Source organism: Gossypium arboreum, chromosome 10 (genome assembly GCF_025698485.1).
Source record: "Gossypium arboreum isolate Shixiya-1 chromosome 10, ASM2569848v2, whole genome shotgun sequence".
In the NCBI taxonomy this organism is placed as follows: domain Eukaryota; kingdom Viridiplantae; phylum Streptophyta; class Magnoliopsida; order Malvales; family Malvaceae; genus Gossypium; species Gossypium arboreum.
Window position 1 is genome coordinate 50,239,775 of NC_069079.1, and position 72,089 is coordinate 50,311,863.

The following is a 72,089-nucleotide window of genomic DNA, read 5'->3' on the forward strand; positions in this document are numbered from 1 at the left end:
TTATCTGCCTATTGTATATGATAAGATGTGCATATTCGGTAAAGGGATGATATGCCCGAAGGAAGAGTGAAATAAAATGCGAACAACTATGTTATAATTGATTGTTATCTGTTGACACTTGCTTAAAACTTACTAAGCATTGTAATGCTTACTCTGTTTACTCTATTTCCTCGCCTTATAGGTCTCATTGCGGCTACTGAGGCTCGGGGATCGTCAGCAACTAGTCACACTATCACTATCCACTGTTTGGTACTGCTATGTTTTGGAATATCTTATGGCATGTATAGAATAGACTAGTAGTGAGAGGATATTTTGGTTAATGTATAGGACTACTCTTTCGTTTGTTGGTCATAGACCCTTTGATTTTGTATAAATTTGGATAGCCATGCGAAAATGGCTTGTATACACTTTGGCATGGTATCATAATCATTTTGTATGTTGTCCATTAAGAGATGTGGAAATGTTTGGAATCGATTAGCCCTTGGAATGGTTAATCGTGATCATCTTTGTGCCATGTATGCTAAAAGGGCTAGTTGAATCAAGGAAATTATGAAGTAGGTAAAATCTACCTTAAGGACAGAGGTTGACAGCTGCAGTGATGTGGATGTGAAAAATCACTAAAAATAGTAGGAATGAAATTAAATAGTGAATAAATTATGTAAATTAACCCTGATGAATCTACTTTCATATGGAAGAAACGAAACGGTCATATGAGTTGTATGTTAAGAGATATTTAGGTTTTTGTGAAACAGGGCCAGAACGGTTTCCGGATTCCCTGTTCTGACTTTGGAAATTCATTGTAAATTAACCAGAGATAATTAGGAGTCATGCCATATATTTATAGATTCCTCTTTGAGTCTAGTTTCTATAGAAACAAACGGCATCAGTATTGATGCCCTTTACAGGGAGATATCGAGGTCGTAATGCATGAAGGTCAGTGTAGTCGCACCCTGTAACAGGGGAGACTTTAACTAATAAACTGTACTAATTGGCCCAACCAAAAATTCTAGAAAAAAATTTGTAGATGCATATATGAGTCTAGTTTCAGGGAAAAATTACGAAACTGGTTTTCGAGTTTTGGAGCTCAAGATATGATTTTTAAAGTGACAGTGATGCAGTTAGCCAACTGCCTGGAAAATTTTTAAAATGGACTGCGGAAGTGAATGGTTTAAGCCGTTAACCCCTCGTGCCCGACTCCGGCAGCGGACTCGGGTACGGGGTGTTACATAATGTAAAGGAAAAAAGGATTCAGAGGCTGATTATTTTGATATAAAATTTTATTTTTACCTAGGTTTACTAGGATTTGATGGCAACGCATAAAAAAACAAGGAAATTTGCAAAAATCATTTTATTTTGTAAGAGTTGAGACTTAAACTTGGGACCTCCAACTAACGTTCATGCTTTCACATTAAATAAATAACCATTGGCTCAATTCCCTATTTTTGATATATTTCTATATTTTAGGATGTTACACTAAACTAGATAACCATATTCAATGTGAAGTTGTTCAATTTTAGGTGCTCAATTTTCATTCAACAACTTGTTATTACTACAATTTGTAGTAACTCTAAGAGTTGAATTCTTAAAACTTAGAACAATTTGATTTTCTTTTTCTACTTTTTTCTATACAACTATGATTCAAACATTGTGATAATTCTTAGAACATTAAATAAAACCAGTACATAAGAAAAATCCAAGTCATTTCAGATGCAATTGGCAAAATCATCAAACATGGCCTCACACACGGGCGTGTGACATTACTATGTGGCATAAGTCAGTATACCTTATAGGATTGGCATGGCCTAGCACACAGCCTGGCACACGGACGTGTATGGCCATTTTAGGGCACATAGGCTAGCCACACGAGCATCTATGTTGGCCGTGTGACCCAAGTCAACGACCATGTGCTCCCATTTCGAATGTCCATAGGGCCTGTGCAACGGGCGTGCCATTGGCCATGTGAGGGACACGGTCGGGCCACATAGGCGTATGTCCCCTATTTTGAGAAAATTTTTCTAAGTATTCAAAAAGTTTCCAAAGTTATAAGTTTAGTCCCAAACCACTCCCAAAGCATGTTTAAAGCCTCGTAAGCTCGTATTAGGGACATTATGATTGAGATTGAATGATGATTACATGAATTGTGAAAATGTGGACGAAGTGATTGTATAATTATTTTATAAGTCCGGTAATGCTCCGTAGGCCTGTTCGGGCATTGAATACGGGTGAGGGATGTTACATTTATTGGTATCAAAGCTATGGTTTAGTCGATTCTAGAATTAACGTAGTGCGTGTGAGAGTCTAGCTATACATGCCATATATAACCTGTGATAGTGTGATGACTCCGACAATTTAAAGTGTGTTTTCGTATAGCAAATGGATCCCAATCGAGCTATAGCTGATGATGTTGAAAGTAATGCGCCAACTTCCACTCAAGGGATAGCACCATCTAAATCTAGAAATGCATCGAGTAGTCACGAAGGAGAGGCTAAAGAAGCCTTTTTCCAAATGATAAACGAATGGTTCATGCAGATTGTTAGAACCAATCTGACTGCTCAACAACCTCCACCCCTACCTAATCCTCAATCGGTTCCCGTAGCTCCTCAAGTTGTAGAACTTTAATGATTGAATAAGCCACCAGTTGATAAAATCTAAAAACACAGGGCTGAAGAGTTTAGAGCTACCATTGATGATGATCCCAAAAGAGCTAAATTTTGGCTTGAAAACACTATTCGGGTACTTGATGAATTGTCGTGTACACCAGTTGAGTGTTTAAAATGTGTTGTATCACTTCTAAGGGACACTGCGTATCAATGGTGGAATACTTTAACATCCGTGGTGCCGAGAGAAAGAGTTATTTAGGATTTCTTTCAAGATGAGTTCAAAAAGAAATACATCAGTTAGAGATTTCTTGATCAAAAGCACAAAGAATTTTTAGAACTGAAATAGGGTCGTATGACTATGATTGAATATGAAAAAGAATTCGTATGATTGAGCAAGTATGCTCAGAAGTATGTTTCTACCGAAGAAATCATGTGTAATCAGTTTGTTGACGGGTTGAACGAGGATATTAAACTTCTAGTTGGAATCTTAGAATTGAAAGAATTTGTTGTTCTGGTTGATAGAGCTTACAAAGCCGAGGAGCTTAGCAAAGAAAAAAGAAAAGTAGATTTAGAGGCTAGAGACTCGAGAAAAAGACCAATGAATAAGCCATATCAGTCTTCATCAAAGAAAACACAAGATTCGTATAGTTGATCCAATGCTTCAGTGGGATATCAGAATAAAGATCGTGGAAATCAATATATGAGTCTTAAAGCTCAAGTTACTTCAGTTTCGAGCGTTGACAGTGTGAGAAACAATGAACCTAAGTGTCAACAGTTTGGAAGATGACATTTTAGGGAATGTTGGGTGAAATATAATAATAGAGTTTGTTACAAATGTAATGCCCGAATCATTTTATTCAGGATTGTCCTGAGTTATCTGAGAAAGATCAATTCCAAAATGCAAGACCCAATCATACAGCCACAAGAGGGAGGCCACCGAGAAATGCAGGAAAAGTGACCAGTAGTAGAGGTACGACGAAAGACTCTACTATTAGATCTGAGGCCAGAGCACCAACTAGAGCTTACGCTATTCGCGCTCGTGAAGAGGCGTTGTCAGCTGATGTTATAACCGGTACCTTTTCTCTTTATGACACTAATGTGTTTGCTTTAATTGATATGTTTGTGAGAATTTAGTGTCTAGTAAGAAACTGCCTGTTGAATTTACTGAGTTTATGATTAAAGTATCAAACCCCTTAGGCAAGTATGTTCTGGTTGATGAAGTTTGTAAGAACTGTCTTTTAATGACTCAAGATTATTGTTTTCCGCCTGATTTAATGCTATTGCCATTTGATGAATTCGACGTAATTCTTGTATGGATTGGTTGACTCTGCATGATGCCGTTGTAAATTGTAGATGAAAGATTATTGAACTAAAATGTGAGAATGGTGAAATCCTTCGAATTGAATTAGATGAGTCGAGTGGATTACCTGTAGTGATTTCATCTATGTCAGCTCAGAGATGTGTGAGAAAAGGTTGTGAAGCTTATCTTGCTTATATACTGGATACAAAAGTGTCTAAATCGAAGATTGAATCAATACCGATTGTATGTGAGCTTTTCCAGAAGAGTTGCCTGGATTATCATCGATCAGAGAAGTTGAATTTTCTATTGAGTTAGTACCGAGAACTTCATCGATATCGATATCTCCATACAGAATGGCTCCGACAGAATTGAAAGAATTGAAATCTCGGTTGCAAGAATTAACGGATGGAGGTTTTGTAGGACCTAGTTTTTCGCCCTGGGGTGAGCCAGTATTGTTTGTAAAGAAGTAAGACAGGTCAATGAGAATATGCATTGACTATCGACAGCTCAACAAGATTACAATAAAGAACAAGTATCCATTGCCGAGAATAGATGATTTATTTGATCAGTTGAAAGGGGCAATAGTGTTTTCAAAGATTGATTTACAGTCTGCTTATTATCAGTTATGAGTTAAAGATTTGGATATGCCGAAAACTGCTTTCAGAACAACATACGGACATCAAGAATTCCTTATTATGCCTTTTGGATTAAGTAATGCTCCTACAGTCTTTATGGATTTGATGAACCAGATTTTTAGATCGTATTTAGACAGATTCATTGTTATGTCCATTGACGACATTCTGATCTATTCACGTGATGAGTCTGAGCATGCCGAGCATTTAAGAATTGTGCTACAAACTTTGAAAGATAAGAAACTGTTTGCTAAACTAAAAAAAATGTGAATTTTGGCTTCAAGAAGTCGGATTTTTGGCACACATTATTTCAGCAGAAGGTATTAGAGTTAATCCAAGCAAGATTTCAGCAGTTGCTGATTAGAAACCACCAAGGAATTTATCTGAAGTTAGAAGTTTTCTAGGGTTAGCTGGTTATTATCGATGTTTTGTTAAAGGATTTTTGATGATTGCTACACTGATGACCAGATTGTTACAGAAGGATGTAAAGTTTGAATGGTCCGAAAAATGTCAATAGAGTTTTGATCAGTTAAAAGCATTGATAGCTAAAGCACCAGTTTTTGTTCAACCTGAGTCGGGAAAAGAATTTGTTATTTACAGCAATGCGTCATTGAACAGTTTGGGTTACATGTTGATGTAAGAGGGAAAATTGATAGCTTATGCCTCGAGGCAGTTGAAGCCGCATGAAAAGAATTATCCAACACACGATTTAGAGTTGGCCACTACTGTTTTCCCATTGAAAATTTGGCGACATCATCTTTATGGTGAGAAAATGTCACATCTTTACTGATCGTAAGAGTTTGAAATATATAATAACTCAGAAAGATATGATCTTGCGACAACAAAGATGGCTCGAGCTATTGAAAGGTTACGAGTTAGTCATTGACTATCATCCAGGGAAAGCAAATGTAGTCGTAGATGCATTGAGTAGAAAATCATTATATGCTTTGCGAGCAATGAATACACGATTTTCATTATCTGATGATGGTTTGATATTGGTTGAATTGAAAGCTAAACCAGTATTTCTTCAGAAAATTTGCGAGACTCAGAAATGTGATAGTAAATTGCAAGCTAAAAGAGTATAGTGTGAGTCAACTGCAAACTCAGAGTTTTAGATCGGATCCCATGATTGTTTGATGTTCTAAAACAGAATCTGTGTACCAAAGAATTCTGAACTCATTCAGAAAATTTTACATGAAGCACACAATGGTAGTTTATCAGTTCACTGGGGGAGTACCAAAATGTACAATGATTTGAAACAATTATATTGATGGTCGGTTATGAAAGGAGACATTTCAGAGTTTGTATCGAGATGTTTAGTGTGTCAGCAAGTTAAAGCTAAACACCAAGTGCCTTTGGGATTACTACAGTCAATGATGATACCAGAGTTGAAATGGGATAGAGTTAAGATGGATTTTGTATTGGGATTACCTCTGTCTCCGAAAAACAAAGATGCTATTTGGGTTGTCTTTGATCGACTAACAAAGTCTACACATTTCATTCGGGTACGTACAGATTATTCACTTGATAAATTAGCTAAATTATACATATCAAAGATTGTTAGATTGCACGGGGTGCTAGTTTCGATTATTTCAGATAGAGACTCGAGATTTACATTGCAATTTTTGTAACACCCCAAACCCAGCCTAGACGATATGGCCAAATCTAGTGACGTCACATGATAGCGCTTGAAACTAAGTTGTTATGATAAAATAGTTTTCATTTGTTTACTCTTGTTAGATAAAAAATCCTTACTTATTTAGACAATTATTTTAAAACATAATTCGTTGCGGAAGCTTTACGAAATCATTTTGCTTATGGAAAAATAAGTTAATTAGGTGAATCCATCCCATTTAATAAAAACCCCTTTATTTTATAGAAAATCATTTGATCGTTGAGTTTTGCAGTTTTAAAAGAAAAACCATAAACATTTTAAAATCCAACCTTAGTCAAATAGTCCAAAAGTCCAATTTACATCTAAGATTAACCTAGAAAACAATTAAGAACCAAATACCAAAATTGAAGTTAAAATAATTTAAAATACATGTGGCCATCATCAGCCCTTCGCTGCACTGATCCGTCAAGTCTGGGGATTACCTGTACAGATAAATAGAAAGGGTGAGTTTTCGCAAACTCAGTGTGTAATCCTCACAGAAAACATGCATATAGAAACACGTTAGAATACAATCAAATACAGGCTGGGCCAGAGCCCATTATAGATTCAGTTCGGCCTTAGCCCAGTTAGATACAGTTTCAGATATATATTAGGGCCTTGGCCCATCTGAGACATAGTATGCAATAGCAAAAAATCAGAATCCTCCCCACCAGCTTCTACACACCATCTCCGTCCATCCCTACACACTATGTGCAGATTAAATCAACCCACCCATCCCTACAAACCATGCTGTATCGAAATGCGGCACAATAAACATTAATTTGCAGCAGAGCCACCAAGTAACAGGCTTAATAGCCTTCCAGACACTTCCTCCAAATATCATTAATAACCCACCGCGATGCAATGCAACAAGCAAAAGATGTCATGCTACAATTACGGTACATACAATCAGAAATCATAAATCATGCTCGGTACAGAAATCAGACAAACAGATCACTCGTATAGGGGTCCAAGTAGGGCTTGCCGACCCTCTAGTAGGTCCACAGTAGTCTTTAACGACCCATACAACATTAGACAATTTTTCAAAAACATGGGCTCACACGCCCATGTGGCCTGCCCGTGTGGCTTACACAGCCCAAATTGGCTTTGGCCTTGTAGATCACACGGCCTGGCCAGGAATCCCACACGCCCTTGTTGCCCACACGGCCCAAATCAGTCTGGCCCATGTGTCACACACGGCCTACTTGGCCATCACACGGTCGTGTCATGCGCGCACGGCCTAGCTCGTCGATCACACGCCCGTGTTTTTCATGCTCGTCGGCAATAAGCTTTTTTTACTTTTTGCCAAACCCTATTTTCTGCATTTCGGGTACACACCTGGTTTTGATTCACTGTAAAAACACTCTTGAGCATTCCAAGGCCTAAAATCAAGATACCCCACATCAATTTATAGATTTACAAGCGAATTTGACAACCAAGAATTAATAAAAACTCATCTTATTGCTTACGATACCCTTTATTAAATGATGCTAAAACACGAGATACGCGATTTACTGCCCACTGCCTCTTCCTACGCCTTTAATAGAAGAAGAAACACATTACTAATAATTGTTAACAATCTATGATGGAAAATACAAGGAAACTTACTGTACTAGTGCATTTAATCAATTTGAGCAATAAAGGTCCCGAAATAGAGAAGGAATGGAAGCACAAAGGGGAAGGAAACCAGCAATAATTTTTGGCAGAGAATCAAAAAGAAAGAACGCATAGGAAATTTTGGGGAAAATAGAAGGAAAACTGAAAATTGTGTTTTTGGGAAAGAGATAATCAGAATATTTTCTGATAATCACAGAATCTCAACTTCCCCCACTAACTCCACTATCCCACTCCCATCAGAATTTCAATTTTACTTAAACACCTACAAGGCATTAAGCAAAAATAATTCCCCTTACTTACGCAAGGATTTAAACATATAACCTCCAGTAACTTAACACTCCTTTTAACCACCAGACTAGCAAGCCCATTCTATAAAGTATTTACAAATAATTACTTAAAAACCTACTAACCAGAAATAGGGCTTTGATTTAGAAGAAACACAAAATTTTTCCAAAGACATGGCTTGAGCTTAGGACCTCTCACAGACATCTAGAACACATAACCACTAAAGCAGATACACAGTTGTGTTACACATTCGCAAAAAAAAAACAAAAATTTAAATTTTGGGGCATTACGACTCTACCTGCTAAAAGAAAATTTCTTCCTCGAAATTTACCTTATTAGAATAGATGAGGATACTACTGACGCATCGCACCCTCAGGCTCCCATGTGGCTTCCTCAGTGCTGTGATTCCACCACAGCACATTCACCAAGGGGATATATTTCCTTCGCAGGACCTTAACATCGTGATCCAGAATCTGAACGAGCTCCTCTTCAAAGGTCAAATCTAACCTCAATCTCCTCAATCGAAATAATATGTGTGGGATCAAAGCGATAGCGCCTTAACATTGAGATGTGGAACACATCGTGAATACGGTCCAACTCTAGAGGAAACTCCAACTGATAAGCTATCGGTCCTACTCGCTTCATGATACGATAAGGCCAAATAAACCTAGGGCTCAACTTGCCCTTGTGACCAAACCTCAGAACCTTCTTCCATGGCGAGACCTTCGGAAACACGAAGTCCACCACAGAAAACTTGATCTCAAGTCTCTTCAGATCAGCATAAGACTTCTGCCTGTCAGAAGCTGCCTTCAATCGATCCCTAATCAATTGAACCTTATCTTCAGTCTTGAAAACCAACTCCGGACCCAGAACACATCTCTCGCTTAACTCAGTCCAACATAAAGGAGTGAGACACTTACGACCATATAGTGGCTCTTAAGGTGCCATCTGGATGCTAGACTGAAAGTTGTTATTATAAGTGAAGTCAGCTAATGGTAGATAGTCCTCCCAATTGCCTTGAAAATCAATCACGCAGCTCCTCAACATATCCTCCAGTATCTGAATCACCCTCTCAGATTCACCATCGGTCTGAAGATGGAATGCAGTACTGAAGTCCAATCTCAAACCTAAAGCCTCATGAAACTTCCCCCAAAATCGAGATGTGAAGCGAGGATCCCTATCAGAGATAATAGAAATCGGGACCCCATGCAGTCTCACTAACTTGGAAATATAAAGCATCGCCAGCTTCTACAGAGAATAATCAGTATGAATCAGTATAAAGTGCGTCAACTTGGTCAATCAATCCACAATGACCCAAATCGAATCCTTCTTAGTAGGTGATAAGGGTAACCCATGAACGAAGTCCATCGTCACACGTTCCCACTTCCAAAGGGGAACCTTAATCAGCTGTAGTAAACCCGAAGGCAACTGATGCTCAGCCTTAACCTACTGGCATATCAGGCATTTAACCACAAAATTAGTAACCTTTCACTTTAATCCTGGCCACCAATACAACACCCGAAGCTCTCGATACATCTTATTCCCAGCAGGATGCATAGCGTAAGGACTACTATGCGCCTCTCTCAGCATGGACTGCCTCAAATCGGAATGATTCGGCATACATATCCAGCCTTAGAAATATAACACACCCTTAGAGTTCAACCCAAAATCCGTAGTGCTACCACTCTCAATCTGTCGAAACCAAAGACCCAAAAACTCATCCTCTATCTGTTTACCCTTAATCTGCTCAATCCATGTCTGCTTAACTTGAAGCTCAGCTAATAGGCTACCATCATCAAATAAGCTTAGGCGCGCAAACATCGCCCTCAAATCAGTCATATCTCTACGGCTCAGTGCATCAGCCACCACAAATCGATCCAGGGAGGGTTGGAACACTCAGTTCATCAAGTCTATAAATGGTGCTCGTGTATTAGTCAATCGAAAGGGCATCACTAGGAACTCGTAGTGACCATAACGTGTCCTAAATGTCGTCTTATACACATCAGCCTCCTTAACCTTCAATTAATCGTAACCCAAACGTAGATCAATTTTGGAAAACACTGAAGCCCCTATGAACTAGTCGAATAAATCATAAATCCTCAAAAGTGGGTACTTCTTCTTAATCATTAGCTTGTTCAGCTATTGGCGGTTGATACATATCCTCATTGTCCCATCTTTTTTTTTCACAAACAACACAGGTGCTCCCCACGGAGACACATTGGGACGAATGAACCCACGATCTAACAACTCCTAAATCTGATCCTTGAGCTCCGTAAGCTCCTTCAGTACCATTTGGTAAGGGGCAATAGACACCGGAGGTGTACCAAGAAGAAGTTCAATCCCAAATTCCACTTCCCTATTTGGAGGTAACCCTAATAGCTCTTCAGGGAAGATATCCGAAAAATTCCTTACAGTGCGGATATCTTTTATCGTAGAGTCTCCAGAAACGGAAATACTCACATAGGCCGAGAATGCATTACATCCCTTACATACCAACCTTTCTGCCACCAGCGTAGAAATCACATTAGTCAAATAATTTCGACGCTCTCCAATCACAACTACCTCATTATCCTCCTCAGTTTTTAAGACAACCCTTTTCGTTGCACAATCCAGACTTACTCGGTGTTTTACCAGCCAATCCATCCCCAATATCAAATCAAACTCCCCAAACAGAAGCTTTATTAGATTAGCTAGAAATATGGTCCTTTGAACCTCTAACGAGATGTCTCTATACATTCTACTAACCCTGATAGATTGCCTTAAAGTTCTCAATAAGTTACCTCACTATTAGTACTCTCAATTGGAATCCCTAATGTTTCAGACATAATACTAACTACGTATGAGTGTGTAGAGCCTATGACCATCAGTGCAAGGTAAGATACATTATAAATTAAAAAAGTACTCGTAATGATGTTCGAAGCATCTCGGTCCTCTTAGTGACGAGCAGTATAAACAAGAGCAGGCTGTCTCGCCTCAGTATGCCCAACACTTCTGCCTGGTGCTCTTTGTCCACGGCATATGCCATTACCACCCCTAGCCTGACCATGGTCCCTAGGTGGCTACTGAACCACCCTCAGTGGCTATGCAGTACCAGAACCCGAAGCTTGCATCTGATTGGGCCTTAGTGGACACTCTCGAATGCGGTGCTCAGTAGACCCACATCTCAAACATGCCTCAGTCGTCCTTTGACATTCGCCCGGATGGCATCTACCACAATCCCCACAAGGCAAGATCCCAATAGGTGCAACAAGGGCCCCAACTCTAACTGGCCCATCAGATCTGGCCTATTTTTTAGGCCTCATCACAGAACTCGAGGGCTCTGAATCCCTCTTGTTCTTGCCTCTCTTCTTATCCTAATTTTGGCGTTCAACGAACTTCACCTCCTCGGCGATTTTCGCCTTCTCTACCAGTGCTGAAAAGTCACGCTCCCTCTGTGGAGCTATCAGGATTCTCAAATTGTCCTTGAGTCCATCCTCGAAGCGAACACAATAGTCATATTGAGTCGCCACCATGCCTCGCACATAGCGACTCAATCTCAAAAATTAAACTTCATACTCAGCCACTGAACGATCCCCTTGCATGAGATTCAAAAACTCACATCTCCTAGCATTGATGTAGCTTGTCCCTACATATTTACCTTGGAAAATAGACTTATAGAAATCCTATATCAGTCATTCAAGCTGAGTACCCACCTTAACGGTCAGCCACCAATGGTATTCTTCATCGCTTAAGTGTAAAATCCAAATTGTAACACCCCTTACCCAAGTCCGAGGCTAGGACTGGGCACAAGGCATTACCTGACTTAAACGCATGTATACAATCATTTTTGAGTTGCAAAAATTGGATCAAATTTAAAGCTTTTCAGTTTTAATTTAAAAATTCTTAATGTGGGCCTACGAGGCCCAAAACACACTTTGGAAATGATTTGGGTTTAATTCGAACACATTTAAAAACTTTGAAAACTGTCACTTGAAACAAGGGTACATGCCCATGTGAAAGGACAACACACCCGTGCCCCAAACCCGTGTAAATTTATATCTAAATCCAAACCTCTAGGGGTTTTTACACTGCCAGACACACACCCATGTCCCTCACATGGCCATGACATGCCCGTGTCTTAGCCCATGTCTAAAAACCTTGACATACTGTTTCTGACGTCAGCAACCAACTAGAGGCACACTGCCAAGGCACACGCCCGTGGCCAAAGGCTGTATCCTCCACACGGCTGAGACACAAGGCCATGTCTCTGCCCGTGTGTTTACTAGCATGCATACTGACTTGCAAATTAAAGGTGCAGGGGACACACGGCTAGACAACACGCACATGGGGCTGACCATGTGTCACACACGGCCTAAGCATACACCCGTGTGTCTAGCCGCGTGGACAAAAATAGGCTATCTACCAAGCCTTTTTGCCACCCTTACTTACACCTGCCTACAAAACAATACACACCACCCATTCACACGGCAACACAAAGCCAATTCAACCACAACAAGATATCTAATACAAACACATTACATTTTAACAATCTAACAAGAACTTGATTAGTCATACGATTTACTCATCTATGAAATCATCATTTGCACTTATCAATAACCAATATTGGCCACCATCCATGGCATTATACAAAATGATTAAAGAGCTGTGACAAGCCACTCATTTGGCCCAAAATTACAAAAGACTATTTCCTATACATGCCATAATCAAAATGATAAAACTACCTATATCAATTGTTTCAGGGATAGTGTGACTGGGTTCTCCGACATAAGGCGATAATGCACGAACTACTTTGGTAGCATTAGAAGAAAATGGAAAGGAAAAGAGGTAAGCATAAAGCTTAGTAAGTCTCATGCAAATAATGAGTAACTATAATCTACCTTAAGGGATTATACTCCCAACGTATCTCAATTTGCACATGAAAGTAAGGATTCATAAACACTACTTTCTCATTTTGTTTCTCACCAACCATACAACATTGGTTTGAATTCACATTTCATAATTCGTATAAAGTACACAAGTATTCATATGCATAACTTACTCACTTTCCTCCTTCACTAAACATACAACATAAATGAGGCTCGTATGTCATAATTCTCATTTAGGCACCTGTACCACTCACCACATATATATAAGTTCTCTCATTTCAATATAAATCATAAATCTACCGTTGGACCATTTGGAATACTATAGGATTCTCAATAGCCCCAAACATGGGATAAGATGCCGACACCATGTCCAAGACATGGTCTTACACTGGCTAGCACATCAAAGTCGATGCCATGTCCTAGACAGGTCTTACACTATCTTTCATATATCGAGGGTGATACCGTGTCCCAGATAGGCCTTACACTGGCTCTCATCTACCAGTGTCGATACCATGTCCTAGATAGGTCTTACACTGACACACAACAAGCTGACGCCATGTCTAAGACAGGTCTTACACTACCTTGTATATCTCGAGGCTAATGCATGTCACAAACATGTCTTACACTAGCTCTCGTCTAAATGCCGAAGCATGTCCCAAACATGTCTTACATTAGCTTGTATATCTTGAGGCCAATGCATGTCCTAGACATGTCTTACACTGGCTCTCATAATGTAGCCGATGCATGTCCCAGACATGTCTTACACTAGCGCATATATCACCCAATGTTATGGCATGAATATCCAAATCTATTCTTAATGTTCAACCGGGAGTCTTTATTACATTAATTTCTCAACATGCATACTCATATTCACAATCAAAATAATTTATTTAATATTAATTTAATCGCACATCATAACAATATAGTTGCATTATTAACATACAACTTATCTCGGATTATAAAATGTAGGCGACTAGTCGATTTAATCTACTTGCTTGGCTTTCCCCTGGTATAGGTTTGGATTTTGTATTTTTGATCTAAAATAATAAAAATTCACTCATTTAATCACTAAATAAATTTAGACAATCAAAACTCACATTTTTAGCAAACTGACCATTTTGCCCCTAGACTCAAAAATCGATTTTTATCAAATTTCTTCATGTCTTAAGTCTAGCCAAACCCTTCTTACCCTTATAGAAACCCAAAATTCCTATTATTTCACAACATTACTATCTATTTTACAAATACTACAAACTAGCCCTTTTTAGGTGTTTTTCATGATCACCACTTCATAAAAGTTGTTTATTAAACAACTAAGATTCATTTTCTTCCATAAAATTTCAAAAAATATCATAAATGCTCTCATGGTGAATCTCTAAACTTTTAACCATTTTGCAAAATATTCCCGTCAATAGATAGCTCATGCTACAAGGGTTTCAAAAGTACCAAAATCATCAAAAATAACCATCTAAATCACTTACTTGAGAGTGAAATAAGTGGCTGAAAGTTTCAAGCTCCCACGACTATTTCTTGGAGGAAAAATCAGTGGAAGAAGGAAGAGAAAAAGAAAAGATGACAACATTTGCTCTTTACTTTATTTATTAGTCAAATAAATCACCTAATACCAACAACCCTAGATTTTTTTGACTTTCTTTGTCTCAGTGGCCGGCTATGCCTTAAAAATTGGCCTATTAGCATATTAAATACCCCTACTTTATCATCTATGGCCATTTAACACCATTTGCTAGCAATTCAAAACTTTTTCCCTTTATGCAATTTAGTCCTTTTTCAAAATTAAGCTTCCAAGCGCTAAAATTAATCCATCAAAATTTTCATGCACTCATATAATCATGCTATAACACCAAATTAATAATAAAATAATTTCTCTGACTTTGGACTTGTGGTCCTGAAACCACTGTTCTGACTAAGCCTAAAATCGGGCTGTTACAATTCTCCCCCTTAGGGATTTTTGTCCCCAAAAATCTTACCGGTGAATAGATTCGGGTATTGGTCTCTCATGGTCTCCTCAGGTTCCAATGTGGCTTCTTCGTCTCCATGTCTATGCCACAATGGTTTCACAAGTGCTATACTATTATTCCTCAATTGTTTAACCTCCTGAGCCAAAATCTTAACCAGCTCTTCACCATAAGTCATATCTGGCAGAATCTCAACGTCAGTTGGCGCGATCACATAGAAGGATCCAATCTATATTGACATAACATGGACACATGAAACACATCGTGAATTTTTTCCAACTCTGAGGGAAAATGCAATCGATAGGCAACAGACCCTACTCTCTCGGGAATCTCATAAGATCCTATGAAACAAGGACTCAGCTTGCCTTTTCTACCAAATCTGAGGACTTTCCTCTACGGGGATACTTTCAAAATCACCCTATCACCGACTTGAAACTCAATTTCCTTCAATTTCAAATCTGTATAGGATTTCTGTCTATCCGAAGCGACCTTTAAACAGTCGCAAATCACCTTAACTTTCTCTTCGATTTCTTTGACTAAGTCAATCCCGTGAATCTAATTCTCTCTAAGTTCAATCCAATGTAAAGTTGTCTGACACTTGCATCTATATAAAGCTTCATAAGGTGCCATTTTTAGATTTAACTGATAACTATTGTTGTAGGCAAATTCAACGAACAATAAGTACTTTTTCCAACTACCTTGAAACTCGAGAACACAACACTGTTACATGTCTTCTAAGATCTGAATCACTCTTTCTAACTGACCGTTGGTTTGCGGGTGAAATACCGTGCTGAAATTCAGCTTTGTTCCCAATGTCTCTTGTTACTTTTTTCAAAACCGTAAGGTAAATCTCAGATTTCTCTCCGAAATAATCGACAAGTGTACTCCATGCAGTCTCACTATCTCGGAAACATACAATTCAACCAATTTCTAAAGGGAATAGTCGGTATGCACTGGTATAAAATGTGCCGACTTGGTAAGCCTATCAATAACAACCCAAACAGAATCATTTTTTCCTTGGCGTCAACGACAACCCCGGCATGAAATCCATGGTTACACAGTCCCATTTCCACTTGGGAACCATCATTGGTTGAAGTAAACCCGAAGGTACTTAGTGTTTAACCTTCACTTGCTAACTAATTAGACATTTAGAAACAAACTCTGAAATGTCTCTTTTCATTCTCGACTACCAGTACATTTTCTTCAAGTCGTTATACATTTTCACACTACCCGAATGGATAGACAAGCAACCACTATGTGCCTCTCATAAAATCCTCTGAATAAGTTCATTGTCCTTGGGTACACAAATCTATCTCGGTAAATTATACAACCTTTGGTACCAATACAAAATTCTGATCCATTACCCGTCTCGCACTAAGCCATCTTAGCTTGCAAATCCATATCACCTTTCTAAGCTTCACAAATTTCTTGAAGGAACATAGGTCTAGCTCTCAGTTCTACTAGAACCGAACCATCATTGGCCACGGGCAACTGAGTGTTCATGGCTCTCAAGGTGAATAATGACTTTCTACTCACCATGTCGGTGACTACGTTTGCTTTTCCTGAGTGGTAATCGATTATCAACTCATAGTCTTTTATCAACTCCAACCATCTCTGTTGTCGTAGTGTAACATCCCGAAATAAGGCTTAGTCAAAACAGTGGTTTCAGAACCAAAAATCTACGGTCAAGAAATTATTTTAATATTATATTATGTGTTATATCATGATTATATAAGTGCATGAAAATTTTGGTGAATTAATTTTGGCGTTTAAGTGCTTAATCGCGAAAAAGGACTGAACTACATAAATGGTAAAAGTTTTGTTTTAATTTTCAAAGGTGTCAAATTTCTAGATAACCTTAATTGGGGGTCTTTAAAGTGAAATTAAGCCATTAAATAAGTGATGGTCGGTAATAAGGGGAGCAAAAGAGTTGAAAAGTCAAAATTTGGTATGGTTGGTATTTGATGACATAAGCAAACACTAATAAAATAAAACAAAAGTAGCCACCCTTCTTCTCCATCTTTCTTCACCTAAAATACCAGCAAAAATAAGGGTTTGGGAGCTTGAAATTTCAGCAAACTTTTCACCCTCACAAGTAAGTGATTTAGATGCTTATTTTTTATAATTTTTGTACTTATGGAACCCTTGTAGCTTAAACTAGCTAATGTCTGGGACATCGCATCGGCATTATATCCTATGTTTAAGGCTTAGTGAATATCCAATAGATTTCTGAATGGTTCAACGATGAGAGTTACGATTTAAGCTAAATGAGAAAGGTTATGACCATATTGTAAGTGGTACAGGTACTTACATGAAATTGATGAGATGTGAATTCAATTCATGTTATATGATTAGTAAGGAATGAATATGAGCATATTGAGTAACACAGGTATGTATGCCAAGCTCATGAGAAATGATTTCAGTTTATGATGGACAGTTGGTGAAGATGTAAATAGGTAATTCATGCTTATGAGAATGATTTTGTGATGACCTTGTGATTATAAGTCTATACTTATGATTTATGAATATGTAACCTTACCAATATGGTGAAAATGAATTAATATGGTGTGATAAACGTAGTACGTTAATTTACACTAAAACAGTTTTAGATAGCAGCCATAGTTTGACTTTAAAAGTCCACCAAAAATTTTGGAAATTGAGTTAGAGGTTGAATAAAATATGAAATTAAATCCTAATTAGTTTAGTTTCACATAGAAGAAATGGTGTAAGTAAAAGAGTTTCATATTATGAAATACTTTAATTATTGTGAGACAGAGTCAGAATGGCTTTGAAATCCCCTCTTCTGATTTGAGAAAATCATTGAAAATTGTAAAAAATAGTTATGATTTATAATTTATATTTTAAAATTTTTGATGAGTCTAGTTTCAAGGGAAATAGATGGAAACATCATTCGTGTCCCGTACTATGAGATAATTAATTTTTAGTGAAGAGGGGTCAGAACTGTCAGACAACGAAAAAGGGTAACTTTAAGAAATAAATTGTACTAATTGGCTAAACCAAAAATTCTTAAAATTTTTTGGTAAGAATATATGTGAGTGTAGTTTCAGGGAAAATTAGAAAAACTTAATTCGGAGTTCCGTAGCTCTAGATATAAATAATTTAGTGACTGTGATCGAGAAAATAGCTTGACTGGAACATGAGTGAAAATGCAAATAGGGTTGTATTACCATAAGAAGCAAGTTGATAAATTGCTTATTATTTTCATACAGTCTTACTAAGATATAAAGCTTACTCCCTTCCTTTCCTTTCCTTTAGTGTTTTCAGGTTAGCTCGGGGTTGGAGATCGTTGGGGGCAACATCACACTATCAAGTCGCTATCTTTGGAATAATGAAGCATATATTAGAAATTTCAAGTGAGTGGCATCTATAAGGATTTCGTTGATTGACATGTATGATTTTGCTTTGGCCAAATGTGTTGGCTTACATTGAGTTATATGTATATAGCCATGAGATGTGGCTCATATTGATTATGGCTTGTAAGCCTAGCTATTCATGTCATGTCCAATGTTTATAATATGATTATGTTTGTTTGCCATGCATGGTTAGTAATATGACATGTGTGTTGGATGTATGCTCTATGACCAACAGAGGTGATCATAGCCATATAGTAATTGCACGTTGTAAACACAACATGTTAATGAAGGAACATGAGTGCTTGATGAAAAGGTTTGTAACCATAGTATAATGATAAAAGTGTTCATCAAAATGACAAGTCTTATGAATGTGAAATAAGGAGTCTAGACTTGGTATTCCATGAGTAGATGCATTACTTGTAAGAGGACATGTTAATGTTAAGGATGTGTCTTAATAAAGAGTGTTTAATCACTAAAATGATGCCATGATTTGCGATTTTGATGTGCTTAAGGTTGTAAATGATTATGGGTAACATGAAGGCTTGGAAAATAGCTTAAGAGTTGGCCACACGGGCTGAGACACGGTCGTGTGTCTCAACTGTGTGAGGAACATGACTTGGAGACACGGGCGTGTGGCGCAACCGTATAGTTCGATGTGCATGCTGACGTCATAAATAGAGAGTTACACAGCCTGAGGACACGGGCATGCCAAAGGCACACGGGCGTGTCCCTATGTCCACACGAGCATGTGACCCTGTTTCATGGGAAAATTTTCTAAATTTTCTTGAAACTTCTTAAAGTTCTCGGTTTAGTCCCAAATCAATTTCGATGAATGTTTTGGGCTTCGTAGACCCAAATAAGGGATGGCATGCATGTGTTTGAAAGGTTTTGAATTAAAAAAGATTTTATGGCCTCGTTTTTGCATGAATTTGTATGTTTATGTTCGGTAATACCTGGTACCCTATTCTGGCGTCGGACATGGGTAAGGGTTGTTACATTTAGTGGTATCAGAGCATAGTTTAGTCAGTTCTCAGACTAACCTAGCACGTGTAAGAGTCTAGCTATACATGCCACAAGTTTGTGATAGTGTGATGTCTCCCGGCACGAATGATAACTATATTGTGTGTGAAAGGTACTCACCAATCGAGGTATACTCGATCACGTAGATAATGATGCTAAAGTATTCAATAGAGTGCAGTTATGAAGAGTTGAAATCGAAAAGCTACGAACAAGAATTCGTGAAATGTAATGTACATGGTATAATGAGCTTATCTATGATTGATTGATAATCCCATGGTGTACATGATTGATTTGTTCGAGTGAATACAAGTGTTTAGATAACTTACTAAAAATATAGGTAGAAAGAATGTTCATGTATACTTATTTGAATGAATATTGTTGGAAAATTCACATAGTCTGATTAAATGTGTTAAATTGTTTGGACTGATTTACATGATTGTAATGATATGTCTAAATGAAGGTGTACGAGGTAAAAGTATAGATTGTGATAAACTTAACCATGTTTGTTGGCCTTTGTATGGTATCATGTGTATGACTTGTATGATCAAATGAATAGATTAGTGAAGTTATCCAGAAAACATGGAATGCATGCATAAGTATACTTGTTTAAATGAGATAATTAGAAAGTGAACGTAAAATCAATATGAATGTTAGTCTACCCGAAATGAATGACATGATTGTGCTGATGTTGCCATGATGCCGAAAATTGTGTTACATGCATATGTATATGAGAGTCGAGTCAGAGGCCCTACGACCTCCTCCCCCTTACCAAAGTAGTGTTATATAATGGAATTTCCTGAGATTTTTGATGAACAAGTTTCCGGACAAGAAACCAAAGAATTCAGTAATAGAAAGGTTATAAGCACGGTTAGTAATTGAGAATGGGTTGATAAGTACAAATAGAGCTAGAATGACATCGGATTGACTGAAAAATTATTTAATTTTCATAATATCGCAGTTAGTAAAAAGGTTAACTTCGAAAATCGATCTATTCTGAAAAGATGTCGGGGAAATAATATTTGAAAAATGAAATGTCAGCATACGGTAATTACAGTGAGCAGATTATGACTACCTCTCTTGAAATATAGTATGAAATCAATTGTCTGTAGAAAGGTTATTGAAACTATCTATTTTCTGATGAATTTTTTTAATACGGAAATGTTCCCTGATCTTGATGATAGACAAAGGTATTGATAGTCCAATTGGTACATAATCTACATGATCCTATTTCTTTCTGGTATTCTGTTACCTTTCGTCTATTGGGAATTGATGAAAAGGGGTGCTTATGATGCTATGATTTGGCTTTTGCTAATAGTTAATTTGTTCGATATATATATGGGAAGGTATGTCATTCTTGTTACATCTATCTTTGGTGGTCACAATGATATTTTCGTCTGAATTTCTTTTCTCTACGGAACCATTGAGGTCTCTCATATTTTCTTATGAATTTTTTCCTCGATCTTTCGATATGGTATCGTGATTGGATTTTCTTGTTTTGGATTTCTTTATGTTGGATTTTTATATTCTGGATTTCTTCGTTATGGATTTCCTTATCGTGAATTCTTGGTCATCTTTATCTCGTCACTTGTCGAACATGGATTATAGTTAAAGTATGACCTTTAACTTGCAGTATATATATATCAAGTATGACTGTGTTTTTGATTTGATTATGGTAATTGAATGATCTTACTACTTGGAGTTCTCAAATTTCTATATGAGGATTTAACATTAGCAAAGTTTGGATAGATGGAAATATTGTTAACCAACGCATTTGAATTGATTTAGTATGCATTGGATAAAGACTTCTTAATTTTCAGTGATAGTTATTGTACGATCTTTGAGAAGAGCAAAATACAGTGGTAAACATTTGGGTTGAAAGTCCAGAACTTATACAGAGATTTCAAAAAAAAACTTATAGAAGTAAAGTATTAACGATCGAGTTTGGAACTCGACATCATTGATCCTTGGGTACGAATACTTGAAATGTTGAAAGTTTAAGAAATATATATCAAGTGTCATCAGAATTATCTTCGCCCATGTTGGAAATGGAATGGAAATGAGAAAAAGCTACTATGGATTTCATGTCTGATTTATTACTGTCTCTAAAAGAGAAAAATGTTATATGGCTTATTGTTAAATGTCTGATGAGATATGTAAATCGTGCTAGTATGTACTGAATTTTTGCTCATCAGGTTCGAGGAATTTCGTGTCTTTATGATTGTTGGATATTTTAAAATTTTAGTCTCCATTAATTGGATTGAGGATCCTGGTTCTATATCATGAATTCTTGGGAAAGTGAGAGCAGGTTTTGGAATTAAAGGTAACTGGAGTTGAATTGGCAAAAAAATCAGACTGTGTGAAATTATAGAGAGTATGAGACCAAGATGAACCAGCTAGTTTCAGTATTCGAATTTGAAAAGATTCATGTATGTGTGTATATGTGATATGATGGCATAAATGGGACCTTTGTGTATATGAACTCTTAGTTAGAGGTTAAATTTCAGCCGAGGTACGGTATACTAATGAACCACTTATGATACTGATATGGGAAGGTAAAGAGATAAGTATTAGAGACACAGTCGAGTGAAAGTTCTTTAACAATGATTATGGGAAAGAGAAGTTTATGTGAATACCAAAATCACTTTTCTAGTGAGATTTTCGGTGATGAAAATCCCTAAGGGGAGAGAATTGTAACAACTTAAAATAGGGCTTAGCTGGAACAGTGGTTTTAGAACCACAAATTCGAGGTCAAGAAATTATTTTAATATTATCTTATGCGTTATAGCATGATTATATAAGTGCATAAAATTTTGGTGAATTAATTTTGGCGTTTGAGTGCTTAATCACGAAAAAGGACTAAATCGCATAAAGGGCAAAAGTTTTGTTTTAATAGTCAAAGGTGTCAAATTGCTAGAGAAGCTTAATTGGGGGTCTTTAAAGTGAAATTAGGCCAATAAATAAGTGATGGCCGGCCATAGGCGGAGCAAAAAAGTTAAAAAGTCAAAATTTGGTATGGTTGGTATTTGATGACATAAGTAAACACTAATAAAATAAAACAAAAGTAGCCACCCTTCTTCTCCATCTTTCTTCACGAAAATACCAGCAAAAATAAGGGTAGAAGCTTGAAATTTCAAAAAACTCTTCACCCTCACAAGCAAGTGATTTAGATGCTTATTTTTTTATAATTTTTGTACTTTTGGAACCCTTGTAGTTTAATCTAGCTAATGAGGGGACTATTTTGCAAAATGGTTGAAACTCTAGGGTTTTATCATGAGAATATTCATGTTTTTTGCTTCTTTTTTATGGAAGAAAATGAATCTTAGTTGTGAAATAAACAACTTTTGTGAAAGGTGTTAGCCTGAAAACACCAAAAAGTATCATTTTATAAAGTTTGTAAAATAGAGAGTAAATGTGTGTAATAATTGAAATCTTGAGTTGCTATAGTTATGAAAATGGTTCACCTAGGCTTAAAGAGTATGAAAATTTAATAAAAATCATTTTACGAGCCTAGAGGTAAAAGCGTAATTTTGGCAAAGTTTAGGGGAAAAATTGTAAATTTTCCAAAATATGATTTTTGGGTCAATTTGAATAATGTGAGTCCTAAATGGGCTATATTTGAAATGATAGATCAAGGAAATAGAGATTCGACCTTAAATCGAGAAAAATACAAGGTTATGGACTAATGGTAAAATTGTCGTTTTCGTATTCGAGGTAAGTTCATATGACTAAATAAGCATGTTAGCCACGTTATTGTTAATATAATTGAATCTATCTTGCTTCGGTTATATTTTATATGTTGATGATATTGAGTATGATGAAAGTGATGCCAAAAGTTAAAAACATTCACGTGATGGTAGAATACATTAGAAATTCAATGGAATGTGATATCCCATACAAACGAGTAAGTTGTATGTAAATAATATAACTACATCATTGTTACACATATTTGAATAGATATAGCATAAATTTCTTGATTGTTGAAATGATTATGTATGATGAGAATTGTCGTAGAGGAACCTTCCGGTTGAACCTTAGGAATAAACAGATAATCATGCCATGATATTTGGGCAATATGTGTGTGCTAGTGTAAGACAAGTCTAGGACATGCATTGGCATTAATACGAGAGCCAGTGAAAGACATGTCTGGGACGTGCATCAGCTACGAGATGTGTCAGTATAATACCATGTCTAGGACATGGCATCGACACCGATATGTGAGAGCTAGTGTAAGACCATGTCTGGGACTAGGCGTCAGCCTCGATTTTGATTGTCAGTGTAAGGCCATGTCTGGGACATGACATCAACTTAATGGATGAGCCAGTGTAAGACCATGTCTGGGACATGGCATCAGTATTATACCCTATGTTTAAGGCTTAGTGAATATCCAATACCTTTCTGAATGGTTCAACGGTGAGAGTTACGGTTTAAGCTAAATGAGAAAGGTTATGACCATATTGTGAGTTGTACCCGTACTTACATGAAATTGATGAGATATGAATTCAATTCATGTTATATGATTAGTAAGGAATAGATATGAGCATGTTGAGTAGCACAGGTATGTATGCCAAGCTCATGTTAAATGATTTCAATTTATGATGCACATTTAATGAAGATGTAAATAGGTAATTCATGCTTATGAGAATGATTTTGTGATGACCTTGTGATTATAGGTCCATACTTATGATGTATGAATATGTAACCTTACCAATGTGGTGAAAATGAATTAATATGGTGTGATAAACATAGTATCATTAATTTACACTAAAATAGTTTTAGATAGCAGCCATAGTCCAACTTTAAAAATCCACCACAAATTTTAGAAATTGATTTAGAGGCTAAATAAAATATTAAATTAAATCCTAATGAGTTTAGTTACACATAGAAGAAATGGTGTAAGAAAAAGAGTTTCATATTATGAAATATTTTAATTGTTGTGAGACAGAGTCAGAATGACTTCGAAATCCCTTGTTCTGATTTGATAAAATCAATGAAAATTGTAAAAAAAATAGTTATGAGTTATAATTTATATTTTATAATTCTTGATGAGTCTATTTTTGAGAGAAATAGACAAAAACATCATCTGAGTCCCGTACTATGAGATAATTAATTTTTAGTGAAGAGAGATCAGAATTGTCAAACAGCGAAAAGGGTAACTTTAAGGAATAAACTGTACTAATTGGCTAAACCAAAAATTCTGAAAATTTTCAGTTAAAAAGATATGTTAGTCTAGTTTCAGGTAAAATTAGCAGAACTTAATTTGAAGTTCTGCAGCTCCAGATATAAATAATTTAGTAACTCTGACTCGAGAAAATAGCTTGACTGGAACATGAGGGAAAATGCAAATAGGGTTGTATTACCATGAGAAGCAAGTTGATAAATTGCTTATTATTTTCATACGGTCTTAAAAAGCTATAAAGCTTACTCCCTTCTTTGCTTTCCTTTAGTGTTTTTAGGTTAGCTCGGGGTTAGAGATCGTCAAAGGCAACATCACACTATCAAGTTGCTATCTTTGGAATAATGAAGCATATATTAGAAATTTCAAGTGAGTGGCATGTATAGGGATATAGTTGATTGACATGTATTATTTTGCTTTGGCCAAATGTGTTGGCTTACGTTGAGTTATATGTATATGTCCATAAGATGTGGCTTATATTGATTATGGCTTGTAAGCCTAGCTATTCATGTCAGTCTAATGTTTATAATCTGATTATGTTTGTTTTCCATGCATGGCTAGTAATATGACATGTTGTTGGACATATGCTCTATGACCAACTGAGGTGGTCATAGCCATATAGTAATTGCACGTTATAAACAAAACTAGATAATGATTGAACATGAGTGCTTGAAGAATAATGTGGTAACCATAGTATAATGATAAAAGTGGTCATCAAAATGACAAGTCTTATGTATGTGAAATAAGGAGTCTAGACTTGGTATTGTATGAGTAGATGCATTACTTGTAAGAGGGCATGTTAATGTTAAGGATGTGTCTTAATAAAGAGTGTTTAATCACTAAAATTATGCCATGATTTGTGGTTTTGATGTGCGTAAGGTTGTAAAAGATTATGGGTAACATGAAGGCTTGGAAAATAGCCTAAGTGTTGGCCACATGGGCTGAGACACACTACACGGGCGGAGACACAGCCGCGTGTCTCAACCGTGTGAGGGACACCGCTTGGAGGCACGGGCGTGTGGCTCGGCTGTGTAGTTCAATGTGCATGCTAACGTCATAAACAGAGAGTTACACAGCCTGAGCATAGGGGCATGCCAAAGGCACACGGGCGTATCCCTATGTCCACACGGGCGTGTGACCCTGTTTCATGAGAAAAATTTCTAAGTTTTCCTGAAACTTCTTAAAGTTCTCGGTTTAGTTCCGAATCGATTCCGATGAATGTTTTGGGCTTCGTAAACCAAAATAAGGGAGGACATGCATGTGTTTGAAAGGTTTTGACTTAAAAGAGATTTTATGGCTCGATTTTTGCATGAATGTGTATGTTTAAGCCCGATAATGCCTCATACCTTGTTTCGGCGTCGGACATGGGTAAGGGGTGTTACACATAGGTTCAACTCCTTCTGAGTCATCAAATACTTAAGACTTTTATGGTCAGTAAATACTCAACATTTCTCGCCATACAAATGGTATCTTAAAATTTTCAACGCGAACACGATGGCAGCCAACTCTTAATCGAGCGTCAGGTAGTTTTTCTCATGTGGCTTTAGCTGTCTCGAAGTGTAAGCTCTGACCTTACCTTCTTGAATGAGTACACAACCCAATCCATTCAAAGAGGTGTCGCTATATACCACAAACTCTTTTCCTGGTTCCGGTTGCACTAAAACTAGGGCTCCGGTCAATAAAGCCTTTAATGTCTCAAAACTTTGCTGGCACTTATTATTCCACTCGAACTTGACCTCTTTTTGTAACAGTCTAGTCATCGGAGCAGCTATCATTGAGAACCCTTTGACAAATCACCTGTAGTATCCAGCTAAGCCCAGAAAGCTTCTAATCTTCGACACATTCCTCGGTAGTTTCCACTCGATAATAGCCAAAATCTTACTTGGGTCAACTCTAATTCCGTCACTCGACACTATGTGTCTTAAGAATCCGACCTCTTGGAGCCAAAATTCACTTTTGCTAAACTTGCCATACAGCTGCTTATCCCTCAAGGTCTACAAAATAGTTCTCAAATGCATCGCATGTTCACTCACATCAAAAGAATAAATTAATATATCATCGATAAAGACCACCACGAACTTATCCAAAAATGGCCAAAAAATATGGTTCATCAAGTCCATAAACACCGCAGGGGCATTCATTAAACCAAGAGGCATAAAAAGGAACTCATAGTGCCCATACCTCGTCCTAAATGCGGTTTTCGGTACATCTTGCTCCTTTACTCTAAGCTGGTAATAACCAGACCTTAAGTCTATCTTGGAAAACACGGTGGTTCCTTTCAATTGGTCAAACATATCTTCTATCCTTGGCAAGGGATACTTGCTCTTTACAGTCAACTTGTTAAGCTGTCTGTAGTCCATACGTAACCTCATTGACCCGTCTTTCTTTTTCACAAAAAACACAGGAGCACCCCATGGAGAATAGCTCGGTCTCGTAAAGCCCTTATCTATTAGTTCTTGTAGCTGTACTTTCAACTCTTTTAACTCCGTCGGAGCCATCCTATACAGAGTCATCGAGATAGGTGTCATACCAGGGACTAACTCAATTCCAAATTCAACTTCCCTCACTGGAGGTAATCCGAGTAATTCCTCCGAAAACACATTTGTGAACTCACATACCATTGGAACTGACTCAATCTTTAATTCAGATGCTTGAGTATTCAATACAAAAGCAGGGTAAGCATCATACCCTTTTCTCAAATATCTCACTGCTGACATGGACGATATCACTACAGGTGAATTGTCTAATTCACCTGTTTCAACCCTAAGAACATCTCTGCTCTCACATTTCAACTCCATAACTTTTTTACCACAGTCCACTACAACATCATGAGAAGTTAACCAATCCATTCAAAGGATTACATCAAATTCATTAAACGACAATAACATCAAGTTAGCCGAAAAACAATGACCTCTAATTGTCAAAGGACAATTTCTACATACTAGGTCAACTAACACATATTTGCCTAACGGGTTGGACACTTTTTCCACAATTTTAGTGGACTCGACTAGCATATTCATACGGGGTATCAATTTCATACAAATATAAGAATACGTAGACCCCGAGTCAATCAAAGAAATGACAGATATATCATGGATAGAAAAGGTACTCGTAATCACATCGAGAGACTCTGCCTCTTCACGGGAATGTATAGCATAATTCCTTGCAGGCGTTCTACCCTCGGACCTCACAGCAGAATCTTTGGGTGCACCTCTACTGCTAGCCCCACTTTCCAAGTTCTTCTGTGGTCTACCCCTTGAAGGTGCATTACTCAATCTCACAGCTTGCTCTCTACTTTTCTCGCCCATCTTAGGACAACTACGGATAAAATGGTCGAGCGACCCACATTTGAAATAGCCCTTTTCATTTCCTCTGCATTCACCGTAATGACGTCTACCGCACTTAGGACACTCTGGTCGATTCGGGCGAGCACTACGAACACTCACGATAGAAGTGGTTTGGGCTTTAGTCACTGCATATTGCTTATTTTTACTCTTGCTCGAGAACCCCACTAACGCATTTGATTGAGTAGGAAACTCTCTCAATCTCTTGGATGAGGTCTGTTGTAATTTTCCCATCAGTCTCCTCTTTGATTCACAGGACTCAATGTCTGCTTTTCTCCTTTCCTTGGCCAATTCTTCAGCCTTGCAAGCTCTCTCAACAAGCATCGCAATTTCTCTTAACTCTAAGATGCCAACCAATAGTCAGATGTCTTCGTTCAATCCATATTCGAACCTCTTACACGTCGTGGCTTCTATGGATATGCATTCCCATGCATATTTGCTAAGCCTCACAAATTTGCACTTATACTCCATCACTATCATATGGCCTTACTTTAGTTTCTTTCCTCTTTTGGTCGATGAAGCTTTGGCTAATCTACTTCTTTTGGAACTCTTCCTGAAAGAATTCCTACGTTATCTACTCTCTCAGTATAACTGACATGAGAGCATTCCACCATTGGTAGGTTGAGTCTCATAAGAGTGACACTACACACTTCATGTACTCCTCAGGTGTGCATGATAGCTCATCAAAGACCCCAATAGTATTCTTCAACCAAAACTCTGCTCTCTCCGGGTTATCATTTATGTTTGCTCGAAATTCCTCAGCCCCGTGCTTTCTAATTTTATCCACCGGAGGTTTCTCTTTTCAAGTTATTTTTGCTCCTTGAGAAGCTATGTGGATGGGTTGTGGAATTGGGGGAGGTGGGGAAGGTGGAGTATTCGGATTCGAAAGAATAAACTCTGAGTACCTACCGTCCATTATATGGAGGTAAGCTTCTCTAGCCCCTTTGCCCTGACTTATTATCACGAGCCCACTATCTACTGACGTGGTCCCTTTAGTGGGAGCCGACGCATTTCTTTCTACATCATCTGTCGTAGCCACATCAGGATCCATTTATTATATATATAAAAACATAATTTATCTCGTTAGGAGTTGTCACACTATCAATATACAACTATGGCATGTATAGCTAGACTCATACTCACGCTAGGTTAGTCCTAGAATCCACTAAACCATGGCTCTAATGCCACTAAATGTAACACCCCTTACTTAAGTCTGAGGCTAAGACTGGGCACAAGGCATTACCTGACTTAAACACATGCATACAATCATTTCTGAGTTGCAAAAACTAGATCAAATTTAAAGCTTTTTAGTTTTAATTTAGAAATTCTTAATATAGGCCTACAAGGCCCAAAACACACTTTGGAAACGATTTGGGTTTAATCTGAACACCTTTGAAAACATTAAAAAATGTCACTTAAAATAAGGGTACATGCCCGTGTGAAAGGGCAACACGCCCGTGCCCCAAACTTGTGTAAATTTATTTCTAAATTCGAACCTACAGGGATTTTCACATAGCCTGACACATGCTTGTGTCAATGGCCAATGTCCCTCACATGGCCATGACACACCCGTGTCTTAGCCCCTGTCTAAAAACCTTGACATTCTGTTTCTGACATCAACAACCAATTAGAGGCACACGCTCGTGTCAAAGATCGTTTCCTCCATACGGCTGACACACGGTCGTGTCTCTGCCAGTGTATTTACTACAATGCATACTGACTTACAAATTTGAGGTGCAGGGGACACACGGCCAGACAACACGCCCATGGGGCTGACCGTGTGTCACACGAGGCCTAGGCACACGACCGTGTGTTAAGCTGTGTGGACAAAAATAGGCTATCTACCAAGCCTTTTTGCCACCCTTACTTACTCCTGCCTACAAAATAATACATACCACCCATTCACATGGAAACACAAAGCCAATTCAACCACAACAAGATATCTAATACAACCAAATTACACTTTAACAATCTAACAAGAACTTGATTAGTCATGCAATTTACTCATCTATGAAATCATCATCATTTGCACTTATCAATAACCAAAATTAGCCACCATCCATAGCATTATACAAAATGGCCAAAGAGCTATGACAAGCCACTCGTTTTGCCCAAAACAATATGACCATTACAAAAAGACTAGTTCCTATACATGCCATAATCAAAATGATAAAACTAGCTATACCAATTGCTTCAAGGATAGTGTGATTGGCTTCTCCGATGTAAGGCGATGATCTATGAGCTACTTTGGCGACACTATAAGAAAATGGAAAGGAAAAGAGGTAAGCATAAAGCTTAGTAAGTTGCATGCAAATAATGAGTAACTATAAGCTACCATAAGGGACCATACTCCCAACATATCTCGATTTGCATATGAAAATAAGGATTCATAAACATTACTTGCTCATATTTGTTTCTCACCAATCATACAACATTGGTTTGAATTCATATTTCATAATTTGTATAAAGTAACAAGTAGTCATATGCATAACTTACTCACTTTCCTCCTTTACAAAACATACAACGTAAATGAGGCTCGTATGTCATAATTCTCATTTAGGCACTTGTACCACTCACCACTTGGTCATAAGTTCTCTCATTTCAATATAAATCATAAATCTACCGTTGGACCATTTGGAATACTACAGGATATTCAATAGCCCCAAACATGGGATAAGATGCTGACACCATGTCACAGACATGGTCTTACACTGGCTAGCACATCAAAGTCGATGCCATGTCCTAGATAGGTCTTAGACTAATTTTCATATATCAAGGCAGATGCCGTGTCCCAGACAAGTCTTACACTGGCTCTCATCTATCGATGTTGATGCCATGTCTCAGACAGGTCTTACACTGACACACAACAAGCTGACACCATGTCCCAGATAGGTCTTACACTATATAACATCCCGAATTAGGGCCTAGACGAAACAGTGGTTTTGGGACCACAAATCCGACGTAATAAAATCTATTTTTATTATATTTTTCTGGTATACAATTTCACAAAATGATTTCCAAAAAATTTCGTTCGAAAATTTCGACGTTTGGACACTCAATTTGGTCAAAAGGACTAAATTGTAAAAAGTGAAAAAGTTGAGTTCTACACGTTAGATGTGCCTAATTGTCATGAATTTTTAAATGGGAGGTCCTTAAATGGTAATTAAACCATTAGTTAATTGTTGGACAAAATAGACATGAAATGGGTGTAATAAAATATTTTTAAGTTAGGGGTATTTTGGTAAACTAATAATTAAATGAATTAAAAAGCCAAAATAGCCAAAATTTGGCCATCTTCTCCATGTACCAGCCGAGACCCCCATGGAAGCCATGGTTAGGGTTTGGTTTAAGCTTCCAAGATCATTTGTAAGTGCTCTCGAGCCCTGTTTTTAAAGTTCTTTATATTTTTGAAATCCCGGTAACATGTTCTAGCTATTTCTACCATTATTTTGACTTAGGGTTTATGTTTAAAAATTTACCCATGAGTAATATGCATGCATTTTGATGTCTAATGGTATAAATTGAGTGTTGGGTGTTTAATAAATGACTTTTACTAAGCGATTTTCGATGAAAATGTTCGAAAGGACCGTTTTGTAAAAGTTGTAAAATTGGTCATAAATGGGTGATTTAGTGGAAATTGGGGGCTGTCATAGTTATGAAAAATTATCAGCATGTCACAAAACATAAAAAATAGGATGAAGTTTAATTTTCAAGCATTTGAGCAAATATGCAAATATCAAAAGTTTAGGGGTCAAAATGCAAATTTGTAAAAATATGATTTTTGGACCCCTATGAATAATGTGACTAATTATTAGGCTAAATGTGATATTATAGATCAAGGAAAACAAGATTCAGGCTTAGAACGAGGTTGAACAAGGTTAAGCACAAACTCGAAATAAATAGTTGTACTCGAAATCGAGGTAAGTTCATATGTCAATGATAATGCAATAATATTATTACTCATACTTGAACTCAAATGGATGTTTTAACATTGTGTGATGAATATTTATTTAGTTGATTAGAAAATTATATATTGTAACAAATGCCAAATTATAATCATATGTAATACCATGTTTATCTTAAGGACTAATGTCTAAATAAACATGGAAATGTGTTGAATTGGATGTACATGGCATGAGCAACTATGCATACTGAGATACTTGATGAAAAGAGAAAAAAATCTCGGTTGAATAAAAAGGGAATTCGATGGATAAACCATGTTTTAAATGTGAAATGAGATCCTGCATGTGTTGCAGTAAGGATTTAGCCCGGACGGGTAATCCGTGATCTCGAGTATGAAAAGGAATCTAGGCCAGACGAGTGTTCCTTCAGTGATCGAGCCTCTCAAAGAATATGTGTACATTAAGGATTTAGCCCGGACTGATAATCCGATTAGGGTCTGAATTTAGCCTGGACTGGTAATCCCGACATCACTCCATGAGTTTATATTACGGGGGACTTCGCCTGGACTAGTAACCCTACTGTAAGATGTGAGGTTCGCGGGAGTGCGCATATGAAATGATCACTTGTATGAATTGACGGTGAATGGGATATCCATCGAGATTCCAAAAAATTCAATGAGATTAATATGAGAAATTAAATAAAAGACTCTTGCCATGATACATAATGTATGTTATATGATAATATTATGATGCATGTGAGTTGTCATGTTTGGACGAGTGCGGTGCTGAATGATAGCACAGGTAAGTACTCGAAACCCATGAACACATGCTTGACATGTGAAATGAAATGGACTTATGACGATGGTGCAAATGAATGAATGATATTTATGAGGATAACTTCTATGATAAATTGTGATGGTTGTTATCTTATTGCACTAAGATAGATTTGGTACAGCAACATTGGTTCGACTTTGAAAATCCACTAAAAATTGTGGAAATTGAATGAAAGACTGAAAAAAATATGGAATGAAAGCTTAATGAGCCTAGTTTCACATAAAGGAAAAGGTGTAAGAAAAGAATTCTGTATCATGAGAGATTTGAATTCTTGTGAGACAGAGTTGGAGTGATTTCAGACTCCCCTTTCTCAACTTTGGAAATTCATTAGAAATTGTACAAGAATAATTATAGGTTAAAATTTAGATGATTGCTATCCTTAATAAGTCTATTTTTAGGATAAATAGACGGGAACATTATCCGAGTCTCGTACGAGGAGATAAATAAATTTTACTGAAGAAAGGTCGAAGCTGTCAAATAAAGAAATAGGGGAGAATTTGAATAATAAAATGTACTTATTGGCTAGGCCAAAAATTCTGAAAATTTTATGATAATAAGATAAATGAGTCTGGTTTCTAGGAAAATTAACGGATATTAATTTGGAGTTCCGTAGCTTGATTTATAAATAATTTATCGACTATGACTCGAGTAGATAGCTTAACCAGAATATGAATAAAAGCATAATTATAGTTGTTTTACCTAAGAAACATGTTATTATAATGCTTATTATTTTCATATGGACTTACTAAGCGTAAAGCTTACTCCCCCTTTCCATCTTTTTAGTTTTGACAGGTCAGCTCAAGGTTGGAGATCGTCGGAGGCAGCATCACACTATCAAGCCTTTACCCTTAGAGTATTAACATGCATATGTTAAATGTGTTCAAGTGTGTGGCATGTATAAGAACTTAGTTTTTCTATGATCGATGTTGACATATTTAGCCAAATGCATTGGCTTATAATGATTTGTTGTATGTAGCCATGAGATGTGGCTTAAAATGATTTTGGCTTGTAAGCCTATTCATCCATGATATGTGTAAATGTCTCGTGATGTGGGTATGTGATTATGCTTGCTCACTATGTATAAGAAGTAAATGGCATTTGTACATGGTGAGTGCCTTAGGACCATTTAAGGTGGTCATGGCTATGGAATAAACGTGTGACATAGTAATAAGTTGTTAGTGCCCTGAACATGGATGTTTAATTTATAAGTTAGTAAACATAGTATAATGGTATGAGGAGTAAAAAAGGGTGACTTAAGGCTTGGAAAATAGCCCAACAGAGTCCACATGGATAGACACACGGGTGTGTGTGCCGTGTGTGACACATGGTTCCCTCCCACGGGCATGTGTTGTGACCGTGTGTCCCCTGCACCTAAAACTTTAAGTCAAATTAGTACACGGGTAGGGCACACGGGTGTGTGTTTGGGCCGTGTCGTTTTAAAAGAATGCTCACGTTTTGGACACGGGGTGAGACCATGGGTGTGTGTCTTGACTATTTCTGAAAGTTAGTGTTGCCACGGTTGAAGGGCACGGGCGTTCCCTAAGATACACGGGCGTGTGACACTCCAAAGCTAGAAATTTATTAAGTCACCCAAATTTTCCTGACTATTATCGGTTTTGTCCCAAACCACTTTAATGTAAGTTTTAGACCTCGATGACCTGTTTAAGTGACGATAGTCTATGTTCTAAAAGTTTTATATTTTGGGCAAAATTTAGTGACCCGGTTTTGGTATGTTTATGAATGTTTAAGTCTGGTAATGCCTCGAGCCCTGCCCCAGTGTTGGATACTGGTGAGGGGTGTTACATTTAATGGTATCAGAGCTATGATTTAGTCAGTTCTCGGACTAACCTAGCATATGTATGAGAGTTCAGCTATACATGCCACCGATCTGTGATAGTGTGATGTCTCCCGACGTGTATGAGAACCATTTTGTTTATATAATAGTGCCCCCCAACTGAGCTATACCGATCATGTTTGATGAGAAGCTAAAACATTCGGGTAAAGTACAGTTATGATGAGCTTAAAATTTGAATAGTATGAATAAAAGTTCACGATATGTACATGATAACATATGACATGAAAGTTTAAACTGTGATGTATTTGTCCATGTTGTTTGGCCTTTATAAAAGGTTATATGCCAGATTTGTTGGATTAAATGAATGAGATTAGTAGGCTGCCCAAAATCCATAGAATGCATACCTAAATATACTTGTTTAAATAAGATAACTGAAAAGTTCTTGTCATATAAACGTGAATAAAAGTTTGCCTGAAGTGAATGATATGTTTATGAAAATGTTATTTTGATAATGAACTAGTGATATATGTATATGAGTATGAGAAATGAGTTAGGGATTTTACAACCCCACCCCCTTATCAGAGTGGTGTTTTGTGAAGGAATTTTACAAGAATCGTATTGAATAAGTCCACAAATATGATACCAAAGGGTTCAACTATTAAATGGTTATGAACACGATCAAAGATTAAATCGGTTGATAAGTAATAATAGGACTAGTAAGGTAAGATGTTGGGAAATGTATTAACTGGAAATTTCTTCAAAATTGAACTTCTTTAATGAGAAGCATAATGTGAGAATTACGATGGTAGAAATAACTTAAGGAATAATGTTGAAAGGTGAGATACCAGATTATTGCAATCTTTTTTGAGGTATTCTGTATGTTTAACTGTTCTCGGAAATATTTTTATGGTTACTGCCCTACTGATAAAATCCTTGATTTATGGGAGTGCTTCTTAATCATGATGTATAGAAGAAAATATGGATGGCCTGATTGGCACATAATCTGTATTGCTCTATGTCACTCTGGCATATCATTACATTCCATCTAATGGGACTTTATGAAATAATACGCACGATGATATAAGTCTATTTCACCAAATTGATGCTCTATTCAATATATATATATGGGAATATAAATTATCCTTATTACATTTAATCCTAGTGGGTTGGATTGATGTAATCTTCTAGACTTCTTTTCTCTGAAGACGTATCAAGATCTTTCATATCTTTTTATGAACATTTTTCTGGGTCTTTCTTTATGACATGGTATCTTGGATTTCTGTACCTTGGATATCTTTATCTTGGATTCCTCTGTCATGGATTTCTTTATTTTGGTTTTCTTGTTATCTCCACCTCGTAAAATTTACCAATGATTACTTGTATTCAAGATATGTTCTTCAACCTACGATGGCTATGTCGATTATAAACGTGTTCCTGGTTTGATTATAGTAACGTGATGACCTCCGTATCTGGATTTCTCTAAATCTTCGTGTAAAGAACTGATATCAATAAAGGCATACATGATGAAAATTGCAGTTTCAATTTGTATTATGGGTTCCTTTCCTCGAGTAAGTTAATCGAAGTTAGTGCATTCAATTGTGGCATTTTTGTTATCTTGAGCTAATGCATTTGGAATGGATTTTGGTTAGTATGGTAAGTGAGTTTGAATGGTTTCATGTCAGACTGTCCTATCAATTGAAAAAGGGGATCTTTAAAAATGTCATTTATTGATGATTAATACCGACTCATTGGCTCAAGTGGTATTGATTATTATTGGAAAGGTTAAATAAAGTATTCATGTCTGGAAACAAGATTTTACCTCTCTTTGGGTAAAGGATAGATAGTTTGAATGAAAGTGTATATATATATCTTAGAAGACCTTGATACGATTTAAAGCTGTTCTGAATGATAAAGTTTCTATCTTGTGAAAGTTGAATGGTCTATTACATGTTATTAAAGCTTTGAATGAGAGAGAATGTTATTGACCAAAGTTTTTAAACCAATGGGGTTTGTGCTAAATAAAAATTTCTTGAATTTCAATAATGTGTTATTGAATAAATTGTGATGTGCCCTAAGTTAGTAAAGCAATGGGATGGCTAATGTATCTACTATCCTGAAGAGAATTGAGTGTGAAATTGTGCAAATGACTTAAGTCGATTATTGCCTGATTTCTGATAAGGGAAGGATGTGGTTACAAGTATTGGAAATGAAAATTCCAGGCTTATACAGAGAGTTGCAAGAAAAAACCACAGGAGTAATATATTGATGATCAAGTTTAAAACTCGACATTTCTCATCTTTGTAATTGAATATATGAAAAGTTATCAGGACTACTGTTGAACATCGGGTGATATCAGAACGATCTTCGTTAGTAGTGATGTTAGAATGGAAATGAGGACGAGATGATTATGGATTTCTTGTTGGGATTATTCTTATATTTGAAAGAGGAAAATGATGTATAGATTTTTGGTCGACATATGATGAAATTCACAAATCATCTTGGTAAATGCTAAATTTGCCCAACGGGTTAATGGAATCATGTATTGGTGTGAGTATCAGATTTCTTGGGAAGTTAGTCCTAGTAAATTGGATTAGGATACGGACTTTCATATATCATGAGTTATTAAGAAAAATAAGAGCCTGGATTTTAAAGAAGGCTAAAGTAAAAGGTTCTTTAGCACTAATTATGAGATAGTAAAGATTATGAGGAACTAAACCACTCTTCTGGTAAGATTTTCGGGGACGAAAATCCTTAAAGGAGGGAGAAATGTAACATCCCGAATTAGGGCCTAGTCGGAACAGTGGTTTCGGGACCACAAATCTGACGTAATAAAATCTATTTTTATTATATTTTTATGGTTTACGATTTCACAGAATGATTTCGTGAAAATTTCGTTCGAAAATTTCGACATTTGGGCACTCAATTTGGTCAAAAGAACTAAATTGTAAAAAGTGCAAAAGTTGAGTTCTACATGTTAGAGGTGCCTAATTGTTATGAATTTTTTAAATGGGAGGTCCTTAAATGGTAATTAGACCATTAGTTAATTGCTGGACAAAAATAGACATGAAATGGGTGTAATAAAATATTTTTAAGTTAGGGGTATTTTGGTAAACTAATAATTAAATGAATTAAAAAGCCAAAATAGCTAAAATTTGGCCATCTTCTCCATGTACCAGCTGAAACCCCCATGGAAGCCATGGTTAGGGTTTGGTTCAAGCTTCCAAGCTCATTTGTAAGTGCTCCCAAGCCCCGTTTTTAAAGTTCTTTGCATTTTTGAAATCTCGGTAACATGTTCTAGCTATTTATACCATTATTTTGAGTTAGGGTTTATGTTTAAAAATTTACCTATGTGTAATATGCATGCATTTTGATGTCTAATGGTAGAAATTGAGTGTTGGGTATTTAATAAATGACTTTTACTAAGCGGGTTTCAATGAAAACATCCGGAAGGATCGTTTTGTAAAAATTGTAAAATTGGTCATAAATGGGTGATTTAGTGGAAATTGGGGGCTGTCATAGTTATGAAAAATGATCAGCATGTCATAAAACATAAGAAAATAGTATGAAGTTTAATTTTCGAGCATTGGGGTAAAAATGCAGATATGCAAAAGTTTAGGGGTCAAAATAAAAAATTTTAAAAAATACGATTTTTGGACCCCTATGAATAATGTGACTAATTATTGGGCAAAATGTGATATTATAGATCAAGGAAAACAAGATTCAGGCTTAGAATGAGCTTGAACAAGGTTAAGCACAAACTAGAAAAAAATAGTTGTACTCGAAACCGAGGTAAGTTCATATGTCAATGATAATGCAATAATATTATTGTTCATACTTGAACTTAAATGGATGTGTTAACATTGTGTGATGGATATTTATTTAGTTGATATGAAAGTTATCTATTGTAACAAATTCCAAATTATAATCATATGTAATACCATGTTTATCTTATGGACTAATGTCTAAATAAACATGGAAATGTGTTGAATTGGATGTACATGGCATGAGCAACTATGCATAATGAGATACTTGATGAAAAGAGAAAAAATATATCGGTTGAACAAAAAGGGAATTCAATGGATAAACCATGTTTTACATGTGAAATGAGATCCTGCATGTGTTGCAGTAAGGATTTAGCCCAGATGGGTAATCTGTGATCTCGAGTATGAAAAGAAATCTAGCCCGGACGGGTGTTCCTTAAGTGATCGAACCTCCCGAAGAATATGTGTACCTTAAGGATTTAGCCCGGACGGATGATCCGATTAGGGTCTGAATTTAGCCTGGACTAGTAATTCAAATCCGAGCTCATTGAGAGTGCTTGTCATTACAAGGGATTTAGCCTGGACTGGTAATCCCGACATCATTCCATGAGTTTATATTACAGGGGATTTAGCATGGACTGGTAATCCTACCGTAAGATGTGAGGTTCGCGGGAGTGCGCATATGAAATGATCACTTGTATGAATTGACGGTGAATAGGATATCCATCGAGATTCCAAAAAATTCAACTAGATTAATATGAGAAATTAAATAAAAGGCTCTTGCCATGATACATAATGTATGTTATATGATAATATTATGATGCATGAGAGTTGTCATGTTTGGACGAGTGCAGTGCTGAATGATAGCACAGGTAAGTACTCGAAACCCATGAACACATGCTTGACATGTGAAATGAAATGGACTTATTACGATGGTGCAAATGAATGAATGATATTTATGAGAATAACTTCTATGACAAATTGTGATGGTTGTTATCTTATTGCACAAAGAGAGATTTGCTACAGTAACATTGGTTTGACTTTGAAAATCCACTAAAAATTGTGAAAATTGAATTAAAGACTGAATAAAATATGGAATAAAAGCTTAATGAGTCTAGTTTCACATAAATGAAACGGTGTAAGAAAAGAATTTTGTATCATGAGATATTTGAATTCTTGTAAGACAGAGTTGGAGTGATTCCAGACTCCCCTATCTCAACTTTGGAAATTCATTAGAAGCTGTACAAGAACAATTATAAGTTAAATTTTATATGAATGAAATCCTTAATAAGTCTACTTTCAAGAGAAAGAGATGGGAACATTATCTGAGTATTGTACTAGGAGATAAATAAATTTTAGTGAAGAAAGGTCGAAGCTATCAAATAGAGAAATAGGGGAGAGTTTGAATAATAAACTGTACTTATTGGCTAGACAAAAAATTCTTAAAATTTTATGATAAGAAGATAAATGAGTTTGGTTTCTGGGAAAATTAACGGATATTAATTTGGAGTTCTGTAGCTCGATTTATAAATAATTTATCAACTATGACGCCAGTAGACAGCTTAACCAGATTATGAATAAAAGCATAATTATAGTTGTTTTATCTAAGGAAACATGTTATTATAATGCTTATTATTTTCATATGGACTTACTAAGCGTAAAGCTTACTCGCCCTTTCCATCTTTTTAGTTTTGATAGGTCAGCTCGAGGTTGAAGATCGTCGAAGGCAGCATCACACTATCGAGCTTTTACCCTTAGAGTATTAACATGTATATGTTAAATGTGTTCAAGTGAGTGGAATATATAAGTACTTAGTTTTTCTATGATTGATGTTGACATATTTAGCCAAATGCATTGGCTTATAATGAGTTGTTGTATGTAGCCATGAGATGTGGCTTAAAATGATTTTGGCTTGTAAGCCTATTCATCCATGATATGTGTAAATGTCTCGTGATATGGGTATGTGATTATGCTTGATCACTATGTATAAGAAGTAAATGGCATATGTACATGGTGAGTGCCTTATGACCATTTGAGGTGGTCATGGCTATGGAATAAACGTGTGATATAGTAATAAGTTGTTAGTGCCCTGAACATGGATGTTTAATTTATAAGTTAGTAAACATAGTATAATAGTATAAGGAGTAAAAAGGGGTGACTTAAGGCTTCGAAAATGGCCCAACAGATTCCACATGGATAGACACTGTGACAGCCTTAAAACGACCCTAGTCGAAATGTGGTTTCGGGACCACAAAACCGAGGCATAAAAATAATTTAATATTTATTTTATTGCCTATAATATGTGTTAACTCATGTGTGACATTTTTGATGTTTTGATTTAGAGTTATAAATGTGAATTTCACTAGAAAGGACCTAGTAGAAAACTTTGGAAGTATGATGGGGGAATGTGTAATGACTAATTAAAGCATGCATGCAAAACAATGGCCTTGCATGTCAAATATCCTCTTTTTATAAGAGGTGGCCGCCATGACAATGAGGATGGGCAAAACATGTCATAGACATGTTTTGTTGGTGCATTAGGGAGAAAAGAAATAAACAAATAAGCATGGGTAATAAAGAATGAAAAAAATGTGTGTGAGTGAACCCCTATTGCCGTGTATTGAAGAAAAGAAAAGAAAAAATTGATCATCCTTTCATTCTCTCTTGACCGAAAATCCTAAGGAAGAAGAGGGAATTTTTGCTTCATGTTTGGTTTGGAAGAGGATTAGGAAGGGTTTGGCTATACTTGCATCAAGATTAAGGTATGTTTGAGGTTGTGCCATGAGATTCATGCATGTTTTTAGTTACTAGCTTGATGTTCTTATTAGCCCATGGTTCAAATCTTTGTTATATCATGGGGATGGTATTTGGCCAAGGTGGATTTTGTGTTAATGCCATTGCATGTTAAATATGAAGCTTGTTAATGGTATATGTGATGGGGATTGATGGCTCTTGGACTTTCTTTTAGTATTTTTGAGTAAGACATTAAGTTCTTTGCTTAATCATGACCAAAATTATGGTGTTGTGATGTATTCGGTCATGGTATATCCATAAGTATGATTCATGCATGTTGCATGGTAGGTAAGATTTGAGCTTTGGATATGTGTTTATATTTGGATATAAACAACTTGAGATTCAGCCCTTGCACCTACATGAATATGTGTTTGCACATGATGAATTGGTATGACATATATACTATTTCAAGGTGTATATTTGCTTGTGATGATGTTTCGGTTATGTAGTAAATGAGAGATGTGTATTGAGCTACAATATGTAATGCGTTAGTTAGTAAAATGTATGCTGTTTTTTTTGTGTGGTATTAAGTGGAAAATTGGCCTCAACATAGACATGCATATTCGGCCAAATGAAGTAGATTGGTGTGCATGTATTCGGTTAGAGGCAACCGTATTGAAGCCTTATCTTGGCTTAGATAATTGACTAAATGGGTAGTAAGTGAGGATGGTTGCCGAATATACAAACATACATATGCATGTGTAATTGAATTATGAATGTTTAGCAAGATGGTTAAACTAGTTGATTTATTGATTAAGCTCAAGGAGTTAAAGAAGGAGAATCAAGCAAGGGAAAGACGAAGGTCATCGAGTAGCCGACTTGGACTGTTTTACCCAACACAAGGTAGGTCACTAAGCATATATTTTGTATTGATTTAAATAGACATAATGTCTATGTAATTATGCCGAAAGGAATGATAAATTTATATACATGTATGTATGTGGTGATGAAAGTATTGAATGAAAAGAAAAGAGGTGAGAAGTATTGAGTTGTTGATTTCGGCACTAAGTGTGCGGGTATAAACATTTGTGATCATGAGAATGGCACTAAGTCTGCGGGTTTAAAATTTGTACAGTACTAAGTGTGCGAGTTTGATCATATAGCACTAAGTGTGCGAGTTGATTATATAGCACTGAGTGTGAGGACTCACTATATGCTTTTGAATCACTATTGACACTGAGTGTACGACATTATTGAGTTGACCACGGACAGCGGGTCGGGTAAGTACCTTGAGTTCATGGCTAATAGGCGCTATGTTTATATTTGGAGTTGAGCTTGGTAAGTTTGAACCTATGTGACAATGTAAATTGAAGTCACGTACATAAGAATTATCGCGGAATGAGTGAAAGGTCATGTAGATGTATGATTGAATCGAAAGGTCTAAGGAACTATGGTATAGTTCGGTTTGAATGGAGTAATTAGCCTCGTTCCATTTTGTTTCCTCTTGCGATAATGTTATTAATGGTTGTTAGTGCATTACTTATGACTTACTGAGTTATATACTCATTCAGTGTTTGCTTGTCACCTATTTTAGGTTTCTTGGACTCGACTTTTTGCGTATTTGGGACCGTCATCGAAGTCATCACACCGGCTAACAACTTTTGGTATTTTCTTCGTAGTTGGTCTTGGAGTACATTATGGCATGTATAGGCTATTATGTTTTGTTTGAACTTGGTATGTAAAATTTTGAATAGCCATGCGAAAATGGCGTATAATTGTTTTGAGCATAATGTTATAATCATTTGGTATGTATATGCTCATTAAGAAGCACGGAAATGTTTGGCAATGACCAGCCATTAGAATGGGTCATCATGATTATATTTTGGACTATATATGAAAAAGGGTGGTTGAATCATAGAAACTATGTGTTAGAGAAAGTCTACCCTAGAAATAGATGCTGGCAGCAACAGTGATGTGGATGTGAAAATCACTAAAAATAGTAGGAATGGAATTAAATAGTGAATAAATTATGTAAATGAACCTTGATGAATCCATTTTCATATGGAAGAAACGAAACGGTCATATGAGTTGTATGTTAAAAGATATTTGGGTTTTCGTGAAACAGGGCCAGAACGGTTTCTGGATTCCCTGTTCCGACTTTGAAAATTCATTATAAATTAACCAGAGATAATTAGGAGTCATACCATATATTTATAAATTCTTCTTTGAGTTTAGTTTCTATAGAAACAAATGGCATCAGTATTGAAGCCTTGCACAGGGAGTTATTCGAGTTGTAACGCACGAAGGTCAGTGTAGTCGACCCCCATAACATGGGAGACTTTAACTAATAAACTGTACTAATTGGCTCCACCAAAAATTCTAGAAAAAAATCTGTAGATGGACATGTGAGTCTAGTTTCAGGGAAAAATTACGAAACTGATTTTCGAGTTATTAAACTCAAGTTATGATTTTTGAAGCGAGTAGTACACAGATTGGCAGCTTGTCTGGAAAATTCTCAATAAGTGGTTTGAAGTCTGTTAACACCTCGTGTTCGACTCCGGCGACGGTCTCGGGTTCGGGGTGTTACAATTTTATTGGTATCAGAGCTATGGTTTAGTCGGTTCTAGGACTACCATAGCACGTATGAGTCTAGCTATACATGCCTTAATGTTAATGTTTAAATGTGTGATGACTTCTGACGGTTAAAATTATTGTTTTGATTAGTAAATGGATCCCGGTGTAGAGAGAACCTTGGCGGATGACGTTGAAAGTGTAGCGGCTTCTCCTGCACAAGGGACGCCGCTGTTGAACCTCACCATCTGCGAATAATCGGGGTGAGGGGCTAGACAAGCCTTCTTTACCATGATGAATGAGTGGGTCGCGAATATGCCCGAACCAATCCGGCTGTCCAACAATTCCCGAATTTGAATAATCCACCCCAAGAGCCCGTAATGCCATCGATTCTCGACCGTGAGGCCGAGTAAGCCACCGTAGACTTGATTAGGAAGCGCGGGCTGAAGAGTTCAGGCCATAGTTACTTGATGATGCCGAAAGGGCCGAAGTTCGCTTGATAACACCATTCGGTGTTTGATGAACTGTCATGCACACCCGATGAATGTCTATAGTGTGCTATATCCTTGTTGCGAGACTCAGCCTACTATTGGTGGACGACCTTGATTTCCATAATTCCAAACGAATGAGTTACTTGGGATTTCTTTCAAACAGAGTTTCGAAAGAAATATATTAGTCAACGGTTCATCGATCAAAAGCGTAAGGAATTCTTGGAACTCAAGCAAGGCCGTATGACAGTATCTGAATACGAACATGAGTTCGTAAGACTCAGTCGGTATGCCCGGGAGTGTGTGGCTAATGAGGTTGCTATGTGCAAGAGGTTTGAAGAAGGATTGAATGAAGATCTAAAGCTACTAGTGGGTATTTTGGAGATAAAAGAATTCGTAACACTAGTTAAACGAGCCTGCAAGGCGAAGGAACTTGAAAAGGAGAAGAAGAAGGCTGAATTTGAAGCTAGAGACTATCGCAAAAGATCGACGGGTAAAGCTCCGTTCCCGGCTGTAAAGAAGTTCAGGGAAGACACCAATAAATCGAGGACGACTGCGGGAATTTCCATTAGAGCACGACCATTGACGGACTCCCGAGCTACTTCGGTAGCTAGTGTGGGCAATAACCGTCAAGAGAAACCTGAATGCCCCCAATGTGGGAGAAGACACATAGGTGAATGTTGGGGTAAGTCTACCGATAGGGCTTGTTACGGATGCGGTTCGAAGGACCACTTCATTAGAGATTGCACGGAGCTTGATGAGAAGAATAGGATGCAAGGTGCAAAACCTAGTGGAATGACAGCTAGAGGTAGACCACCAAGAATTTCAGGAGGTAGGGGTGGTAGTCAGAGAGGGGCCACTGATACGGCTGTTCGATCTGAGACCCGTACTCCTGCTAGGGCATATGCCATCCGTGCACGAGAGGAAGCATCCTCCCCTGATGTTATCACTGGTACTTTCACTCTCTTTGATACTAATGTGATTGCTTTGATTGACCCTGGTTCTACTCATTCTTATATATGCGAAACCTTAGCATCCAGTAAGACTTTACCTATTGAGTCTACTGAGTTCGTAATTCGGGTGTCAAATCCCTTGGGTCGTTACGTGCTTGTCGACAAAGTGTGCAAGAAATGTCCCCTAGTAATCCGAGGGTCCTGCTTTCCGGCGAACCTGATGCTTTTGCTGTTTGATGAATTTGATGTTGTTCTTGGTTTGGATTGGTTGATCGTGCATGATGCGGTTGTGAATTGCAAAAGCAAGACTATTGATTTGAGGTGCGCGAATAACGAGATAATTCGATTTGAGTCTACGGACTTAAAGGGGTTGCCAGCTGTAATATCAACAATGTTGGCCCAGAAACATGTAAGAAAGGGGTGCAAAGCATACCTTGCGTATGTACTTGATGATAAGGAATTGGAAAAGAAACCTGAATCGGTGCCGGTGGTTTGTGAATACCCGGATGTTTTTCCTGAAGAATTACAGGGTTTACCACCTGTTCGGGAGGTAGAGTTTGGTATTGAGCTTGTACCTGGGACTACGCCAATTTCGATAGCTCCGTATCGTATGGCACCAACCGAGTTGAAGGAGTTGAAAGCTCAGTTGCAAGAGTTGATGGATAGAGGTTTCGCTCGACCAAGTTTTTCACCTTGGGGTGCACCAGTGTTGTTTGTGAAAAAGAAGGACGGAACCATGAGGTTGTGCATCGACTATCGTCAGCTTAATAAAGTGACAATAAATAACAAATATCCGTTATCACAGATCAATGATTTGTTCGATCAACTGAAGGAGCCTCGGTGTTCTCAAAAATAGATTTGAGATCGGGCTATTATCGATTCTTGAATTCGGGATTCGGACATACCCAAAACTGCCTTCAGAACGAGATATGGTCACTACGAGTTCTTAGTGATGCCGTTTGGGCTCACTAATGCCCCTGCAGTATTTATGGATTTGATGAACCAGATCTTCAGACCGTATTTGGATCGGTTCGTAGTTGTGTTCATTGACGACATCTTGGTCTATTCAAGAGATGAGACCGAACATGTGGAGCACCTGAGATTAGTGTTGCAAATTTTACGGGATAAGCAGCTATATGCTAAGTTCAGCAAGTGTGAGTTCTGGTTAAGAGAGGTTAGCTTCTTGGGTCATGTGGTATCCGCATCGGGTATTCGAGTCGACCCGAGCAAAATTTCAGCCATACTTAACTGGAAGCCTCCAAGAAATATTACTGAGGCTCGGAGCTTTTTGGGACTTGCCGGTTACTACCGACGGTTTGTAAAAGGATTCTCGATGATAGCCACACCCATGACGAAACTGCTTCAGAAAGATGTCAAGTTTGAATGGACGGAAAAGTGTCAGAAAAGTTTTGACCAATTGAAAACTCATTTGACGGAAGCTCCAGTACTAGTACAGCCCGAATCTGACAAAGAGTTTGTCATCTATAGTGATGCCTCCCTACTTGGGTTAGGTTGCGTATTGATGCAAGAAGGTCGAGTTGTGGCCTATGCGTCGAGATAATTAAAGCCACATGAGAAAAATTATCCGACCCATGATCTCGAATTAGCTGCCATCATATTCGCCTTGAAAGTATGGCGACATTACTTATTTGGTGAGAAGTGCCATGTATTTTCGGATCACAAAAGTCTCAAATATTTGATGACTCAAAGAGACTTAAATCTGAGACAAAGACGTTGGCTTGAGTTGTTGAAAGATTATGAGCTGGTCATTGATTATCACCCGGGAAAGGCTAATGTGGTTGCGGACGCCTTAAGCCGGAAATCACTGTTTGCTTTACGAGCAATGAATGTACACTTGTCTATCCTACCCGAAAATGTGTTAATAGCCGAATTAAAGGCCAAACCATTATTGACTCATCAAATTCGCCAAGCTCGTAAAGTTGACGATGAGTTGGTTGCAAACGGCTCGAGTGTGTTCCGAACAAGGAATCGGAGTTTCAAATTGATGATGACGATTGTTTGAGGTTCGAAATCGTTTGTGTGTTCCAAGAAATTCGAACTCATTTCGATGATTTTGAACGAAGCTCATTGTAGCCGAATGTCAATTCACCCGGGGAGTACGAAGATGTACAACGATTTGAAATGTCGGTTTGGTGGCATGGTATGAAACGAGACATCTCCGACTTTGTTTCGAGATGTTTAATATGTCAACAAGTGAAAGCGGAACATCAAGTGCCTTCAGGGTTACTTCAACCGATCATGATACCCGAGTGGAAATGGGATCGAGTCACAATGGACTTTGTGTCCGGGCTGCCATTGTCAGCTAGTAAGAAGGATGCGATTTGGGTTGTTGTTGATAGACTGACTAAGTCGGCTCACTTTATCCCTGTATGTCGGATTTTCATTGGATAAACTAGCTGAATTGTACGCTTTCTCGATTGTGAGATTACACGGGTACCAATTTCATTGTGTCGGATAGAGATCCGAGGTTCACCTCGCGATTTTGGAAGAAATTGCAAGAAGCTTTGGGTACCAAGTTGCATTTCAGCACCGCCTTTCACCCCCAAACCGATGGTCAATCCGAGCGAATAATTCAGATGCTTGAGGATATGTTGAGATGTTGCATCCTCGAGTTCAGTGGTTCATGGGAACGATATTTACCTTTGATTGAATTCGCTTACAACAATAGTTTTCAATCAAGTATTAAGATGGCGCCTTACGAGGCCTTGTACGGGCGTAAATGTCGTACACCATTGTTTTGGACCGAGCTCGGTGAGAGCAAAATTTTCGGAGTGGATTTGATTAAAGATGCTGAACAGAAAGTAAGAGTAATCCGTGAAAATCTGAAGATAGCCTCCGATCGTCAAAAGTCGTACGCGGATCTGAAACGAAAAGACATTGAGTATCAGGTGGGAGATAAAGTGTTTCTTAAAGTTTAGCCTTGGAAAAAGATACTCAGATTTGGGCGCAAGGGCAAATTGAGTCCGAGGTTCATCGGGCCATATGAGATATCCGAACGAGTCGGTCCAGTTGTGTATCGTCTGATTTTGCCCCCTGAACTTGAAAAGATTCACAACGTCTTTCATGTTTCGATGCTTCGACGCTATAGATCCGATCCGTCGTACGTAATTAGTCCATCAGAGGTTGAAATTCAAGCCGATATGAGTTATGAAGAAGAACCGATTCGTATCCTAGCTCGTGAAGTGAAGGAGTTGCGAAACAAAAGGGTTCCGCTGGTGAAGGTGTTATGGCTCAAACACGGGATAGAAGAAGCTACTTGGGAACCCGAGAACTCTATGAAAGAGCGATACCCAAATATATTTACGGTAACATTTTCGTGGACGAAAATTTCTTAAGTGGGGAGAGTTGTGACCTTTAAAACGACCACTGGTCGGAATGTGGTTTCGGGACCACAAAATCGAGGCATAAAAATAATTTAATATTTATTTTATTGCCTATAATATGTGTTAACTCATGTGTGACATTTTGATGTTTTGATTTAGAGTTATAAATGTGAATTTCACTAGAAAGGACCTAGTAGAAAACTTTGGAAGTATGATGGGGAATGTGTAATGACTAATTAAAGCATGCATGCAAAACAATGGCCTTGCATGTCAAATATCCCTCTTTTTATAAGAGGTGGCCGGCCATGACAATGAGGGATGGGCAAAACATGTCATAGACATGTTTTGTTGGTGCATTAGGGAGAAAAGAAATAAACAAATAAGCATGGGTAATAAAGAATGAAAAAAATGTGTGTGAGTGAACCCCCCCTATTGCCGTGTATTGAAGAAAAGAAAAGAAAAAAAAATTGATCATCCTTTCATTCTCTCTTGACCGAAAATCCTAAGGAAGAAGAGGGAATTTTTGCTTCATGTTTGGTTTGGAAGAGGATTAGGAAGGGGTTTGGCTATACTTGCATCAAGATTAAGGTATGTTTGAGGTTGTGCCATGAGATTCATGCATGTTTTTAGTTACTAGGTTGATGTTCTTATTAGCCCATGGTTCAAATCTTTGTTATATCATGGGGATGGTATTTGGCCAAGGTGGATTTTGTGTTAATGCCATTGCATGTTAAATATGAAGCTTGTTAATGGTATATGTGATGGGGGATTGATGGCTCTTGGACTTTCTTTTAGTATTTTTGAGTAAGACATTAAGTTCTTTGCTTAATCATGACCAAAATTATGGTGTTGTGATGTATTCGGTCATGGTATATCCATAAGTATGATTCATGGATGTTGCATGGTAGGTAAGATTTGAGCTTTGGATATGTGTTTATATTTGGATATAAACAACTTGAGATTCGGCCCTTGCACCTACATGAATATGTGTTTGCACATGATGAATTGGTATGACATATATACTATTTCAAGGTGTATATTTGCTTGTGATGATGTTTCGGTTATGTAGTAAATAAGAGATGTGTATTGAGCTACAATATGTAATGCGTTAGTTAGTAAAATGTATGCTGTTTTTTTGTGTGGTATTAAGTGTAAAATTGGCCTCAACATAGACATGCATATTCGGCCAAATGAAGTAGATTGGTGTGCATGTATTCAGTTAGAGGCAACCGTATTGAAGCCTTATCTTGGCTTAGATAATTGACTAAATGGGTAATAAGTGAGGATGGTTGCCGAATATACAAACATACATATGCATGTGTAATTGAATTATGAATGTTTAGCAAGATGGTTAAACTAGTTGATTTATTGATTAAGCTCAAGGAGTTAAAGAAGGAGAATCAGGCAAGGGAAAGACGAAGGTCATCGAGTAGCCGACTTGGACTGTTTTACCCGACACAAGGTAGGTCACTAAGCATATATTTTGTATTCATTTAAATAGACATAATGTCTATGTAATTATGCCGAAAGGAATGATAAATTTATATACATGTATGTATGTGGTGATGAAAGTATTGAATGAAAAGAAAAGAGGTGAGAAGTATTGAGTTGTTGATTTCGGCACTAAGTGTGCGGGTATAAACATTTGTGATCATGAGAATGGCACTAAGTGTGCGGGTTTAAAATTTGTACAGCACTAAGTGTGCGAGTTTGATCATATAGCACTAAGTGTGCGAGTTGATTATATAGCACTGAGTGTGTGGACTCACTACATGCTTTTGAATCACTATTGACACTGAGTGTGCGACATTATTGAGTTGACCACGGACAGCGGGTCGGGTAAGTACCTTGAGTTCATGGCTAATAGGCGCTATGTTTATATTTGGAGTTGAGCTTGGTAAGTTTGAACCTATGTGACAATGTAAATTGAAGTCACGTACATAAGAATTATCGCGGAATGAGTGAAAGGTCATGTAGATGTATGATTGAATCGAAGGTCTAAGGAACTATGGTATAGTTCGGTTTGAATGGAGTAATTAGCCTCGCTCCATTTTGTTTCCTCTTGCGATAATGTTATTAATGGTTGTTAGTGCATTGCTTATGACTTCTTGAGTTATATACTCATTCGGTGTTTGCTTGTCACCTATTTTAGGTTTCTTGGACTAGACTTTTTGCGTATTCGGGACCGTCATCAAGTCATCACACCGGCTAACAACTTTTGGTATTTTCTTCGTAGTTGGTCTTGGAGTACATTACGGCATGTATAGGCTATTATGTTTTGTTTGAACTTGGTATGTAAAATTTTGAATAGCCATGCGAAAATGGCGTATAAATGTTTTGAGCATAATGTTATAATCATTTGGTATGTATATGCTCATTAAGAAGCACGGAAATTTTTGGCAATGACCAGCCATTAGAATGGGTCATCATGATTATATTTTGGACTATATATGAAAAAGGGGTGGTTGAATCATAGAAACTATGTGTTAGAGAAAGTCTACCCTAGAAATAGATGCTGGCAGCAACAGTGACGTGGATGTGAAAAATCACTAAAAATAGTAGGAATGGACTTAAATAGTGAATAAATTATGTAAATGAACCTTGATGAATCCATTTTCATATGGAAGAAACTAAACGGTCATATGAGTTGTATGTTAAAAGATATTTGGGTTTTTGTGAAACAGGGCCAGAACAGTTTCTGGATTCCCTGTTCCGACTTTGAAAATTCATTATAAATTAACCAGAGATAATTAGGATTCATACCATATATGTATAAATTCCTATTTGAGTATAGTTTCTATAGAAACAAACGGCATCAGTATTGAAGCCCTTAACAGGGAGTTATTCGAGTTGTAACGCACGAAGGTCAGTGTAGTCGACCCCCGTAACATGGGAGACTTTAACTAATAAACTATACTAATTGGCTTGACCAAAAATTCTGGAAAAAAATCTGTAGATGGACATGTGAGTCTAGTTTCAGGGAAAAATTACAAAACTGATTTTTGAGTTATAAAACTCAAGTTATGATTTTTGAAGCGACTAGTACACAGATTGGCAGCTTGTCTGGGAAATTCTCAATAAGTGGTTTGAAGTCTGTTAACACCTCGTGTTCGACTCCGGCGACGGTCTCGGGTTCGGGGTGTTACAGACACATGGGCATGTGTCTAGGCCGTGTGTGACACATGGTTCCCTCCCACGGGCGTGTGTTGTGACTGTGTGTCCCCTGCACCTAAAACTTTAAGTCAAATTAGTACGCGAGTAGGACACATGGGTGTGTGTTTGGGCCGTGTCATTTTAATAGAATGCTCAAGTTTTGGACACAGGGTGAGACCACGGGCGTGTGCCTTGACCGTGTCTGAAAGCCAGTGTTGCCATGGTTGAAGGGCACAAGCCTGCCTTAAGTTACACAGGCGTGTGACACTCCAAAGCTAGAAATTTATTAAGTCACCCAAATTTTCCCGACTGTTTTTGGTGTTATCCCGAACCGCTTTAATGTAAGTTTTAGACCTCGATGACCTATTTAAGGGACGATAGTCTATGTTCTAAAAGTTTTAAATTTTGGGCGAAATTTAGTGACCCGGTTTTGGTATGTTTATGAATGTTTAAGTTTGGTAATGCCTCAAGCCCTGCCCCGGTGTTGGATACGGGTGAGGGGTGTTACACACTACCTTGTATATCTCGACGCCGATGCATGTCCCAGACATGTCTTACACTGGCTCTCATAATGTGGCCGATGCATGTCCCAGACATGTCTTACACTAGCGCACATATCTCGAAGCCGATACATGTCCCAGACATGTCTTACACTAGCACACTTATCAGCCAATGTCATGGCATGAATTTTCAAATCTATTCCTAATGTTCAACCGAGAGTCTTTATTACATTAATTTCTCAACATGCATACTCATATTCATAATCAAAACAATTTATTCAATATCAATTTAATCGCACATCATAACAAAATAGTTGCATTATTAACATACAACTTACCTTGGATTATAAAATGTAGGCGACTAGTCGATTTAATCTACTTGCTTGGCTTTCCCCCAATATAGATTTGGATTTTGTATTTCTTGGTCTTAAATAATAAAAATTCAATCATTTAATCTCTAAATAAATTTAGACAATCAAAACTCACATTTTTTACAAAATGAGGACCCAACTTGAGCCCCTCTATGGCCTCTACCTTGGCCTCTAGTACCACGTCCGTAGATACCTCGTGTGTTCATATCTAATCGAATTCTTTCTATTAAGAGTTTTATGAATCAGCTACAATTCAACAATTATTAGCAGATGTTTTATGTAAGCAGTTTCAGTAGTTCAGAGTGGTTTTCGTAAATCACAGTCTCAGTATGCACTAACTAAAGTGTTTTCAGTACAGTATACTACCTATAGTAGTTTCAAAATATCATAGCATATATCAGTTTCTGAACAACTTACAGGATTGACGCCGGAGACTCGGTGTACCACATACTCAGTCAAATTATTTTAATCCATTTGTAAATAAGCTCTATGAAACCAAACTTTTTAAAGCCCAAAATCCATAGCTGAGTTTTACAACCTGGCTATGATACCACTAAATGTAACACCCCAAACCCGGCGACGTCACATGATAGCACTTGAAACTAAGTTGTTATGATAAAATAGTTTTCATTTGTTTACTCTTGTTGGCTCTAAAATCCTTACTTATTTAAACAATTATTTTAAAACACAATTCATTGTGGAAGCTTTATGAAATCCAACCATAGTCAAATAGTCCAAAAGCCAATTTACATCTAAGATTAATCTAGAAAACAATTAAGAACTAAATACCAAAATTGAAGTCAAAATAGTTTAAAATACCTGTGGCCACCATCGAGCACTTCGCTGCACTAATCCGTCAAGTCTAGGGATTACCTGTACAGATTAAACAGAAAGGGTGAGTTTTCGCAAACTCAGTGTGTAATCCCCACAGAAAAGAAGCATACAGAAACACGACAGAATATAGTCAAATACAAGTTGGGCCTGAGCCCATTACAGATTTAGTTTGGCCTTAGCCCAATTAGATACAGTTTCAGATATATATTAGGGCCTTGGGCCATCTCATACACAGTATGCAATAGCAGAAAATCAGAATCCTACCCACCAGCCTCTACACACCATCTTCGTCTATCCCTACACACCATATGGGGATTAAATCAACCCAACCATCCCTATACACCATGCTGTATCGAAATGTGGCACAATAAGCAATAACTTGTAGTAGAGTCGCCAAATAACAGGCTTAATACCCTTTCAGGCACTTCCTCCAAATATCATCAATAACCCACCTCGATGCAATGTAACATACAAAAGATGTCATTCTATTATACAATTACAATACAACAATTAGATATCATAAATCATGCTCAATATAGAAATCAGACAAATAGATCACTCGTTTAGGGGTCTAAGTAGGGCTTACTGACCCTCTAGTAGGTCTACAGTTATCTTGAGTCACCCGCGCGACCTTAGACAATTTTTTAGATGCATGGGCTCACACGCCCATGTGGCCTTCCCGTGTGGGCCCACATGGCCCAAATTGGCCTTGGCCGTGTGGAACACATGGCTTGGCCTAGAATTCCACACGCCCATATGACCCACACGACCCAAATCAGTCTAGCCAATGTGTTACACACGGCCTACTTGGCCATCACATGGTCGTGTCATGCGCGTACGGCCTGGCTCATCAATCACACGCCTGTGTTTCGACACATGGCCTACCACACGCCCGTGTGGCGTCAATAGTAAGCTTTTTTAGCTTTTTTCCAAACCCCATTTTTTGTGTTTTGGGTACATACCTAGTTTCAATTCACTGCAAAAACACTCCCGAGCACTCTAAGGCATAAAATCAAGATACCCCACATCAATTTATGGATTTACAAGTGAATCCAACATCCAAGAATGAACAAAATCTCGTCTTACCACTTACGATAACCTCCGTTAAATGATGCTAAAACAAAAGATATGCGATTTACTGCCCACTGCCTCTTCCTACACCATTAATAGATGAAGAAACACATTACTAAAAATTGTTAACAATCCACGATAGAAAAGACAAGGAGACTTATCGTACTAGCATGTTTAATCTATTTGAGCAATAAAGGTCCCGAAATAGAGAAGGAATGGAAACACAAAGTGGAAGGAAACTAGTAATAATTTTCGACAGAGAGTCAAAAAGAAAGGACGAATAGGAAATTTTGGGGAAAATAGAAGGAAAATCGAAAACTGTGTTTTTGGGAAAGAGATAATCAGAATATTTTCTGATAATCACAGAATCTCCACTTACCCCCACTAACTTCACAATCCCACTCCCATCAGAATTTCAATTTTACTTAAACATCTACAAGGCATCAAGCAAAAATAATTCCCCTCGCTCACGTAGGGATTCGAACACATAACCTCTAGTAACTTAACACTTCTCTTAACCACCAGACCAGCAGGCCCATTCTATTAAGTATTTACAAACAATTACTTAAAAACCTTCTAACCAGAGATAAGGATTTGATTTAGAAGAAACACAAAATTTTGCCAAAGCCATGGATTGAACTTGGGACCTTTCACAATTGTGTGACATATTCACAAAAAAATAAAAATTTAAATTTTGGGGCAAGAAATTACAAGAAACTTTGGGTATAAAGTTGAATTTTAGTACAACATTTCATCCACAAACTAACAGTCAGCCTGAGAGAGTAATTTAGATTCTTGAAGATATGCTTCGATGTTGTGTTTTAGAATTTGAAGGCAATTGGGAGAAATATTTTCCATTAGTTGAATTCACGTATAACAACAGCTATCAATCGAGCATAAAAATACCACCGTACGAAGCTATGTATGGTCACAAATGCTAAACTCTATTGTACTGGACTGAGTTGAGTGAGAAAAAGATCCACGGGGTTGATTTGATCTGAGAGACTGAAGATAAAGTGAAAGTAATTTGCGACAGTCTAAAAGGAGCGTCAGATCGATAGAAACCATAAGAGAATTTGAAATGAAAAGACATTGAATTTCAAATCAGTGATAAAGTGTTTTTGAAAGTATCTCTGTGGAAGAAAATTCTTAGATTTGCTCACAAAGGCAAGCTAAGTTCACGCTTCATCGGGTCGTATGAAATCATTGAAAGAATAGGTCCAGTAGCATATCGGCTAGCTTTACCAACTAAGTTAGAAAAGATTCATAATATTTTTCATGTGTCGATGTTACGACGGTATCGATCGGATCCATAACACGTGATTTCGCCGTCAGAGACTGAGATTCAAGCTGATATGACATACAATAAAGAACCGATCAAAATTTTGGCTCGAGAGACTAAAAAGCTAAGAAATAAACGAATAGCTTTGGTAAAGGTTTTGTGGCAATGACACAGTGTTGAAGAAGCCACATGGGAATCCAAAGAAGCTATGAGAAAATAGTACCCTAACCTATTCACTGGTAAGATTTTCAGGACGAAAATCCTTAAGGGCGAGAGTTATAACAACCTGCTTTTAGTTAAATGGAAACAGTGGTTTTGGGACCACAAATCCAAAGTAAAAATATTTATTTTATTATTATTTTAATGTCTACGGCATGAAAATATGATTGTGTGAAATTTTTGTTAAGAAATTTTATCGTTTGAATGCTTAATTTGATAAAAAGGACCAAATTGTGTATAGTGTAAAAGTTGTGTTCTATTAGCTAAAGGTGTTTAATAGCTATAGAACCTTAAAGTTAAGGTCCTTAAGTGGTAATTAGACCATTTTAATTGTGAGTGGACAATTTTGGGAATATATTAAGTGCTTTTGGTGGTTATTCGTCAAGGTTAAAATGGTAAATAAGTTTATAATGAAAAATTAAGTAAAAATAAAATATGGCTATCATCTTTTTCCTTCATACACCACCAAAATTAAAATAAAGAAACCACCATGGATGCATGCTAATTTCAGCAAAGCTTCCTAGCTCAATTGTAAGTCCGTTTTTGTCTTGTTTTTAATGATTTCTACGTTTTTGATATCATTGCAGCTAGGTCTAGCTAGCCTAGGGACTATTTTGCAAAATTGTTAAAGATTTTGAATGATTCCATTGATGAATACATGTGTGTTTTGATGTTTGATGATAGATTATGAATGTTGGTTGTGAATTATTCAAGTTTTATAAAGTGATTTTTAGTGAAAATGTAAATTAGGGATTAAATTGTGAAATGTGGAAACTTTGTGGTTAAAATGTAAAATAAATAAAAATGGGCTACTAGGGACCTAATTAAAATTTGGCTAGCATGGTTTGTGAATGAATTGCTTGAAATTGTGTTTTGATGAAATAAGGACTAAATTGTAAAAGTGATGAAATAATAGGACAAATGTGTAAAAGTGCTTTAAAGTGTGTTTTGGACTAAATTGAATAGAGGGATTATTAAATAAGCTAAATTCTCTGTGGAAGAAAATCCTTAGATTTGCTCGTAAAGGCAAGCTTACACCATCAAACCTCGGATGGATAGCCCAATTACCGCCAAGTCATACAAGTGATCATCTCACGTACGCACTCTTGCGAACCTTACATCTTACGGGGGGATTACCAGTCCTATAACACCCCAAACCCGGCCTAGACATTATGGCCGAATCAGGCATGTCACATCAAAGTGTTTTTCTAAAATTGGTCTTTTCGGTAAAAATTCGTTACTGAGTTTAAACCCTTTTATTATTATTTAACAAAAGTTCTCATCAAAATGTTTACCTTATTAACCATCAGTGTTATATTAAATTGATTTAAAGACACGAAAGCTTTTTAAGTCGATAAAGTTTAAAATGCATGCTTTAGAAATCAGTAATTGTTTTAAAAACTCATCTTTACCTAAACTAGCAGTTTAATATAAGAAAACAAAAGCCCAATTAAAACTTAAACCCATAAATGGCCTTATTACATAATCAAAAACCCAATATGAATTTTAAAATAAATAGAGTCAAAAGTAGAACATCAGCAATCGAGTGGCCACCCCTCCAAGTCCCTTGCGGCTCCAAACCATATAAGGCTGAGGATTACTTGTACAGCTAAAGAAAGGGTGAGTTTACGAAAACTCAGTGTGTAATCCCAATAAAAAACAAACAGTGAATAACACAGTATAGGCCTAAGCCCAGATAGGTAATAGTCTAGGCCTGAGCCCTATTCAAGATCGAAGACACCGGGCTCGAGCCCTATATGATGCTAATGTGGGCCTAAGCCCAATGCAAGATCAATACGATGTAATGCAATTATCGTCCCATCCGAATCCAAACAAAGACACCACCCGCACTAACTAACACACCATGTGGGGATATAAATCGACCCACCCACCAAAGATAATCGATATTGCAAAGAAAACTACTTGTAATAATAATGCAAAGATAGTCGCCAGAATAAAGAAATGTGGCAAAGCCACCAGTATCAATAATTATGGCATAGCCACCAGTAATAGTGAATGTGACATAGTCACCAGTACAGTACTTCCTCCATATCAAAATCCCAACCCCATGCAGTATGTCATGTCATGAATATTACGTGTATGCAAAGTCATACTCAGTACAATAATATATGTAAACCATAAGCACATCAGTCATACGGAACATAAGGGCATAATCGTCATTTTACCATACAAGGGTATTACGGCCATTTTACCCTATAGGGGCACTACGGTCATTTTACCCTACAGGGGCATTACGGTTATTTTACCCTACAGGGGTATTACAGTCATTTTACCCTATAAGGGTATTACAGTCATTTTATCCTACAGGGGCATTACGGTCATTTTGCCCTACAGGGGTATTACGGTCATTTTACCCTACAGGGGTATTATGGTCATGTTACCCTACAAGAACATTATGGTCAAATAACGACCTTTCTGAAGGTCTATAGTCGCCTCGAACGACACAGATAACCTAAATGATCATACGATGTAAATGGGCCTAAGGCCTACTCTCGACTCAAGTGGGCCCACACACTTGTGTAGCCCATTTAGCCCAGAAACAGCGACAGCTATGCAAGCGTCATAGTCCAAACAACACTTACCACATCACATACATTTTTATCCGTATGGGCCCACGAGCCAATTGGGCCCATACAACCCATTTTGACCCAACGAGGCCCAAAATAGCACAAGATCATGAGAGTGCTCGTGGTGGCCTCTATAGTCTAACGCCCATGTTCGTAGGCTGGGTTCACCATAAGTGCAGTTGTTCGCTCGTGTGGCATCATACGCCATTTTTTTCGATTATTAAACGATTATCAAAAACCGCACACAAATACACACACTTTTGGCTTTTCTGCTAATCATCAAACACAGCATACGGTTACACAGTTGATCATGTAGAGTACTAAGAATTCACGATCACGAGCACCTTGAGTAGATAAGTTGACTGTGATTTGCCTACCTAATCCAATGTTTGGTGCTGTCACCCTTTCGCATCCTGGAGGAAAATCCTGAACCGCCGACACCTTACGCTGCTTAAACCTGAGGGTAGAGGCTACGCGCTCAATCTCAGCCGGCACCCTTGCCGTCATTTTATCACTAGAACCCCCTTTGCTCATAAAATCCATGTATTCTTCCCAAAGCTTCAACTAATAGAGACGGTACCACTTCCAGGGATAGGGTAATCGGCTAAGTGCCCTGATTACAGAAATCGAGCCCTTAATAACAATCGCATGAAGAAGGATTTAAAAAGGTGTTAGATGATTACTACCCCATGGTAGGAAAGAGAGAAATAAAACACTCGGCCTAAGAGATGCCAAAAGCTGAATCTTTGAGAAGAAACTAAAAGAGACTCAACTAAGGGGAAAATAAACCATGGAACACTTACCCAACATATTAAGGAAATTTCGAAAGCACTTCAGCTAGAATCGGCCAAGGGAAAGATAAGAAGAGAAGGGAGAAGATAACCAGTCCTTGTCAGTTTTGGCTACTCAAAGACAGAGGGTCTGTAACACCCCAAACCCGGCCTAGAAATTAGGCCCGAATCTGGCGTGTCACATTGAAGTGTTTTATCGAAAACATTGTTTTCATTGAAAACCCTTCTTTAAAATAAAAACCTTGAGCAAAATCCCAATTTGTATTTGTTGCTTTCAAAGCAAGGTGTATAATTTTAAAAAAACTATTCCTTCTTGTATGATAATAATTAATTTGTAAAATCTCTTTTCAATTGTGGAAGCTTAATTTAAAACAGATGATCTATGAAAACTTGTCTTTTAAAAATTGAGTTGCGGAAACGTAGTATTTAAAAACAGTTATGGTTTTAAGAAAACCATGTTCTACTTCTAGCAAATATAAAGCATAATAATAATAAATATAATCCCATTCGAATAATAACCAGAGGAAAGGCCTTATTACATTCTAGGCTGAAATAACTTTAAATACTAGAAATTATAGGCTTAAGAAAAGAAGTCTAAGTTGTCTTGCTAGCTGGCCACCTCGGAGTCCCTCCAACCATCACACCATCTACTAAGGATCACCTGAGAAAAATAAAAGAGGGGGTGAGTTTACAAAAACTCAGTGTGTACAACCCTCATCAATCGTAGAGCATGCATCACATCAATTTCGGCCTAGGTCCACTACAATAACGGTGGCACTTGGGCCTTAGCTTATGGTAGCCTCAGTTGGGCCTAAGCCCATGTCTCAATCAAAATCAGTTTACGCAATGCACAATACCAATCCAACCCTGGACTCCATATCCCATCCAACCCTACACTCCTGTGGGAATTTAATCGACCCACCCATCCCTACACTCCTGATGTAGCCCGGTTGCGGAACTACCTAACGTTGTAGCAATGCTGCTAATCATCTATTTGGCTTAAAAAGCCATCAGTGGATCCACGGTCGTCAAGGAACCATGTGATCCTCATATACTTCCTCCCTTCCATAATTCTCAACCCATATGCAACCTAAAGAGAATATCATATGAATGCAGCAGGTATACATATAACATCCATAAATCTTACATTCCACACATAGGGGTATTTTAGTCATTTCTGCCCTTAGGGACATCAGTAATTTCTCTTGATTATGGGCTTTATTACTTACCTTGGCCCTTTAACAAGTCCTCGTTGGCTAAAGTTAATAGATACTATGTTTCAAGTAGGATTCCGGAGAAGAGGAGGTGAGTCATCAAGATCGCTTAAGTACCAAGCTCTCCCTAGATCCAATCCTGGACATGCATATACCCATTGCCACACCTTAACCTTATGACTCGTGCACGGTCGCAATTAATTATTTAATTAATTTTTATGTCTGTTTAAGTAGTTATCATATACTAGGCCCAAAACCCCTTACAAAGCTCAGACAAGTCTACATACATGCATATGGCCCACTAGGCCCAATCTCTTTCATATGGCCCATTAGGCCCAAATCACACTCATATGGCTCATTATGCTCAATTACATTCATAGTCATGCAATTGTATGACTTTTCATGACCTAATATCAAATTTCTAATTTCGCCTATTATGGGCCCTACAGCCCACGGGCCCATTTAGCCCACTTTGGCCCGGTTGGCCAATACACTGCCCAAGTCCATGGAATCGTCCATGGGTCTCTGATAACCTATCGGTTTCCCCCCTTACGAGTGTTTGCGCACTCGCAAGACTATTGTAGCCAAACTTCTGGCTTTTTGACATTTTAGGATTTGTCGATCTACTATGTGTGTGCAGTGTATGTACACACCTGGTACTAAACGTGCTGTGATCTCCTTAGCCACGTGCTGTGATCTCCTTAGCCACGTACCTTGAATGACAAGCCTTCATAGCCTTTCCTTAATCACTAATCCCGAGTATTTCTTAAATCCAAAACCCCAAAATGCCTAAGGAGCAATTCGATAGAGATCTGAAATCTGAGATTCGATACTAATCCCTCAAGAATTGGCCGAAGTAGAGGGAGTAGTGGCAGCACTAAGGGTCTTCAAGAAAAGCATTTTGGCTTTTGAGATTTGTATGGTGAAAGGGGTTATTAGGCACAAATAAGAAGAAAAGAAGAAGGAATTGGCTAAACCAAAGGTGAATCAAAAGAAAATTTGAGAAGAGAAAGAATGGAAAATCGGTAAGAAAGGAACAAGGAATTCGGCTTCTGAGCACTTAAAGAGAAAAGTCTTTCGGCAACATAAAAAAAATGAGGAATTCAGGTAAAGGAAGAGAAGTAATTTCAGCATTACCCCAGAATCCCCAAAATCGGCACCTATGTATACTATAGCCGAATTTCCTATCCCCAACTTCCCAATTTGGCTCCACCTCTCTACACCCCTCATCTCCTAATTTTTCTCCCTGATAACTCTTTAATCCCTTCCTTAAATTTCTCATCTAATCACTCCCTTTAGAGTTCACATCCAATGCCACTACTGGCTATTTATTGAGCAAAAATAAATCTTTCTTTTGAGCAAGGAGGAATTCAAACCCCAAACCTCCTTGCCATGCATGTGGCGCTACTTGCCACTCCAACACAAGGCTCCTTATGTCCAATTCCTCCCTCATTTATTTAAAACCCAATCTACTTGCCATCAAGGATCTTTTAATTATTAAACTATAATTTCCTTCACCCCAAAGTTTGGACTCGAAACTTAACCAAGGCCTATTATCACATAAATAACACTTGACTAGGAATATTAAGCACACCTCAAAACCAAAAAAAAAAAAGAAAGTTTAGGATTTTTGAGGCATTACAAGGTCATCGGTTTGGAGAATAGAGGAGAAGAACACTACTTAGGATAATCGGCCAACAAAGAAAGAGAAAGAAATATTTGGCTTGCCAAAAAACAGAGGTGTGGGAAGAATGAAATCGGGAAAAGGAGTATTTGGCTTTACAGAAGAGGGGACAATAAAGAGAGAAAGATGAGAAGTGCATACCAAATGGTCACCTCGTTCTAACCTAAAAGCGCATAGCACACAAGAAGAATAATTGCCAATAAAACGGAAAGAACAGGAGAACAAAATAAAACCCGAAAGAACTCCCCTAAAGGCTCTCAATTTCTGAAATGGACACTCCCCTCCCCAAAGCCAAAATTATGAGTTTTTCCCAAGAAAATTCGGCACAAACCTACCTACTCTCAAACTCCCCTTTCTTCTCCTAAAATCCCTCCATAATCCTCTCCTTGATTTCCTCCACAATTCACTCCAACCTCCAATTCAAACTCTATTCAAACTTCCATGACCAATTCAAACTCAAAGTCTCAGTCCAACTCCACCTCCTTCGAAGCTCAGCCAGCAAAATAAACAATCAATTGCGCATCCCAAGACTTGAACCTCAGACCTCACAGCTACACAACATGCCACCTTTTCACTCCACAACTGGCTCTTTCTATGTCATAAATCATCCACAAATATTTCTAAAGCCTATATGCCTGAGCCATGGGTCACCCCTTAAAATCCAAAATTTTGCAAGAGCCAAGGCTTGAACCCAAAACTTCTCAAGCACTTCCCAAGACACTTAACCACTGAAGCAAACATATATTTATGTCATCCACTTGCACAACTAAATTCCAATTCCTCCGATACGTGAAGCCCATTTCTTCTAGGCCCAAAGTTCGGGACGTTACAAGTCCAGGCTAAATCCCCTGTAGTATCAACTCATAGAGCATTGTCGAGATTACCAGTCCAGGCTAAATCTCTTTCAACAACAATTGCTTTCATAAACTTGGATCTAAATTGCCAGTCCAGGCTAAATTCAGTCCTCAATTGGATTACCCGTCCGGGCTAAATCTTATTGCACCCATATTCTTTGGGAGGCTCGATCACTCAAGGAACACCCATCTGGCCTGGATCCTTTCTATATTGAGATCAGCGAATTACCCGTCTGGGCTAAATCCTTCTCTGCAACACATGCAGGATCTCAAGTCATGTAATTCATATTTAACCATCAGATTTCCCTTTTTATTTCAACCAGGACATTTATCATCTTTTCATTTACTCTAGCACGTCCTATGGATTATCATGCAATGAATATCTAATTATCATACATTCAATAACATGCATTTTTAAGTATATTAATAGTTTACTTCAGGTTATACGAACTTACGTGGTAGTCGTTACGGATTCATGTCTCGGTTATTCTGAAACCTTCTATTTTCCATGATCGACTTTCGAAATTGGTTCCTCAGGGTCTATATCAATAAAATTAGACTATTAATACATCAAATTTTTCATTTTTAGGATTAAAACTCACCCCTAGGAAAAATGACTATTTTGCCCCTAACCTTTCACAAAATTTACAATTTAGTCCTAAGGCTCGTATAATGAAATGCATGTAATTCCTTGGCTACACAAGCCTAGCCGAATGTTATTCACACTTATAGCAGCCCATGTTTTTCCTTCATTCTATATTTTTCTACCCATTCTCACAACTTTTACAATTTAGTCATTCAAGCCATTTTCATGAAAAACCACTTAGTAAAAGTTGTTTACCATCCTTTAAACTCTCATATTTCTTCATAAATCATCAAAACAAAAACATCTCATACGTGGGTAATATTCTAAACATGAACCCTAGCATGAGAAATGGGTAGAAATAGAAAGAGCATGTTAGGAGGATCTCAAAAATATGAAGAACATTAAAAATGAGGCTAGGATTGACTTACTATCAAGCTTGACATTTTGGAAAACCCTAAATATGGAAACCCTCAGAATTTCGGTAGCATGGAGAAGAAAATGAGCTGATTTTAGCTTGATTTTTCCCTTTTTATTTAGTTTATTACAAAATGACTGAAATGTCCTTCCTTACTAAACTTCCCAAATTTTCCATGTATGCCAATTTTTGTCCAAAAACTTAGAAATTGGGTAAATTACTCTTTAAGACCTCTAATTAATATTCCAAAGCAATTTCATACAAATTGCTTCTAGAACCCAAGTTTTTCAATTTATTCAAATTGGTCTCTAATTTCCAATTGGACACCTTACACATAGAATTTCTTCATGAAACTTTAACACATGCTTATTCTCATATCATAGACCTCATAATGATCATAAAACAATTATTTGAACATCGGATTCATGGTCCCGAAACCATTATTCCAATTTAGCCCTAATTCGGGATGTTACATTTCTCCCCCCTTAGGGACTTTCGTCCTCAAAAGTCTTACTGGTAAACAGGTTCGGATATTCACTTCTCATGGTTTCTTCGGGCTCCCATGTAGTCTCTTCCACTCCGTGTCGATTCCATAAAACTTTTGCCAAGGCTATATTCTTATTTCTTAACTGTTTGACTTCTTATAACACCCCAAACTCGGCCTAGACATTATAACCGAATCTAGTGTGTCACATTAAAATGCTTTTTCGAAAAACTTTGTCCTATTAATAAATCTCACTTGAAAGAGAAAAGCCCTTTTGTTTAACTCTAAAGTTAACTTAATTATTTGTTAACCATTTTAAACCAGCCTTACTTTTAAAAAAAATGTTTGTTGCGGAAGCATTTCAACAATGTTACGAAAACATGATGTTATGAAAATAGATATCATTTTTGGAAAACCAAGCTCTACTTTTAACAGAAATAAATCATAATAGTTAAAAACCCCTAAAATTAAATGCTAGAAAATTAGAGAAAATGCCTTATTACATCAAAAACCCAAAGAGAAAGTAATTTAAGTAATGTAAAAGAAAATACAAATATTTAAAGTTGTTCGTAGTGAGGCCACCTCCAAGTCCTCCCATACATCGAACCGCTTACTGAGGATTACCTGAAAAATTAAAGAGAGGGGGTGAGTTTACGAAATCTCATTGTGTACAACCCTCATCGATCATAAAGCATACGTCACATCAATTTGGGCCTAAGCCCATCACATTAACGGTGGCACTTGGGCCTTAGCCTATAGTAGCCTCAATTTGGCTTGAGCCCATGTCACAATCAAAATCAGATTTTGCGACGCACAAATACCCAATCAACCCTGCAGTTCGTAACCCGTCCAACCCTACACTCCTGTGGGGATTTAATCGACCCACCCATCCCTACACTCTTGATGTAGCACCGATTGCAGCACTAACCAATTTTGCAGCAGAGCTGGCAATCACATAATGGCTTTAAGCCGTCGGTGGATCCACAATCGTCAAGCGACCATGCGACCCTAAAAAATCATATACTTCCTCCAAATCAATGATCCTGTCCCCCATGCAGCATAATATCACATGAATGCAAACATATCATAAATGCCATACAATAACAATCATATAACATGTAGGGGCATTTTAGCATTTTTCCCTTCTGGGGCATAAGGGTCATTTTACCTATTCTGGGGTTCCAGATCAGATAACGACCTCTCCGAAGGTCTACAGTCACTTATAGCGACACAAATAGCCTAAATGATCATAACGGTGTATATGGGCCCAAGGCCCATTACTCGGTCCAAGTGGGCCCACATGCTCGTGTGACCCATTTAGCCCAAATTTAGCTATGGCTATGTAACCCACATAGCCCAGTTCAATTATCACTTACCGTGAATTTAATCTATGTGGGACCCACGAGCCAATTGGGCCCATACAGCCTATTTTGGCCCATTGTGGCCTATAACGGCCTAAGTCCACGGAAATGCTCGTGGTGGCCTTTGTAGTCTATCGCCCATGATTTGTGGGTTTGGTTTACCACACATGTGATCGAACGCCCATGTGGCACCAAATGCCAAAGTGTTGGCACTTCGGCTTTCCAACTTTTTAACTTTTTTCATTTTACAGTAAAAAGGCGTGTGATTACATACCTGCTACAAAATGTGCGCCTAGCCCAAGAGTTTTCCAAACCTACATTCCATCACGATAACCCATTAGTCGATACGAACTAGGGTTAATCACCCTTTTCAAATTCCCAGTTAAAGATTACATTCGATACCTATCCTAAATGCAAGAGTGAATAACCCTGCTTAGAACTGTTGGCGAAAGGTGGGTTTACTCTCCTAACCGAATAGCTGCATTGACCATAAAAATCATTAATAAAGATACATGATATGAAACTAAGATATAGCTTATTGAAACTCAATCCAAGGATAAGAGGAAATAGACAACCGGCCAACCCCTCCCCAAACCAGTCATGCACCTGTTGAACACCACAATAGTGAGTAGAATTACCTTGATCGAGTAAAGTGGAATAGGCTCGACTGCCCAATTCTCATAAATGTCACCTTCACTCTTGAAGAGACTCTAGAACCCAAAAGAACCCCACGCCTAGGAGAAAGGAGGGTAAGAATCAACAAGATGAGAATAAATATTGGGCTCTTAAGTAGTGATAGAATACTTACCGTCTTGTTAATAAAACAACACCAACCGTAACCAAAAAGGGATAGCGTAATCGGTCTCAATAGCCAGATGATCAGGAATGAACTTAAATGAACTTAAGAATCGAAAGGGGAGATGGCATAATCGATCAAGTGAAAAGAAGAGAGGGAAATAAGAGAAGAGAAGAGGAGAGCAATTGGTAATAGAGTAAGAAGTTGTCAAAAGAACTGAGAGGTAGTAAGCCAGGTCTTTCGATTAAAAAGGAAAACCAAAAGAGAGAAGGAGAGGAAAAAGTAATCGGTCAACCAAAATAATTTTAGAGAAAAAACCAATTCGGGAATAGACCAAAACGAGCAAAAACCCGAATGAAGCAATATTTTGGCACCAATGAATGAAAGAAATGAACGAAAATACCAGAGTTAGTAACCGAAAGTGAGTAGAAAGGAATCACTAGCCTTTAGCCGAATTTCTGAGTGCCTAAAGTTCAATTTCAGCACAACTCTTCCATTCCATTCAAATACCACTTCTTCCTCCCTTAAATCTCTTCCTAAAATTCCTCCATTATCTTCTCATTGATTTACTCCGCCCTCCTCTCTTAGACCAATTCAAATTCTACCTTACAGAGTTTAAGCCGACTTTTGCTTCTCACATGGCAAGAGAGCAAAATAAATACTCTTCTTACCGTGCCATGACTTGAACCTTAGACCTCGAGAGAACTCCATACGCCACCTACCACTGCACCACTAGTTCTTTTTGTGACACATTTTACCCACAAATATTTTTAAGGCCTACCAGCTAAAGCCAAGGTTCACTTAAGGGGAAAAACTAAAATTTTTGCAAAAGCCCAGACTTTAACCCAGGCTTCTCCAACACTCTCAAACACACCCAAATCACTTAGCCATCATAGAAAATATGTAATTTGTGTCACTTTCTCGTTTAACTAAAGTATTTACAAACAGTCTCCCTACCGATCCCATGCACAAGGCCCAATACTTCTAAGCCCAAAATTTGGGGCGTGACACTTCTTGAGCCAAAATCTTGACCGGTTCTTCACCACAAATCATGTTTGGTCTAATTTCAACTTTCGTAGGTGAAATCACATGAGAGGGGTCTGATCGATATCGTCGCCACATGGATACATAGAATACATCATGAATCTGATCCAATCCGGGTGGCAATGGTAAACGGTAGGCTAATGGTCCAAGTCTTTCAGTGATCTCATTGGTCCAATAAATTTCAGACTCAGTTTGCCTTTATGGCCAAATCTCAATACCTTTTCCCGTGGAGAAACTTTCAAAAGTACTTTATCTCTAATTTGAAACTCAATCTCCTTCATTTTCAAATCAGCATAAGACTTCTGCCTATCCGATGCCGCTTTCAAGTAATCCCGTATCACTTTAACCTTTTCTTCTGTTTTCTTGATTAAATCAACTCTATGAATCTCACTTTCCTTGAGTTCTATCCAATACAGTGGAGTTTGACACTTCCTGCCATACAAGGCCTCATAGGGTGCCATTTTCAAACTCGTCTAGAAACTATTGGTGTAGGTGAATTCCACCAAAGGTAAGTATTTTTCCCAACTACCCTCAAATTCAAGGACACAACACCGTAACATCTCCTCAAGAATTTGAATCGTTCACTCAGATTAACCATCACTTTACAGGTGAAAAGCTGTACTAAAATTCAACTTTATACCGAAGGCTTCTTGCAACTTCTTCCAAAATCTTAAAGTAAATCTCGGGTCCCTGTCTGAGATAATCGATATCAGTACCCGTGTAATCTTACAATTTTAGATACATACAAGTTGGCCAATTTTTCAAGATAATAATCTGTCCGTATGGGAATGAAGTGAGCCGACTTCGTCAGTCAATCAATCACAACCCAAATAGTATCATTCTTTTTCGTTGTCTATGGTTTTTTGGTGTCAAAGGTAATCCAGTCACGAAATCCATAGTAATCCTGTCCCACTTCCATTTGGGGACCATCACAGGCTGTAACAAACCTGAAGGTACTTGGTGTTGAGCCTTGACTTGCTGACATATCAAGTATTTCGATACGAATTTTGGGATGTCTCTTTTCATGCCCTTCCACCAGTACATTTTCTTTAAATCATTATACATCTTGGTACTTCCCAGATGAATAGACAAATGGCTATCATGTGCCTCTTATAGAATATTTCGAATAAGCTTATCATCTCTTGGTACATAGATCCTATCTCTGAACTTCAAGCAACCGTCAGAACCAACCCAAAAATCTGATTCAGTGCCTGACTTGTATTGAGTTCTCTTGGCTTGAAAATCACTATTATTGACCTGGGCTGGACAAATTTCTTGTAGAAATGTTGGTCTGGCTCTTAACTCTGCCAAGACCAAACCATCATCTAACAAGGCCAACTGCATGCTCAAGGCTCTCAAAGAAAACAAGGATTTTCTGCTTAGTGCATCTGCAACCACGTTCGCCTTTCTCGGGTGGTAATCAATGATCAATTCATAATCTTTAATCAACTCTAACCATCTCTATTGTCTCAAATTCAATTCTTTTTGAGTCATCAAATACTTCAAACTCTTGTAATTGGTGAATACGCAACATGACTCACCATACAAATGGTGTCTCCTAATCTTCAGAGCAAATACAATGGCTACTAGCTCCAAGTCATGTGTTGGATAATTTTTCTCGTGTAGCTTCAATTGCCTCAAAACATAGGCTATCACTTTACTTTCTTGCATCAGCATGCAACCCAGTCCATTCAAGGACGCATAACCATAAGCCACAAATTCTTTTCCCGGCTCGGGCTGCACTAAACTAGAGCTTCTGTTAGCAATGTCTTTAACTTTTCAAAGCTCTGCTGACACTTTTCCGACCATTCAAACTTAACATATTTTTATAGCAACCTCGTCAAATGAGCTGCAATCATTGAAAATCCTTTCACAAAGCGTCGATAGTAACTGGCTAAGCCCAAGAAGCTTCTAACCTTGGTTACGTTCTTCGGCCGCTTTCACTCGATAATGGTAGAAATTTTGTTTGGATCTACTTGAATGCCATCACTCGACACAATGTGGCCCAAGAATCCAACCTCTCAAAGCTAAAACTCACTTTTCCTGAACTTAGCATACAATTTCTTGTCTCACAAAGTCTGTAAAATAGTCCTCAATTGTTCAGCATGCTCGGACTCGTTACAGGAATAGATCAAAATATCTTTAATGGATACCACAAAAAACTTATCTAAGTATGGTCGGAAAACACGATTCATTAAGTCCATAAGCAGCTAAAGTGACCAAAAGGCTTGACCAAGAACTCAAATAACCATACCTCGTCCTGAAAGGCGTCTTAGGCACATTCGACTCTTTAACTCGTAACTGGTAGTAACCGGATCTCAGATCTATTTTTGAAAATACAGTGACTCCTCTCAATTGTTCAAACAAATCATCAATCCTCAGAAACGGATACTTGTTCTTGGTAGTTACCTTGTTAAGTTGTCAATAGTCTATACATAGCCTCATTGAACCATCTTTCTTCTTTACAAATAATACTAGAGCACCCAAAGGCGAAAAGCTCGGTCTTGCAAAGCCTTTATTTGTCAGTTCTTGCAATTGTGGTTTTAACTTTTTCAGTTCAGTTGGTGCCATCCTATACGGAGTAATAGAAATAGGAGTTGTCCTAAGCACTAGCTCAATACCAAACTCTAGTTTTCTAACAGGAGGTAATACGGGTAGCTCTTCCGGAAATACATCCGGATACTCGCATACTATCGGTACTGATTCCAACTTCAACTCAGATTCTTTAGTATTCATACGAAAGCAAGGTAGGCTTCATATCCTTTTCTCATATACCTTTGGGCCATGATTGAAGTAATCACAACCGGTGGAGTATCCAACTCATTTGAACCAATCCGGAGAATTTTACCATCTGAGCATTTCAATTCGACATACTTGCTACTACAATTTACAATTACATCATGCACAGCTAACCAATCCATGCTAAGTATTACATCAAACTCATCGTGTGACAGCCCTAATCTGACCCTAGTCGGAAAGTGGTTTCGGGACCACAAAACCGAGTCATAAAAATAATTAACTGTTATATTCTATGCTTATTGTATGTGTACATGCATGTGTGAAAGTTTCATGCTTTAATTTTTTCATTTGTATGTGAAATTTATTAAATAGGACTTATGTGAGATAATTTTGAAATGTGATACGTAAATTTAAAAGTGGTCTATTAATGCATGTTATAAAAAGGTTAGACTTGCATGTCAAATATCCATTTTTGTTTATAGTGGCGCCATGATGATGCTTTTATATTAAATATATGTATTAATTATTAGTTAAATGGCTTTATACTTTATAATATAGATGAATAAAATAAAATAATAATAGAAAGAATGGTAAAGAAAACAAAGTCTCATCTTTTTCTTCTTAGTTAATCTAAAGAAAGAAAAAGAAGAGCAAGACATTCGCCATTTGAATCATAAGGAAGGTTAGTAAATTGTGTTAGATTTTTGAAATTCTAGCTTGTTTTAGGTTAATCATCATGTTTCTTACTTAGCCCATGCCAAAATTTTGAATTTTGATGGATGAATTGAACATTCGGTTATGGTTGATAAAGAAGAAATTTGATTATTGCCTTTAAGTTTTGATGAAGAATTTGTTGATGAAAGAAGTTGATCTTGTTAAAAGTATGAATTGTTAATGCTCATATGTGTAATAGCCGAACATGGAGTTGCTTAATGTCTTGAACAAATGCCATTTAGTTGTTTTGAATTGAGTAAATTAAATGTTTAAACATCTAAGGATTCGACGTTGTTCATGATTCTTTTTTTTAGAGTATGATTTTGAATAATTTGAGTATTGGAATGTGAGTAATGTTATGCATAGGTAAAATTATTATGTTCGGTTTTGATAGTATATATGTATAATCAATCTATTTTACTAATTATATATATACGGTTATTAAAAATAAGATCTTTGATGACTTGTGTTTAATGGCATTCGGCCAAAGTCTATAGGTGCTTGTTAATTCGGTTTAAGTGTATAGATGCTAATTACCTTGTATTTGAAATTTTGAAGAATAAGTAGTAATTAATTAAAATGATGAAAACTAAATTTTGAGTTTGATTAAGTTGGGCATTCGGCATTACCTATAAAATTGAATATGAAGGTTGAGTTGAATAGTTAGAAATGAATGGGTCATATAGTAATCATTAATGGAATTGCATGCATATGAGCATGAATGTATTTGTGTGTGTGTGTGGCATTATTGATAAATAGCAAGTGGAAATGTGATAAATGTTCAATAAGTTGATATTCGTATATATATGGTTGAATTCGTGCATAAGGTAGCATAATAAGTTAAGTAAATCTTTGTTTGTGCATGCGATTTAGGTAGAGATTAAATAAGCATGAAATCGAGTCATGGCATGTTTTATAAAACATAATATGCATTGAAATTATATGATTGTCAGATGTGACTATTAAAGAATTAAAGTTGAGTAAGTAATTAAACAAATTCATTTGTTTAAATTAAAGCTCAAGAGCAAAGAGAAACTAAATCCGATAGGGGAAAGGAAAAAGCAATCGAGTAGCCTATCCGCAACTGTTCAAAATATCTGAGGTAAGTTTTGAGTAATCGCCTTTAGTATAAAATTAATGATGCCTTGATATATATATACTAGATGAA